Source organism: Bos indicus, chromosome 5, assembly GCF_029378745.1.
Source record: "Bos indicus isolate NIAB-ARS_2022 breed Sahiwal x Tharparkar chromosome 5, NIAB-ARS_B.indTharparkar_mat_pri_1.0, whole genome shotgun sequence".
Classification (NCBI taxonomy): Eukaryota; Metazoa; Chordata; class Mammalia; order Artiodactyla; family Bovidae; genus Bos; species Bos indicus.
Window position 1 is genome coordinate 45527565 of NC_091764.1, and position 72089 is coordinate 45599653.

Sequence of the window (72089 nt, forward strand, 5' to 3'; positions counted from 1 at the left end):
ATCAAGAAAGGGAAGAGGGAGCCAGCTGTGATACCCTTATCTTACTGAAGGCTACCCATCCGTTAAAATAATTACTTTCTGGCCTAGATTTGAATTATGGACTTCACTTTGAGCCCTTTGGAGAGGAGGAAGGCTAAAACATAAGTGGAAGAATTCTGTAAGACACTTTGGTATTCCTTCAATAAGAGGGGTAACACAAAGTGTAGGGAGGTGCTTTGCCACAGATTGCCAGCAGGGCTGAGCAGGCCAAGGAAACTCCAAGCTGTCTGCCCAGTAGTGACTCAGTCCCCAGTAAATGTTAGTATCTACAAGAAGAGTGACACCTAGAGATGTGTGACTATTGTAAGAAGTGACAGTGCTGCTGGGCAAATTACATGTGGTAGCTGTAAGCACATGTGAGACACTTCCTAGGGACTCCCCAGAACATATGGGTGGAACTTTGTAGGGAACTGGGTCTGCTGCCTGCAGCAGTGAAGTGTTAAAAGCTGGTAAAACAAAAAACTGGTTACAAAACTCTCATTTACTAAGGTTGTCCTTTTTTTCATGTCTGTATCTTTGGTTCATAAACTGAAGTAGCTGTGCTGTGTGTGCTGTGCTTAGTTGCTTAGCGACTCTTCCCTTCTCCAGGGGATCTTTCTGACCCATGAATCAAACCAGGGTCTCCTGCATTGCAGGTGGATTCTTTACCAGCTGAACTACCAGGGAAACCCCAAAGTGAAGTAGGATTTTCTTAAAAATAACAGAGTAAAACATTCTTCTTCCCTGGGTCCTTAATAACACATCTCAGCAAATTCAGGTTGTGATGAAGTAATTTTTTTTTACCGTCTGCTGTTTGGTTTTCTTGTCATTTGTTTTCTGCTCAGCAGAGCCAGATTAGTTATTGTCCTTGTTTGGCAGATAGGCTACATTCTACATACATACTTATTTCACCTTAGCATTAAGTAGTAACAAAGCTTTGTGTACAATCAGAGCTGTATCTTTCCTATCCTATAAGATCTGGTCTGCCTTCCTGCAGAGGATTTTATGTTTCATTGCATCTTGTTTGTGCCATTCTTAATTTACACGACAGAGATGCTGTCATCACCAATTAACATTTATCAAGGGCCCCTTGGATGCATGGCTGTACAGGGACTAATTTAATATTCTCTTTGTTTCAGATATCAGGTGGCTCCTTCAAATGAATATTTAAGTATCTCAGATGATGAAGAAGAATAGAGATATCAATTAGGATTCAGAAGACAAGCCTCTGCAGAAAATGCTTAAAGGAGGGCATCAAGGATTAATATTAATATATGAAAGTTTACAAGAGGGTATCCTTTTCTTCAGTTAACAAGTGACGAAAGTAAAATGAGACTGCATTTGTTGTTCCTGGAAGAAGCCTGGCAGCATTCCATCCAGACATCTACCCTTTAACTGTTCCATTTTCTTTACTCATTTTAGTTCTTCTAATCTTTAAGGCAGAGTCTGAATCTTTCTTCCTGAACTGTTTTCTATCCATCACTTTTAGGGATGACTCCTTCCTCCAATTCCTATGTTGTTAATACCACTTATTTGGCAATTTAGCACATGATACATTGTACTGCTGCTAAGTCGCTTCAGTCGTGTCCAACTCTGTGCGACCCCATAGACGGCAGCCCACCAGGCTCCCCCGACCCTGGGATTCTCCAGGCAAGAACATTGGAGTGGGTTGCCATTTCCTTCTCCAATGCATGAAAGTGAAAAATGAAAGTGAAGTCGCTCAGTTGTGTCCGACTCTTAGCAACCCCATGGACTGCAGCCTACCAGGCTCCTCCACCCATGGGATTTTCCAGGCAAGAGTACTGGAGTGGGGTGCCATTGCCTTCTCCCGATACATTGTACTATTACTAAATATATGTTCACTCTCCCTAAGCATATTAGAGAACTATCTGGACAATTTAGTTCTTTTCCGTTGTTAGGGTCAGCATGGCATTCTCTCAAAGGTAGAATCTTTGAGATTCTATTGATGATGATAGCAATAATTCATAAAAATCAAACGAAGTTTCATTTTTTAAAAGGATGAGAGGAGAAACAAAGCTGAGGCTCTGAGAGTTGAGACTCACAACCACCATTAATAAACACGTCCTAATCTAGGAGCTATATGTACATCTTCTAGGGGAAGGGGCTGTGAGAGGCAAGAACATCCCTGGAAGTCAGCAGTTTGCCTTTCGAGACGCAATAAAAAAATGGGCTTTGGCCTGCCTAAGCGCAGAGGAGCCTGTAGGGCTGCTGTCTATGGGGTCGCACCGAGTCGGACAAGACTGACGCGAGTTAGCAGCTAGCAGTAGCAGCAGCAGCAAGCTATATTTATTTTCTGGCCTCTTCCTTTTGATGTGATAGTAAACAGTGTAGAATGGTTGTCCGTGGCAGGAATTGATATTCCAAAGAACAGACCTGAATATTTTCACTTCATAAAAAGAAACATTCGGTTCTGTCATACACGTTGGAATTAAAAACACACCGTGCTGTTTATGACGTCAAGAATCAGGGCCCAGCGAGGTCGGTGACTCAACGAATCCCAGCAGTTAGACCATTGTTGCATAGGGGCTCACAAACCAGACGCCATCAAGATCTCCTCAGGACGAAGCTCCCGCGGGGCCCCGCCCACTCCGGGTCCGGGAGCCTCATTGGCCGGCCTTCCGCCCGCCACTTCTACCAGCCCGCGGGATTTGGCTCGGGAGGCGGGCGTTTTCCTTTCCGACACTAATTGGTCGAATCTTAATGACGGCATGGGGTTTTCGAGTCTCAATTGGTTCTTAGTCTTCAGAATGGGCGGGGAAAGGCAGAGCGTCTGGGCTCAAGGAGGGAATCGCGGAGTGCGCCGGCGCGTAGTCGAGGACGCTGGGCCGAAGCTTTTGCTAGGGAACGTACTGTTGTCGCCCCGCCCCCTCGGAGCTTTTTGTCCCGTTAACTGTCGGGGTGGCGGGGGCTCCAGCTCAGGCCGACATGCCGGTGCGCTTCAAGGTGAGGACGGGGTCCCCGGGCCCGAAGCCTGATGGGGGGAGTTAAGGCGGGGCGGGTGCGGCGTGCCGGAGCCTCACTGGCTTTCTGGGCCGCGCCCCTCGGCCCCGTAGAAGCTGTCAGCTCCCGAGCCTACCTGTCACTATCCCGGAGGATGCTCATCTCCTCTTACCTAGCCCCCTCTCAGCTCACACTCAGTTCTGAGTTGTCGAGTGGAAGAGTTAGATGGTTTGAGATGGATTTATTTGGGGCGGGAGTGGGGGGAGGTGCTCAGAGGCGTGTACATAGTGGGCGCTTTCTAATGGGAACTGTGGCGGCTTCAGATTGGGGCACCTGTGGACCACATCACAGCTTAGCACTTAACACCCTTTCCCTTTAAAACTTCAGAGTGTTTTATGTCTTTTCAAGGCTTGAGAAATGGGACCCTGACAAGATTAAAGACAGGTTATATGAAACACATTATTCATAATCATGCATTTCTTTAAGGTTTGTTAATAGTTCCAGGTAATTGGTAGCTGTCAAGGTCAAGCACCCTGCAACATAACAGTTGACCACAGTGCTCCACAAGCCCTGCAGTCTTCTTTTATCTTGAGGGTTTGTATTCAGAATGGGAGGGGAATTTTTCTTTTCTTGGTTGACTTTACAAAACTTCACAAGGAACTAGGCATAATATTGCAATATAATATTGTGTACTCAGTGAGAACTTCATTAGTTAGGATAATTATAGTGATGAGGATTTAAATTGCCACCGATTTTCAGACCAAAGCTCAAGCTTTTGATTCCAACATCCAGCAAAAGGGTAGCCACTCTGAGCCTCAGATTCCTAGTAGCATCTGCCTCAAGTGGTTGTGGGGATTAAGGTTATAACACTGAACTGCTTAGCACAGGGTTGCGTAAATATTAGGAGCAATTATTAAGGAGCTCTTCTGTGTTTAATTAGTCTTAAGTATTTCCACTTTTTAGAGGTTCAGAAATGATTTTTACTGATATATACTTTAAAACAACTTTCATTAATTACATTGAACTTAAATTGTACTTTGCATTACAGGGATTGAGTGAATATCAGAGAAATTTTCTGTGGAAAAAGTCGTATTTGTCAGAGTCCTGTAATTCATCAATGGGGAGAAGACACCCATGGGCTGGACTTAGATCAGATCAATTAGGTGAGTTGAACAATTAGTTGTCATTATAACTTGAATAAACCTTGGGCAAAATGATTAAAAATATGTGGTTTCCCAGAGTGTGAAGGAAGGAGAGAGAGAGAGAGACTGACTTGATTCAACCTGCTTGCTTAATTCTCCCTCAGTAGAATATAAGATCTCTTAGATCAGAGCTCTGTCTTCACCACCGTGTTCCTGCCCAGTACCTAACATAGGGCCTTGGCACATTGTAAAGCTTATTAGAACTCTCTTTTTTAAAAATTGAATGCATAAACCTGGGTTTGAATCCACATTTGATGTGTGACTTTGGACAAATTGGGCCTGTTTCCCCAAGCGGGACTTGGGAAGCCCCTTGCCCAGGATTGTTGGGAGTGATGAATGAGATGTTCCTGTTAAGGGCTAGGTACTTCTACACAGATTGTGCTAGGAGCTCCTCCTGTGACCCCTGTGAGAGTGCAGATGTGTAGGATATAATTTCCTCTAATCTTAGATGTTTGAAGCCAGTAAAAGACTTAAAGAGTGGGGTGCCAAGTCTGGAAACTAGTAAGAAGAGCATATTTCCAGGATTAGGTTTGGAGAACAAAGGGAAGAGTAGACTAGAGTGGGTGGTTCTTTTAATATTCCTCTGAATTGTCAGGCTCCTTTGCCCAGAGCCTGGCTTCAAAGCCCTAGTGTCCCTGCATCTTAGGCAGGGTGGTGCTTTAAGAAACACCTTGGTGAAACAGGCCCAATTTGTCCATCAAATGTGGATTCAAACCCAGGTTTATGCATTCATTTTTTAAAAAAGAGAGTTTTAATAAGCTTTAAAATGTGCCAAGGCCCTACCTTAGGTCCTGGGCAGGAACACGGTGGTGAAGACAGAGCTCTGTTCTCAGAGACCTCTCCAGATGACCAGAATTCCACAAATTTGCGACTCTATTAGATTAAATATCCCAACATAAATCTCTGAAATGTAGCTAGCTAAGCCCATCGAGGGCCTTAAGGGATATTATGACGCTGGCCAATTGGTTAACCACATAACATTTTAGCTTAGATCAGCTACATTTGAAAGGGTAATGATGAAATGAGACTATGGGAAAAGAGCCACTTTGCAGTATGATACCTTAATGAGAAAGGAATGTCTAGGGGGAGGGGCAGAGTGGGAACTCCAGATTGTTCAAAAAGGAGGTGGAAAGCTAGCAAGGAACAGCAGCAGTGTTACCTGAAACTGGCTAGACATTCTCTGTGTCTTTTTCCTGCTAGTGTGTGCTGAGAGACAAGGGTGGACCACTTGAGAAGCTTCCCTTTTCATTTTGCTCTTCTTCCACCAGCCCTGCTCTGTTAAAGAGGGACGTCTAGGGCAGTGGTCTTCAATTATTTTTGGTTTCATACCTGCTAAAAGAATTTAGAAAGTCTCTCTCTCTTCACATTTTAAAGTTAATATTTAATTTTTTTAATAAAAAGTGTAATGAACAGTACAATCAAAGGATATCTTTCTGGCTTATTGTGTATACACAAATATCATACACGTTTTACATGTATTTTGTTAACTTTGGAGCTGCTAGTTTAGCTCAGTTTATGGTAAATGTTCATCATTTAATTGGTAAAGTCAGTCCTCATTGGAAAACTAATCAGATAAAATTTGAATTATTTTCCATGAGAAGAAAGTCTAACTTTATTTTTTGGTTCACATAAGTACATTAATATGCATATATGCATTTCACATAATGACTCTCTTACACTTGAATTTTAGTTTAAGATAGGTAGATGGAAAAGGCATGGAGCTAGATAAAATAAGGTACTGTTCCTTTGTTATTTCTAATCTCTGCCTTCTTTGCTTTGCTGTCAAATATTCCGTGTCAGGAGTTGTGCTTTCTTGAATTGTTCCTTTGTTTGTCCTCCCCACCTATGACAATTTTTTTTTTTTTTAGTTCCATAGGGTGGTTGAGAGGCTTGTCTTTCTTTTGTAAAGTGGGCAAAGGGTGATTATGAAAGGAGCGGTGAGAAAGGAAACTACAGATGGCAGATGAAGCCCTTAGGCAGATCAGTGTCAGGAAGTGGCACATATGGAAGTGAGGATCTGGAAAGTGATTCCCTCAAGCTGCCGTTTCTGCACCCCACACCCGGATGTCTTTATATGCCTCCAGACATATATGCATCCAGTGTGAAGACCGTGGTCTAGGGGACACTTGCACCAGTGGAGACTTTGGGTCCAATGGCCAAAACATCCATGATAGAAGCCAAAGAGCTCTGATTTTAGCTAATGCCAGATTGTCTCTTCACCTTCCCTTCTCTTCTATTCTTAATCTTTCTTCTCCATCCTACACCATCTTCTATTTAAAGAATAGCTCCAAACTAGGGCAGTATCTCAGTGGCTGTCATTCTGCAGAGCTCCTCTTACCTGGGTAGAAGGTTAAGTTTTTTGGGCATTTGCTTTCCAGAGAGAAATATAGAGAAATAGTATCTTAGCTCTGGTTCAAAGGGTTCATTCTCTTTAACTTCTCAGGAACTCAAGGCAGATATAGAGCCAAGATCCAGCATAATGACATCTCATCCCTTCTCATCTTGGTCTGCACTGCATAAGAGAAGCTTTGTGAAAAGTTCCAAATTTTGACAGTACCAGGGCCCATTGTTCTGCTAAGTAGCACAGGAGAGTAATTAGAAACGGAGGCAACACATTCCGCCTGGCTTGCCAGGTCCATCACGTTGCAATTCTAGTGACTTGTGTTAGGATAACTTGAACATCATGACCCCAATTTAAATTTATGGTCAAACTTTTACTATTTCTTTAAAGCAAAATTAGAGATTTTACATTGAAAAACTGTACTTTTTTTTAAATCCTGTAACTGGAAGGATATTGTGTATCTCAAGTGAATTTTAAATTCCATTTCTTCTCTCATACATGTGATTCAAAGTTGTCTTTGTGGCTTTATGCTTTGGTTTCTGCTAATTTTGCATATTATATTTTGTAGGAATCACAAGAGAGCCAAGTTTTATTTCGAAAAGAAGAGTCCCTCATCATGACCCACAGATTTCAAAATCTCTTGAGTGGAATGCAGCTACCTCAGAGAATGATGTGGTCCTATCACCAGAAACTGAAGCTCCTAGAACACCAGAATCACAGGAGGCAGAACAAACAGATGTTAACCAAGAAAGACTTCTTGCAGTAGAAGCTTCCAGGGGTCCCAAGAGAACCAGATCTCACTCTGCAGACTCTAGAAGTGAGGGGGCTTCAGATATTGTAGAAAATAAGGAGGATATAAAAGCAAACGACGTACCAGCTAATGAAAATGTGGAGCTGAAACATTCTACCAAGCCTCTTTCAGAAAATGTAGATGATAGGGTATGTGTATTCACTGTATTTCTTTTCAGAAGCATAGAATTCTCTATAAATTTTATCATCATTTCAGTAATATTACATTTTGTGCTTAATTTTTTTCTGCTGTTTCCTTGTTCAAAGTCTGTAGAATAGACTATAAGGTGATAGTTGACTTTAGTTATTATGAATTAGTTCTATTCTTAACAGTTGCCATTTTGTACTGGTTATTTTCAGATATCCCTTCATTGGGAAGACAGTCTGCCTCTGGATTTCATTTATCATATATCAGCACCTGAGTCCTAAGGGAGAGATCAAGTTGAGACAGAGAAGGGGAGTAGGCTATTACTTCTGGCAGGGATGGTGAGCTGACTTATACTTAGGCCCTTTTCAATTTCTTATTGTATACCAGAGGAAAAAAAAACAGAGCCTCAGTTGGCAAAATGCAAAAGAAAGGAGGGGTCTGGCTGGATCTCAAAAGATCTTGCAGTTTGCTCTCTTATGTCACAGCTGGCCTGTGGAAGGCCCCTGCAAGCACATAAGCAGAGGCTGCGGGGCCCTGTGCAGACACCTCACTGCCTTCCACAGTTTTCTCCACTCTACTGCTTCCTCCCATTTCATGTCCACCACTGACTGGAGCCACGGAGAGGCATTTAGAAGTGTTGGAAAACCAGGGGACACAAGGGAATCAAGGGAGGTAACATGTAAGTCTGATGGGCAGGGGAAGAGGTGTCCCAAAAAGCAAGGTGTGGATGAGGTGATGTGCTGTTGTTTCTTACTAGTAGATCCATTTATGCATAATTGGTAGGAAGGAACTGAGAAATGTTACCTTTTGCTGGGATGCACAATAATTCCTTGACAGTATTAAGAAAGGAATTTTAAAGAGTCACAATTTAAAAGGAACATTATCGATTGGAAGTTTGCTCTATAACAATGTGCATGTGGTTAACAATACTATACTATACACTTAAATTTGTTAGGAGTGTAGATTTTTATATTGGATGTTTTTTTAAAATCACAGTTAAAAAATAAGTTTGAATAGAAATTTTTAATAACTTTCAATGTTCTGTTTTTTTTTTCTCCCCCAACAGTTGAATAGACTTCTGCAGAAGAAAGCTGGATTGACGGTTGTTCCTTCACATAATGTCTTGAGGAATTCTGAATATCAAAGGCAGTTTGTTTGGAAGACCCCTAAACAACCTGCTCCAGCTTTTGCAGCCAATCAGGTAGTTTAATGGATACAATACATTTTTGAGTGCCATTATCTAATCTAGTGTTGCAGTTTACATAGAAAGAAATTAGATAGTAGATCTGGAGGTAGGTTCTAGAAAAGTGAAAATGAGAGTTTTGCTAAAATCATCCTATTACTTCTGATTTATAGCAGTAATATTATACTGTCCTAGGCTACTGATGATCATTGTTGCCAGATCCATCACATATACTAAATATGAGACAGGGTAATGAAAACTTGAGGACTGGTAAGTTTTTGCATGCTGTGAATTTTTTTTACTTATTAAAAAATTATTAAATTGGTTTTATTCTGAACTGTTGTGTTTCATTGACTAATATATTGCATGTTTTCTGTCTAAGAAAGGCACAACTGCTTTGGATATTTAATAAGTAAAAAATAGGTTGAGGTGATACAAGATGTATAATTTTGTCTTTATATCAAATGAACAGTGATAGGAATTGTCAATTTATGTTTATAAAATTCAAAAGCTAAAATGGTAACTAGAAGTGATATTAAGTTTCATTGTATTCTCACACAGTTTTAGTATTGGGCTACCATTACTAAAATATACTTTTTTTTTTACTACTATAATTCTCTAGAAAGTTCTTAGCTCTTAACTCTCATTTATGTTCTTAACCATATTCCTAGGTTTAAGTAGGAAATACTTCCATTTAGAATATCCCCAAAGGTTCATGGCAGCTTAGTTTTTTCTTTCTCACTCACCTGTGTACTTTATACATCCCCAGAAACTGAGAGGATAATTAGATTCAGAAAGACAATAACATGTCATCTTATACTAAGATAATATTTCCACTGTTATAAATTGTAGCAGATTTAGGCTTACTTGTTATTCAGTTTTGAAAAACCTGAAATATATATAACATTTTAGGAACACAAGAAATAACCTAAAGCAATACATTTCCTTTATAAACCTAGTGAATAGAATCAATACTTCTTTTGCTGGCTCACAAGTGTTCTTAGATAGAAAATGTACCACAAAATACAGCCTGAAAATTGTGATTGTTTAATTTTTATGGAATATAAGCTAGAGGTAATTCAAATCAAAGCCCTATTGACAACTTTTACATATTTCAGTGAAAAGCATCGTGTAGAAATGTTCTTTTTATAGTATCAAGAAGTATAAGTCACTAGCAAATACCTTTACTGTTAGCTTTATTGCTTTCATTAGTGAAGACTTCAGATAATTTTTTGTAAAGAAATGCTCTGTTAGTTAAAACGTATAATCAGTTTCAGGTCTGTGGATTGGAGAGTTGTGTGATAGAAATTTTTTCCATGCTTGTTGATGGGGAAATTCCTAAAGGAGCTATTCATTTCTGTTTTATCAGACACTTGTTTTCTGAAAGGATGTCTTATATATAAAGGAGTAAGAACAATTGATGACAGAAAAGTTCTTGAGATTATACTGTACTTAAAAAGATATATTGTTTGGTTTTGAAGTGTAGGTGTATTATTCAGCATTATGAACAATTAAACACCTTATTTGAACTCCATATCTTTTCCGTTACTTTCTTTGTAATCAGTGGCAATATACCATAAAATGGAAACCATATCATGGAATAATAAGGATAAAAGGAAACATTTATAAATAGAAACATGATAATTACCTGATTTTTTTCCTTGCTTCAGGCTAAAAGTAAGTAAGCAAAGGAAGAAAAAATGAACAAATGCATGTCAGATATTGAAAATATTAAGAATATTTTATTGTTGCAGGAATAAAAAAGTTGCTGTCAAGGAGGAAAAAACTGCTGACAAAGTTACCTTGTAAAGCTAATGTGTATTTTCATGTGATTAAAATTTTCCCATTTTACTTATCCTATTGCCAAACTAACAGAGTGGTAGGGAACTTTGGGGAGAAAAGATATGATTTATTATTTCTCTTGACTTAAGTATTATTTTGATTGTAATAACTATTACTCAGAACATAGTAATGAGCATCAAAAGTTGACCTTTGGATTTTCCTTCCAGTTTTATTGAGGTATAATTGAGAAAAATTAATGTAATTTTTATGCACAACATAAAGTTTTGATATATGCATTCATTCTGAAATGATAACTACAGTCAAGCAAAATAACACATCTGTTGCCTCACATAGTTACCATTTTTTTGTGTGTGTGAATGTACAACACTTAAAAATACTTGACATCTACCCTCTTGGCAAATTTTAAGTTACAGTACAGTATTACTGAGTTCTTCCCTGGTGGCTCAGATGGTTGAGTCTGCCTGCAATGCACGAGACCTAGATTTGATCCCTGGGTTGGGAAGATCCACTGGAGAAGGGAATGGCTACCCACTGCAGTACTCTTGCCTGAAGAATTCCATGAACAGAGGAGTCTGGTGGGCTATAGTCTATGGGGTTGCAAAGAGTTGGACACAACTGAGCGACTAACACTTTCACTTTTTTCACAGTATTTTAACTGTAGTCATGCTATACTTCAGCTCTCCGTAACTTATTTATCCTGCACAGATGAAACTTTGTACCGTTTGACCAACATATCTCCATTTACCCCATCTCCCAGTCCCTGGCAACCACTATTCTATGAATTCTTTTAGATTCCACATATAAGTGGGATCAAACCATGTAGTATTTTTGTCTTTCTGTGCCTGGCTTATTTCACTTAACATATGTTCTCCAGGTTCATCCATGTTGTAGCAAATGAAGGATTTGCTTTTTAAATGCCAAATAATATTCCATTTTCTTTATCCATGCATCTGTCCATGGACACTTAGATTGATTCTGTATCTTGGCTATTGTGAATACTATAATGAGCATGGCAGTGTAGATTATCTAGAGATACTGATTTCATATCGCTTGGATATATACCTGGAATAGGGTTGCTGGATCATATGATAATTATATTTTAAATTTTTTGAGGACCCCTCATTACTGCTTTCCATATGAATTTACATTCCCACAAATAGTGGACAGGGGTTCCCTTTTCTCTACATCCTCACCAATATTTGTTATCTTTTGTATTTTGTTAATGCCCGTTCTAACATATGTGAGGTAAAATCTCATTGATGTTGATTTACTCCTTGATGATTAGTGATGCCTTCGTGTACCTGTTGACCATTTATGTCTTCTTTGGAAAAAAGTTCTTTTGCTTATTTTTAATCAGCTTGTTTTTTTCTATTCAGTTTTATGAGTTCTACTTTGAATATTAACTCTTTATCACATATGATTTGCAAAATTTCCCATTCTATCAGTTCAGTTCAGTTCAGTCACTCAGTTGTGTCCAACTCTTTGCGACCCCATGAATTGCAGCATGCCGGGTCTCCCTGTCCATCACCAACTCCTGGAGTTCACCCAAACTCTTGTCCATCGAGTCGGTGATGCCATCCATTCCATAGGTTATGTTTTAATTTTGTTGATGTTTTCCCTTCTTGTGTGAAATGTTTTAGTTTGATGTAGTCCCAGTTGTTTATGATTGCTTTTGTTGCCTTTGTTTTTGGTGTCAAATCCAAAAAATCATTAAGATTCATGTCAAGGAGCTTAGCCTATGTTTTCTTTTAGGAGTTTTATGGTTTCAGGGCTTACATTCAAATCTGTAATCCATTTTGATTTAATTTTTATATATGGCATAAGATAGTGGTCTAGATTCATTCTTTTACATGTGGCTATCCAGTTTTCTTAGCAGCATTTATTGATGAAACCCTTTCCCCATTTTACATTCTTGACTCTTGACTGCCTTGTCATAAATTAATGGACCATATATGCATGGTCTTGTTTCTGGACTCATTCTGTTCCATTGGTCTATGTGTCTGTTTTTAATGCCTCTTTGCCCGTTTTTTAATCAGGTTGTTTTTTGCTATTGAGTTGAGTTCCTTGATTTCTTTAAATATTTTAGAAATTGACCCCTTAAAAGATGTATGCAGGTATTTTCTTGTACTCAGTCGTTTGTCTCTTCACTCTGTTGATTGTTTTCTGTAGAGAAGTTTTTTTTTAAGTTTGACACAATCCCATTTGCCTATTTTTGCTTTTGTTGCAATGGCTATTAATTAGCCATGTGAAATCAAATTATAGTCGTATATAATTTTCCCTTTTTTGTATCCTGATGATTCAACTTTATATGTGGAATGCTTTAAGCAATTGAAGTTCTAAGTTCTACATATTTAACAAAGAAAACTAAACTAAAGTAATTTTTGTTTTAAGGTTTTCCACAATAAAAGCAAATTTATTCCACAATTCAAAGGTAACTCATTCATCCATGAAACTGAATACAAAAGAAATTTTAAGGGCTTATCCCCAGTAAAAGAACCAAAATTAAGAAGTCATTTGAAGGAAAACGGAAATTTTGAAACAATATCTCCTGAAAAGAAGGTATTTGTCAATTCTTTTTTTTTAATTTATTTATTTTAGTTGGAGGCTAGTTACTTTACAATATCACATTTTCTTTTACTTACCAACATTTACAACTTTATAAGTTTCCATTTGAGATTTTTGTTTTTAGCTAGTTCATTAATTTGTTTGTTCACTTAATGTCAAGTGTTCATTGAGCCCTTGGTAGAAGCCAGGCACTGGTAGGTACTGAGAATACAATTATAACCACACTAAGCCTTAAGCAGCTCTTGGGCCATGAGCTCTTATTGCCTGGGGTAGACAGAGATGTAAATAATTAAGTATAATACAGTGCAACGAATGCTTAATAATATAGCATGTAAGTCTGCTATGCCTAATATCAAATGATTGGCCTTACAGTATTGTGAACTTCAGGGGTTACAGTGGTGATAGAAACACATACTTTAAACTAAATAATGGAAATTAAGACAGAAATACACATACACACATGTTATTTTAAGCTAGAGCTTTAGTATACCAAATTATAGCCAGTATAATTCACACGACTTAACTCAGTACGTACAAACACCTACTTCTGTAAAAAATTTACAGCTGTTTGAATTGCATCATCAGGTTAAAACTATTGTAAATTATAGGTAGATCAGGGATAGGTCCTATTTTTGAATCTCCTGGAATGTCATACCTATTTTATGGATTCTAAGAGTGAAAACTATATGACTAAAAGTAAAATGATTTATATATATATATATATAATAAACATAGTTATATATGTATTATAAAAATCATACATATATATTATATATAATGTGTGTGTATAATAATGTATAATACTTTTTTATTTGGACTTACGATATTCTTAAAGAGAAAAAGAATTGTTAAGTTACTCACTAAAGCAATGTGCTAACTTACTTTTTGGGACCTTCCATTTAATTATTGTAACAAGTGTAGATTTAGAATATCAAGGGAAAATGTAAGACCAATGTTCAAAAGGTAGTTGAACATCTAAATAAGTAAACTTGATATGATTAAAACATTTTTCCTAGCCAAGTATGTAAAATTTTTACTGTTAGAAAATGAAACCATATCCTGAGCTATATACTTAAAGAAACTAACCAGATATACTAGTTTCAGAACTTGCTTGTTGACTTGTGATTTCTGCATTATCTTAGTAGTAAAATCTTAGTTTTAAAAGCAATTATAATTCAGTATCCAAGTATACTTTATGACATCTGTATTGTCACATTAATGTATAACATAAATGGAGCATGAAAAGTTCAAATTATTTTCATTTTAGTGTAATAAAACAGATGATCCTTTAAAATCAGAAGCAGAGATGGAATCAAAAAACTCAAACCAGCCTAAAAAGAAACTTACTCCTTGGAGACATCAAAGGCTTGGGTATGTATTTTGTAAGAAAAATATCATAGTATTTAGCTGATCAGCATAATATTTACTCTCATTTCATTAAAATATTTACTCTCATTTCATTTCTGTTAGGAAGGTGAATTCAGAATATAGAGCAAAATTTCTAAGCCCAGCCCAGTATTTATATAAAGCTGGGGCTTGGACACGTGTGAAGGAAAACATACCAAATCAGGTGAGTATATAAGCTCAGTAAACCCACATTTTCTCTGATACTACTTCAGTTAAATTTCAATAGTTTTACCTAGTAGTAGAGACTACAATTTGAAGGTATATGATGCGGTGATAGCACCAGAAGTATCAGTTGGATATTATTTATCAGTGTATTTACTTTTTTTTTTTTAAATACCAACTAGCTCCTTAGAGATTAATTACAAGGTCTTTAAAGTTAAAAATGTTTTTCAAATCAACTGTTTATGTTAATGAAGTCAGTTTATAGAATTGTAGCATTATAGACTTGATTATTTTATAATCTGCAGACCTCCACTCTCAAGTGAAGACTGATTAATTTTTCAAGATTGGTTTGTCTGACTGCACCACTGTTAGCTCAATTGTTTTGGAAAGATTATCTCTTGGCCTGAGACTTTTTAAAATTAAGATGAGTTGGTAGTTAGGGTTTCAGTCAGTTCAGTAGTGTCCGTAGCTCAGTAGTGTCCAGCTCTTTGCAACCCTATGGACTGCAGCACGCCAGGCTTCCCTGTCCATCACCAACTCCCGGAGCTTATTCAAACTCATGTCCATTGAATTGGTGATACCATCCAACCATCTCATCCTCTGTCGTTTGCTACGCCTCCTGCCTTCCGTCTTCCTCAGCATCAGGGTCTTTTCCAGTAAGTCAGTTCTTCACATTAGGTAGCCAACGTATTGCAGTTTCAGCTTGACATTCAGTCCTTCCAGTGAATATTCAGGACTGATTTCCTTTAGGATTGACTGGTTGGATCTCCTTGTGGTCTGAGGAACTCTCAAGAGTCTTCTCCAACACCACAGTTCAAAAGCATCAATTCTTTTGTGCTCAGATTTCTTTATGGTCCAACTCTCACATCCATACATGACTACTGGAAAAGCCACAGCTTTGACTAGATGGACCTTTGTTGGCAAAGTAACGTCTCTGCTTATTAATGTGCTGTCTAGGTTGGTCATAACTTTTCTTCCAAGGAGCAAGCATCTTTTAATTTCATGGCTGCAGTCACCATCTGCAATGATTTTGGAGCCTGTCACTGTTTCCACTGTTTCCCCATCTATTTCCCATGAAGTGATGGGACCAGATGCCATGATCTTAGTTTTCTGAATGTTGAGCTTTAAGCCAGCTTTTTCAGTCTCCTCTTTCACTTTCATCAAGAGGCTCTGTAGTTCTTCGCTTTCTGCCATAAGAGTGGTGTCATCTGCATATCAGAGGTTATTAATATTTCTCCTGGTAGTCTTGATTCCAGCTTGTGCTTCATCCAGTCCAGCATTTCTCATGATGTACTCTGCATATAAGTTAATGAGCAGGGTGACAATATACAGCCTTGACGTACTCCTTTCCCAATATGGAACCAGTCTGTTGTTCCATGTCTGGTTGTAACTGTTGCTTCTTGACTTGCATACAGATTTCTCAGGAGGCAGGTAAGGGTGTCTGGTATTCCCATTTCTTTAAGAATTTTCCACAGTTTGTTGTGATCCACATAGTCAAAGGCTTTAACGTAGTTAAGATTTAGATCTAAACATTTAATGGACTCCGAGGATTGTTACATCTGAAGTTATGATAAGGTAACAATCCTTATTCTTGCCCTCATGGAAGAGGACATTTTTGTTTTTGTTGTTAAATTAAGATCTTTCTTTAAGATTTCCTATTTAAGATTTCTCTCTTTAAGATTCCTATGGTAATGTGACTTTTCTGGGGTGTTTGTTTTATTAACTACTACTGGTGGTTTAAAGTGTTTAAATTAGTGGAATAATTTGCCTTAACTTCATGGTCAAAATCATTCAAAAAGCAAATTGGAGTTAGAAAAGAATAAGAATTTTTAGTTATGAGATTAGTGATCACTGATGGTGATAACAGTTTTAGTTGACCAGGTCATAGACATTTAATATTTAACTTAAATCTTATATACATTTTTTTCCCTGGAAGATACTTTATGTGGCTGCTTTTTGTGTACCAACAATTAGGTATACCCACATTATCCTACTCCTAACATTTCATGGAATATTATTCACACTCTTCAAATGCACTTGGACATTGGTAACTTTATTATTTGAGTATTAACTCAATTGAAGTCATGTTACAGTTTTCTAGTCCATGTGTCATCTTCATTTCCTCTTTCTTCTTTGAGATATTGTACTTTTTGAATCTATAAATAATCTAGTCACTAGGTATTTTAAACCAAGTCCCAAGTTCATATTCACATAACATTAAGGTAGTTGACTTTTTGGTCCAGTAATTGTTTGTTGCCTCCAAACTATAACCAGTGGCACTATTCCTCTTTAAAATGCTCACTTCAAGGGTTGTTTTTTTAATAATAACCAACAATTGCAATTAAGTCCCATCCTCAGATTAACTGCTGGATCTGTGTTAAATCCCTTTTTCCCTTGATTTTTAGGTAGTCTTCTTATCATCCCAACTACATTGGTTGAGATCATTTTTTTCTGATGTGCTTCCAGAAATTGGACTTTGTTTCAAGATGAAGTGCCACTTTTGAGAGACGTTCTATAATTTGACAGACTTTTAAGCACTTTTAGGTATAAGATGACTCTTCATTTTCAGGGGATGAATTTTGGAAAAAAGAAGTATTTTATTCCCCAATTTTCTGAGTTTGAATTTTTACATTTAAATTTTAAACAAATTTAGTTGTGTTCTTAATTTACAAAGAGAAATTCAGAAAGGAAGACATTTATAGCATTTATGTCATGTTATCTGATTGTATTACTTGACCTGGGAAGGGGTGTATGTATTGCTTTAACTGTTTGGCATGGCTTATTCATATCTTTTTTAGTGACTCTGGTTTTTGGCTGTGAGGATTGTTTTTAACACTGAGTTCAAGCCACTGATTTTTTTACACTTTCTAGCGGAACAAACACCTTACTTTGAAAATATCAGCCTCCTATTTTTTCATATTAGTTTAGGATTGCAGAAGTTTAAAATTATGTATTTGCAAAATATTGCAACATTAGCATGAAGATTATTAACAAAGATTGCTGATAAAGTCAATTTAAAGCACTGAGTTTTAAATGTCAGTAACAGACAAAGCTGAATAAAGTTTTTACAGAATTTCTGTATCTCCATTCCCTTTTTAAAAAAGAATCAGTGTCAAATAAAACTGGGTCATTGTGTACATGGAGGGGATGTTTGTCCATCCTCTCATTCATCAATCAGTGATGTCCTCCCCCATGGACAGAACGCAGCCTTCTCCGTGGCTCCTTCTTGCTCGACCCTCACTCAACTCAGGACTGGTAGGACCCCCTTTGAAACCTTCCTTCAGTGTATATCTCATTTGTTTATTATGGCATAGATCATACCAGTGTTATGATAATGACTTATCATATAGGAGGAAGTCTGCCTCCTCTACCAGATTGTGAGTTCACTGAGTGCAGGCCCTTTCTTGCTTAGCTTTGTTTGCTACCAGCCGTGTAGCTCAGGCCTAGCACTTAGTCCACACTCAGGAACAGGTTGTGGAATCAATGTTGAAAGGCTACATTATCCCTTACCTCAAGGGATTTGTAGGTTCGTAGGGGAGAATGACACAAGCAATAATTCCAGAAAAATGAAATAAGTACTAATGAGGGTATGCATGAAGAGCTTTGAGAGTGCAGAGGAGGAAGTGATCCTAAGACATGAAGATTTTATCATGCAGGTGACCATGATACATTTGAAGCATGCAGGGACTTATTAGAAATAAAATCTGGATTCTATCAAGGCACTTTATTACAAGGTTCCTGTGCATTCAGAATACCCTGATTATGAGTTCAGACTCAATCCATGTGTCTCAGTTCTACCTGTTAAATGAAAAAAACGTTAACTAGTAATTTTCTGTAAGTTAAAAAAAAATGGTAAATGAATATGGCTCAATTTTTTTTGACAGTGAAGAAAACATTTGAAGAAAACAATGTTTTGAATTATCCTTTGGGAATGTTTCAGGTTTGGTTCATTAGAGCAATAGGATTCTATTGGGATTTCGTGGTTTTTTTTTTTTTGCCCTGGCAGGTGCTGTCCTTTGCTTTGGCTGATTCATTAGACGTAGCGCTTGCCTCCCTCTGCATCAGTAGTATCCTTAAGGAGCTGAGGATATGTTTCTCCAGTTGCTTTCACAGTGCTAATTTCATTATATGCTTTGTGTCTTCAAGTGAGAGAAGAGCAGCTTTAGCAGACAGCATCCAGATAGCCTTTTCAGGCTAATACTCTGTCTTTATGTTAGGAAGAAATTACACAGTTTTTTGAGAATAAATCAAATAGATTATTGAAAATAATTTTAAGCTGTAACTTAGTTTTTTTACATTGTGGAATTGTATTTAAGAAAGTCAGAAGGTGGCAGTATAATGTATAAAATGAAAGAGTTTCAGTGAGTATAAGAGACTCCTTTTCATGTGAAAATATATTATTTGCATATGAGGGAATTAATATGTGAGTCACCTTATATATAGTTCATCAGAATATTTTGGGGGAGTATCCTGTTACTTTGTCAAATTTATTACATCTATTATTGTGATAGTCTTTTAAATTATGTATTTAATACTGGTTTGGCCGATTACAAGGGAATGTTGAGGAATTTGGAGGGGGAAGTCATGAGACTGTCTCAGTGGTGCTTCTGTGGTAGTAGCAGCTGTACGTAAGCCAAGAAGTAATGACTGAGGCTAGGGCTTTCTGGCATGTCAGTACTATTCCAGAGGTGGGGAAATAGTCATTAGGTTACCTTGTGGTGGACAGCATTCCACTCATGCAAGAATGTCATTGGTTTTCAAGGCAATGTTAAGGTATCTTGGTTACCAAATTAAATGTTGTTAAAAATACTATAAAAAATATTGATTGACAAGTTTTGGTATATATTTAGAAGGAAGAATAATAAGATATTTCATTGATTCCCATTAATATTCAATTATGGCATTAACCTGTCATTAAGTATGTTTCTGTATTCCTCCCCTAGGCTTCTCTAAATGCCATGTGGTATGCGGAGGTTGGTTGCTTTCATGTTTTTAAAAATTGTAATAATGCATAGAGTACTTGTGTAATTTCAGTTGAAGAAAGAAGTAGGTGTCAGTGTTTTTCTTAGTTGCTGCAAAATTTCTCCCTGCCTGCTGGCCTGAAATAAAATAATTGCATTGTGCTTAAGCTTGACTATTTTAATTTCTGCTTAAAAATGCACATAGCCTTATGAATGTATGTGGCTATTTTTGCCTTTCTTTCTCCTTGGTTTCTGGCTGTATTTGTGCAGTGTCTTGGATATGCTACTTGGTGGTATTTGCAAGGAGCGTTTAAAATAATACATGGTATCTCAATTCTCCTGCATAGGTTAAAGAACTCCGAGAGAAGGCTGAGTTTTATAGGAAACGAGTTCAGGGAACCCATTTTTCTCGGGACCATCTAAATCAGATTCTGTCTGAAAACAACCGCTGTTGGGATGTCTCCTCAACCACGAGCTCAGAAGGAACCATTAGCAGCAACATCAGAGCACTAGATCTTGCTGGGTGAGATGTTCTTAGTGGACAGTGGAATATGTTGTAGAGTAATGTGGATCATAGAATTACATAGGAACATGATATGAAGACTCAAATTTTGTATAGTCAAATGGAAATATATCAGCCACTAACTACTTTTAGTTTATTTTTTGTGAAAAGTAAAGCTATACATACTTGCTTTACACACCTGTGTAGAAATAATGCGTAATTTAAATCTGGAAGTTTAGATTTTATCATATTCCTTGTTCGCAATTAAGAGTAAAATGGGGATGACTAGCAGTAGACATAAAACTTTAAAAGTAAAACAAAAAGACAACAATAATTAAGACTTAGAGAATATTAGCTATTAGTACATATCCATTATCATTCATTAATGGATTTTTGTGATTAATATGGAATTCTGGCCCTGATTCTGTGAAACACTTCTATTTTAGGTTTTAAAGTGAACACAAACTATTAACAGGAATAGCACATTGATTTGCATCAAATAAAATAGTTTTCTGTTTTCATAGAGTATTAGTATGATCATACATACCAAATTGAACTGTAAATTCTAACTATGTGACATCTGATTTTAAAAGTCCACAAAATTTGTTCTTTAACGGTGACTCAAAAAGATTAACCTAATCTAAAATACAAAATTTGAATTAGCTTATTTGGTGTATAAGTACACACGAGTTTGTGCACAAACCCTAATTGAGTAACTGAACAAGTTAAACCATCTCGGGGGTCCTAGTTTATGTATGCATTTATGAGTTGAAAGATACATAGGAGTTTTGTCAGCAGGAGTACAGGCATATATGTGTGATGGTAGGAGTAAAAGGACATAAATTTATTTTGGAATATTGTAACTCCTATAAAATGAACTCTTAGTTTGATTTTTTCCTTCAATATCTGGGCAAAGCAATATCAGTGGGAAACATAGTTGTGAACCATGGAAGGAAATGACGGACTTAATGAGTATCAACTAGAAACCTCAAAACTACTAAATTTAAAATAAAACTTATTTTGTTACACAGAGATCCTACAAGCCATAAGACTTTGCAGAAATGTCCTTCTACACAGCTAGAAGAAAAAAGAACTATTTTGGAAGAACAGCCCCAGAAAACTACCACAGAGAAATTGGGTGTGTCAAATGCTCCCATACCTGTTAGAAGGCGTCTGGCGTGGGATGCTGAGGACACCACTGAAGACGTACAGAAACAACCAAGCGGGGAGGAGGAGAAGGGGGAGGAGGAGAAGGAGGAGGGGGACAAGCAGGTTAACTTGGAAGAGCTGGAGAAGCTGGAAGTACAGGAAAAGTCTAAAGCAGACAAGATCAAAGAAGAGTAAGTGTTTAAAATTAATCAGTATTTAGACTCATTATTGTTCACAGATAATAAGTATTTCATTTTGTCACTAATGATAGTGGTTTACATTTTTGGTTTCATGACTAATAAAAAGCAGATTTTATTTTAATGTCATGAAATAGACATTTCTACATGGTTTATATAATTTGATTCACTCAGGGATTTGAGTCACTCAAAATCATTAGTCCCACTGCACTAATTGGGAATTGAACACTTGAACACTGAATTACTTGGGGAGGAAGTAGTTAGTATTCTTTTTATTTATATCCTACTAATTATGATTTTCAAGATATGATTAACTAGATATCTCTGAAAGAATGACTTCCTTTATGACTTAAGGAAAAATAACTAATATTCTTTACTATCAGATGGTTATACGGAAAAAGAAAGAATTTTTGTGATGTTAAAATAAATGATTTCTGCGAATAGCTAATTTCTCTTGATTTATATGCCAGTTGTTTTGGGGAATGGTTCTCTACCATTGGTTATGGTGTTTTTTGTCCATAGTCCAACGCCCTTATTATTCATTCACGACTTTTGCAGCTAATGGAAGCTAGGCTCTGACTCAGGGGAAGAATTCTCCAGTATGTTGCTTACTTGCAGTGATCTCCCTTCTTTTGCAGTAGTCAGTTTCTCTTAACTGCATGTGGATTTGTTTCTTATTTTTTCAGAAGCCAAATGGCCTTCTCTTACAGGTTTATGCTTTAATTGCATAATGATGGCACAGTATTTTTTTTTTAATATTTTCTAGAGGACATGCTTCATAATTGTCTTAATTTGTAGGTCGGAGTCGTCTTCTATGTCTTCAGGGAAAGGAGGCAGGCTTCCTACTCCAAAGCTGAGAGAACTGGGTGGAATCCAGAGGACTCATCATGATCTTACCACTCCAGCTGTTGGTAATAGGCGGACACCGTACAGTTCTTATTTCACCTGCTTCCTCTACGTGATAATTTAGTTTAAATTGAAACAGTGGCATCTTCTGTATTTTTCCAGGTGGTGCTGTTTTAGTGTCTCCATCTAAAGTGAAGCCTCCAGTCATAGAACAGAGGAAAAGAATATCCTCTCAGGATGGCTTAGAAACTTTGAAGAATGACTTTAGGAAGGTAAATATTTACACTTTGGAGAAAAACATCTCTTTAGGAAGTGATTATTTTAGTCACATGCAATAAATACATGAGAGGTTCAGATTTTAGAAAATTCTGTCCGTCATATGTGGAGGTTATTAACTTACTTTGAGAAGGCAAAGGCATTGAATTGTTCTTGAGGGTAGTGCCATTGTATTTTGACTGCATACTTTCAAATATTGTCAGTAGTGACAACAGAGAGAGAGAGAGAAGAAAAACTATACTGTTGATTGTGCATCTACTCTGACAGTTTTGTCCAGGCACTGATTTAACTGGAGATGTAGCAGTGAAAGATGAAGGTAGAAATCCTGACCTTCACTGAATTCACATTCTAGAGGAGGAGGGAGACAGTAAACAGGATAATTAGGTAAAATACACAGTATTTTAGATAGTGATAGGGGCTAAGGAGAAGAATAAAGCAGGGGAAGTGAGTGGGACTTGGCCAGGGAAGTTCTCACTGAGAGGGTGGCATTTGAGCAGAATCTGAAGCAGGTAAGGGACTGACCTATATGCATATCTAGGAAGGCATTTTACAAAAAGAGCAGCAGGTGCAAAGTCCTCCAGTTGAAAAGGTGCCTGATTCCTTGATGAACAGGCAGGGAGTCAGCATGGCTGGAGATGAGAGCAAGAGAGAGAGTAGAATGGGCAGTGAGGTCAGAGGCGTAATGAGGGATTAAATTGTGTAGGGCCTTAGCGGTCATAGCAAACACTTTGCATTTTATTCTGAATAAAATGCAAAGTCTTTGGAGGAGCAGAGGAATGATATGATTTGACGTAGGTTTTTCCAAGCGTCACTCTGGCTACTGTATTGGGAATGGACAATAGAGGTGCAAGAGCATGTAATTGAAACTAGTCAATTACAGTATCCAGGAAAGAGGTGACAATCATTTGAATCATAATATTAGGTAGCCATACCAGGAGCTAGATTTGTTTTTTTTCCCCCATTGTTTACGCTTTGGTTGCTGGTAGGCAGAGGAGTCATTAAACCTGCTATACACAATGATTTCCCCCCCTTTTTTTCCGTAAAAAAGCTACTATCATAACATTAAATCCATAAGTCATTAAATTATCAATAAATTGATATCGATAATTCATTTAGCAATTGAATTAGCAGTATATTCAGTTAGCAATAAATTATCCCTGTCATTCAGTTGCCATTGTTTAATATCATTCTATCTTTTTTACCATAGGAGTTAACAAGAATTACTATCATAATATCCAGAAATATTTTTTGCTGGTAACTTTTAATGACATAACCTTGAATTGTGGGAGTATTATGGGGCAGCAGCAAGTTGGGAAACTTATGTGCAGATGATCATAATAGCTAGCATTTACTGAACACTTACTATGTTCTAGGCTCTGTGCTAAGTACTCTACATGTATTAATTTGTTCAGTCTTCATAATGCATCTGTGAAGTAAATATTGTTAATACTCCCATTTAGGTGAAACTGAGGTGATACAGCTGCCAAACAGTGAAGCAGAATTTGTCCCCAGGCAGTCTCTTCTCAGAGCCCACATTTTTAACTCTTTAACAGCACTGTCTCGTAAGACTTGAGAGTAGAATTTTCATGGTATTGGTTTGTCAAGTACCATCTGTACATTTTGTAAATAATATTAAAAACCCAAGTGTTTGTTAGCTCACTTTATTCAGCAGATGTTTCTTATCCATTTACTTACATGCTAGATTCTGTGCTTGTGATAATAAGTGGAAGTAGACATGGTGCATTGGACTTTCCATGTAGCTCAGCTGGTAAAGAATCCACCTGCAATGCAGGAGACCCAGGTTCGATTCCTGGGTTGGGAAGATCCGCTAGGGATAGGCTACCCACTCCAGTATTCTTGGGCTTCCCTGGTGGCTCAGCTGCTAAGGAATCTGCCTGCAATGCAGGAGACCTGGGTTCGATCTCTGGGGTGGGAAGATCCCCTGGAGAAGGAAAAGGCTACCCACTCCAGTGTTCTGGCCTGGAGAATTTTATGGACTATAGTTCATGGGGTTGCAAAGAGTCGACATGGCTGAGTGACTTTCACTTTCAGACATGGTACCTGATTTTACTGAACCTACACCCCCCAAAAAGTAAAATTAAAACTAGTCATTGTTTCAGAGAAGTATATACTGCTATTCTGGAAGAAATTGACCCAGTAATGGAGATCAGGAAGCTTCTTGAAAGTCAAGGATGCTTCTTTGAAGAAGTCATAATTGAGTTGAGATACAGAGGAAGAAGAGCTAACTAGGTAAAAAGAGTGGGGAGAAGCATAGCATATGCCAGGATCTGTGGAGAGAAAGGACATAGGGTTTTAAGAAACAAAAGCCAGTCCTGTGTGTGGCAGGAAGCAGATGCAAGATGAGGTTGGAAAAGAGAGCAATAGTAAGAATTTCTTTCACCTTAAGTAAAGTAGAAAGCCATTGAAATATTTTAAATATGGGAATGTTGTGATTGATTCATGTTTTGCAAGTTCTGGCTGCCGTGGAAGGCAAGAAGAGACTATGGATACCTCTGAAGGCCCATTGCAATAGTCCAGGTAGGAGCTATGATAGCTTGGACTAGGAAGGTGGGCACAGACATGAGTGAAATTAAAGAATTGTGTGAGGGGAACAACATCAAGGCCTGGTTCTGGGTTGGATAATGACTCCTAGGTTTCTGACTTACCCAGCAGGATTGATGGAGAGTGCTCTGCACTGAGTAAGAGAACTCTGCACCACAGCCATCTTTGGAGGGGAATATCAGGAGTTTCATTTTCATTCATTCAGTCCACAATTTACTGTGCTCTTACAATGTGCCAAGCACTGTTAGGATCTGGGGATTCATTGATAATCAAGATAAAATCTCTGCTGTCTTGAAACTTATATTTTCATTGGCAGAATAGACAAATGATTTTTTTTTAAAAGAATTTCAGATAGTAGTGAGTGCTATGAATTAAATAAAACTGCAGACAACCTCCAAGGGGTGGGTGAGACTGTTTTTAAGTCATCAGAACAGGCACCTCTGAGGAGGTGACATTTTAACAACACCTGGCTAATGAGGGAGGTGCCCAGTGCGGAGACGTGGGCCAGAGATTGTTTTCTAGATAGAAAGGACAGCAGGGGCATGTGTACAACAGTGACAGGTTCATAGAGTGAGAAGGCCTGTGGCGCCTGGAGGAAGGAGGCAGAGGAGAGGTGGGGGATGAAGGTGGGAAGGGAGGCTGGGTAAGGAGTGGGGATGTTATTCTAATGTCAGTGGGAAGCTCTTGGAGGATTTCAAGCTATTAAATATAAATCTCTGATACACTTGATAAATAAAATTACTGGCTACTTAGTGAAGAGCGCGTTATACTGGGGGAGAGTAGAAGCAGTGAGGCCAGTAAGGAGGTTTTTAGGTTCAAGAACAGATCATGAAGTCAGTTAAATTAAACCTGGGGACCCCATGTACTACAAGTATTCTACGGATTTAATTCAGGTTTTAACAATAATAAAACCAATTTGACAGAAATTCCAAATTCTCTATAAATATGTACAAAAAGAAAAAAAATCAGTTTTCATAAGACATCTTCATGATTAAAAAGGGAAGCAAGTGGAAGATTTGTATTTATCTTATTAATAGATCTTGATTTTTAAAAATTTGTGTTTTTTTGGTGAGACCTCAGGCTATCTCCCCTTTGAAGCAATAAGCCAAGCTTTCTAATTGTAGAAAATGATGCTTAAGATCAGAAAGTAGTGTTTTGAACATCGCATTGATAAACTTGAAGTTAATAACTAAAGGTAACAATTACAAGGAGTAATCAGGAAAATTTGGAGCTATATTTGATTTTACTGGTTTACATTATTCTAAAAGTGAAGTTATACAGGGATTTTGACCCTCGTGATACATAATCATTGTGGAAAAACAGAAGATACTGACCAAACCAAAAAAGTTAAAGTCATACCTACTGTAGAAACAGCCATTTTAGTGTATTTGTTTATTATGCTGTAGATAAGTTTTCATAATATATTTTCCCTCACCTAGCAGTGTATTATAAATGTACTTCCATGTCATTAATTTATAATTTGATTTTTAATTGTGAATATGATATCTGTAGTTATACTGTGGTTTTTTTAAAGGCTACATGCTTATTGCTGTAACATTTTTTAAAACTAGATGCCTATTGTTATATCTTAATTTTCCTGTTTTGAAAAATGCTGTAAAGAAATCATCCGTCCTTTACCTACATTTTTGTTCTTATTGTTGTTACCTCTTTTTATGTAAATATTCCTTAAGTATTAATTTTGGGGTCAGAGAACCACAGTATTAAGGCTTTTGCTGTGATTTACCAGCTCCCCTGTGAGGTTGTGCTACCGGTAACACTGATGAGAGCGCCAGTTTTACTACATCTTTGTCAACTCAGGGTATTATAGTTTGTTTCTTAAAATTTATTTTTATAATTTGTTAAGTAAAAAATTAGTACTTATATTAATACTTGTATTTTGAAATTATTTGATGAGTGAGGTGTAGAATGTGTTTGCTCTTTGTAGTTTGTATATGAATTGTTGATATATGTCCTTATTTTACCTTTAAATTAGGTTTATCTTGCTACTTTTAAAGAAATATTTATGTAACAATGGTGATTCATTGTCAATCCAGTAAGTTGTGTATTTTCCCCAAGTTTGTCATTTTTCTTTTTCTTTTTTAAAGTATTTACATATTGTTTTTATTTAGCTAAATATCATTATATTGGTTGTTAGTCCTATAAAATCTTCCCCACATGAAGGTTTCATAAATTTTCCCCATATTTTTCCCTATTTCATTTTTGGTTATTTGTGTATTTAAATGTTTGTTTTATTTATATATGTGTACCCACATATATGCTTTTTTTTTTTTTTTGTCGTTTAGAAAGAAAGTCGTGCTATATCCCTCCTGACTTCTCCAGCTGCTGGTATTAAAACAGTTGATCCCTTGCCTTTGAGGGAAGATTCTGAACCCAATATCCCCAAATTTGTTGAGACAACTCTTCCCGTTTCAAAAATGCCAGAATACCCACCTAACACACCTGGGAAATCTGCTTCTCCACCCTGCGCCACATCCTACTGGCATCCTTCTCGTCGAATTCAGGGCTCCCTGAGAGATCCAGAATTCCAGCATAATGGTAATTATTTAGGTTTTAATTTTCTGTCTATTAAAAGGAAAGTGCTATATTGATAGATACAAAGGCTGTAAGTATACCATTTTATTTAGTTTTAGTTAACGTAGTAGATCCGGAGAAGGCAATGGCACCCCACTCCAGTACTCTTGCCTGGAAAATCCCATGGATGGAGGAGCTGGTGGGCTGCAGTCCATGGGGTCGCTAGGAGTCGGACATGATTGAGCTTTTCACTTTCACTTTTCACTTTCATGCATTGGAGAAGGAAATGGCAACCCACTCCAGTGTTCTTGCCTGGAGAATCCCAAGGATGGGGGAGCCTGGTGGGCTTCCATCTATGGGGTCACACAGAGTTGGACACGACTGAAGCGACTTAGCAGCAGTAGCAGCAACATAGTAGATCTCTTTAAACAGAAAAAAACCCTCATCTTTGACACACTAAGTTGTGCTATACCCAAGTTCACTTTGGTCTAAGTGTGAGATGTCTCTGACGTTCTTTGCCAAAAGTGTATAGGCAACCCATTAGATGCCAGAGCACCTCTTCCCCAGGTATGACAACCAAAGATGTCTTCAGACATTACCAAATGTTACCTGGATATAGAATCAAGTCATAAAATATTTTCCTTCGGTTTTATTAGCTATTGCTTTGCTCTTTTTTTATGTCCATTATTATTGTTGAGAAATCTGATGCACTTTTTATTTTTGATTTTTGTGTATGACTTTTTTTTCCCTGACAGCTCTTAGCATCTTCTCTTTATTCCTAGTGCTCTGAAATTTTATGGTGGGTCCCTTTTCATTCATTTTGCTAGTACTCAGTAAAGCTCTTCAATCTGAAAAGTCATGTTCCTCAGTTCTGGGAAATTTTCTTAAATTATTTAGTCAGTAATTTCTTCCCCTGCAGTCTCTCTTGCTCCCTTCTGGCACTGTTATTTTTCAGATGTTGGACATGTTGAAGATGCTATTTTCTTATCTTAGCTGTCATATTTTCCATCTCTGTCTTTTTGTTTTAATTTGAAAGGGTTACTATTTTTTATCTTCTACTTGAGTTTTAAAATATGTTGCTACATTTTAAATTTCTAAGTTTTTTTTTAAAAACATTGCATACTCCTTTTATATAAGCATTCTCTTATTATTTCATGGATAGCATGTTTTACCTGGTTGAGGAGATAAATGATACATATATATAATGCCCCTATTTGGAATATGGTTTCTCCTTTCCCCTAATTGAATCTGGTGTCTTTCAGTCATAAAGTAGCTGTGATAAACCTTCTTTAGCAATAAGACCTCAATTCCTCTTTTGGAAGATGCGCTGTTACCCTGCTGTGCAAAATTAAAGATGGATCTGGTAGACTATTTTGTAGAAAGACAATTAGATTCCTGATTCAGTTTTCCCTTCCCTTCAACTTTCAGTGGTACTCAGTACTCCCAACCACCCAGCCATCAGGGGAGCAAATTGATTGCTTCTTGGTTTCCCTTCTCTGCTGCCTTAGGATTCAGCTCCATTGGCTATGATAACCACACACTCACTGCCTTCCATTTGCTTTCCACTTTTCAAACTTTTCTGTTTTCTTGTTTCCCATTTTCTTTTTCCTAGGTTTATATTGCTTTTGTACATGTGTATAGTCCAACTATAATCTTTAAAGAGAAGCTTATTATATTTCCTTCAAGTTAGATTAGTATTGTCATTGAGAAGAATCCCAGGAGGTTATCCCCTGTTTGTTTACATATTTGCTAAGCATATTATAAATTAATGAATGGCCCTTTGGCAGGAATTTCTATTAAAGGTATAAAATTAAACTTTTTGACAGTCTACCTTCTCTTCAAGTTGACTGTAAGATACATTGTTGGGTGGCTTTGAAGGATAATTTCTTATGGCTTTTGTTTTTTTTTTAAAGTGGGAAAATCAAGGATGAACAATTTCCAGTTACATCAGCATGAAGCCTTTAATGATGAAGGTATTTCAGTAGTCAAATAACACAAGATAACAGTATATTTTATTAGATAGTAGTTTATAATAGTATAATGATTTGACATTCGGTTAGCACTTTATAGTTTACAGAGTACTTCCATAGATGTCTTTTCATTAGATCCTTAAAACTCTGTGAAGGGGGTAAACTATCCCCATTTTATACATGAGTAAACTAGGCACTAAGCCTTGAAGAATCTGTTTTAAAGCAAATGGATGGCAAGAGATGCATCACACCCACCATCAGTACTCTGTTTTCCACCCTGGCTGACTGGTGGCTCAGGAATCGGCTTAGCATTACATCCATCATTTTCTTCAAATGTCTGTATATTCTCAAAAAATACATGATTAGGGAAAATGAGTGTTTTTCTCTTGTGTAGTTTTTATTCTGAAAAATTTGGTTACTGATAATGGTGGCAGGAGGAATTTTGAATTCTTGATGTTGAACAATTGAAATTACTATTTTAATGCAACCTAAGAAGTATAAAATTACTGTTTATAAGTTTTGAATTTGAAAGTAAATTTGAATACTTTATGTATTATGGCTTCACACACATTGATGGTTCTTTCCTCTTAGCAAGTTTGACACTCCTTTCAGAATTCAGTGAGCTAGAAATCAAGTTGTTATGTTTTGAAATGCCAATATCTGGACACTGAATCCTATCTTGTTTTCTTTTTAATGGAAAAACAGTGTTTACAAATAACTTGATAATTGATTTGCTTACTCAGAATGAGAAATTTCAGTAATAATGAAGGGTAGCATATTAAAGTCACATCATTTCTATATTAAGTGAAATTACTTTAGAAATGTGATGTGGGTACCATGTGAAGGTATGACATTTTGTTTTTAAAATGTGAGGGTTTCTTTTGCTCAAACAGCTGTGCTTTTTAAAGTAGGACAAGATAGTATGATGATGAATTGTTTCCAAGTAATACCAAAATCACAGTCCATGTGTTTGTGTTAATGACATAGCGGGATTTCAGAAAAAAAACAGAATGCTCATTTAATATTGAAATGTTTGATTTCTAAATATGATAAACTTGGAAAATTACTGTGAATGATCCTAAAAATACTAATCTTATATTTTAATAGATTATGTGTTTCTGATAGTCAGTATTGACATTACAGAGCTTGATGCTTTTAATTTTCTCTTGATGTTTTGAAACATAGTATTTTTATAAGAGATTTTTTGCACTGAATATAATTCTTTCATTGCAGATGAGGACAGATTATCTGAAATTTCTGCTCGCTCTGCAGCTTCTAGTCTTCAGGCTTTTCAAACTCTGGCACGAGCTCAAAAAAGGAAGGAGAATTTCTGGGGCAAAACATAACTAGGCAGACACCTAGTTGAGTTGCTTTTATCTGGGGGAACCATTGGCATACTTTTTTCATTATTGCTTTACTATGTTAAGACTTCAAGTATTTGGATTTTTTGCTAACATTTCCCACTTAAAAAGAATTGTTTTTTTTGTTTTTTTTTTTTTGCAATACTCAATTCAGTCTACTGGAAAATTTTTAACACAGGTTCATGAAATTTTAACTTTTGAAGGATTCTTTTTGCATCTGTTCCCAAAGTATAAAGACATAGATTATGTAGTTCTTCACATGTTCTAATTTGTATAATGTGTCAAGGCTAGCTGGTAGAATTGTGAATTTCCCCTATCCAGAGAATATTCATAAATATGAATAAAGTAAAGTAAAAGTTAAAATCTAAATGTGAATATAGATTACCTGAAGAGTGGCTTTATGTATCTTTACAATTGTAGATGTCATAAAATGAATTTGTTGTTCCTTTACCTTTTGCTGTGGTGTTTATTTTAGTACCTTCTGTTTGTGGTTGCAGTGTTAAAATAATTGTACTTCATATTGAAAATACTAGCTTTTGTATATATTTTTCTTATTTATGTAACAGAGTTTGCTGAGAGAATATATTTTTTATCTTTGTGTGTATTCTGTTTGTATAAGGACTTTGGCTTACATTTGAATAATGTCTGAATTTTGAAAAATTTGTATAATGGAAAATTAAAACTTTGTAGATATTTTGAAATAAAACGATCAACTGTTTCAGTTCTGTTTGTTTCAAGTGTTTCAAGGGTTTGGCTTCTCTAGAGAGTTATTACATGGAACAGATGATTATCTTTTAAAAACATTTTACTCACAACAGCTTAAGCACTTCATACTTCTTTTGCATTTATCCAAATGCAGCAAAACTGAGTCCACAATGTTTTTGCACAAATATAGGAAAAAACATAGAATTTCCAAGGCAGACTCATTTTTTTAAAATTTGACATAAACTTTTTGATTATACTTCTTTAACTCTTAGGACATGTTCTGTGGTCTTACTCTTTATCTTGCTTGTTTATCATTTGCTTAATTTTCTAAAAAATACGGATTTCATAAAATATAATGCATAAAATATTTACATAAATATTTACAATAGACAGAAGTTACTGAAGATAATACACAGAATATTGATGCCTGCTGGTTAGAAAACAAGTGTATAGTCTGTGTTCTAAAGTGCTTAATTTGGTCAAGAGTGCTTTTGCAAATCACTGGTTCACAGTAAGGGCCTTAAAGGTCTTTTGTTATCATGAAATTATAAAGAACTGTAGGCATACAAACTATTTGCTTACATTCCACAGACCTTTTAAAACTGTTGATTTAAAAAGTTACTAAGCCCCAGCAATCTCACTACTGGGCATATACCCTGAGAAAATCAGAATTCAAAAAGACTCATGCACAATTATGTATAATAAACTGCAGTTATTAAAAATTTTACAGTTCAGGGACTTCCGTGGTGGTCCAGTGGTTAAGACTTTGTCTACCAATGCGGGAGGTGCAGGTTCGATCCTTGGTTGGGGAGCTGAGCTCCTACATGCCTTGTGGCCAGAAAACCAAAAACATAAATGATACTGTAAAAAATTCAAAACAGACTTTAAAAATGATCCACATAAAACAATCTTTACAAAAGCTTATAAAAATTTTACAGCTCATTGAGTTTGGAAAGAATGTATACATCTGGGAAACCAACACCACAACCAAGACACACTGCATTTCCATCATCAAAAGTTTCCCCATTTCGCTTTGCAGTTCAATCCATCCCTCCCACCCCAGTCCTCAAAGGAGATCACTAATCTGCTTTCTGTCAGTTTATAATAATTTTATATACATGGAACCATCTTTTTTATCTGGCTTTCACTCAGCATGTTTTTGGGTCATCTATGTGCTGGGCACCTATGTTCCCTTTTATTTATTTTTCTATGTTCCCTTTTAATCCACTCACTTATGGTGGACTTTTGGGTTATTTGCAGCTTGGGACTATAATGAATAAAGTCTACTGTGCAAATCTTTGTATAGACATAAGATTTTTCATTTCTCTGGAAAATCCTAGGTAATTCAATTTTTTTTATCTTTAACTTCAAGTATATGGTACACCCTATTATAAACTGGTGATTTGGTTTTTTTGTTGAAATTGGTATCTCAAACTAGACAGGGGAACAAACATCAGGATCACAACGGAAGTAGCACACCAATTGCCTCTGTTCTTTGTCCCTATCTTCACCCCAGATGCTGAGATGCTCATATGTCCCTGGTTGAGAGCTCAGACAAAAGTGCACATACATATAATTCAAATTTTGTATACATGTATGGGAATGGATATTCATGTTGAATCTCATCTCAATCTTGTGGGAGTCTGAACTCCCAAGTTAACAACTCTTCAAGGATGATTTTTGAGGATTAAGGGTAAAACATGATAAACACGCTTAGTGGGGCTTCCCAGGTGGCTCAGTGGTAAAGAATCTGCCTGCCAAGCAGGAGACCTGGGTTGAGAAGATCCCGTGGAGGAGGAGATGGCAATCCACTCCAGTATTCTTGCCTGAGAAATCCCATGAACAGAGGAGCCCGGTGAGCTACAGTCCATGGGGTCACAAAAAGTTGGACATGACTTAGTGAATAAATAACAACAACAAAACAGCTTAGTACTTGGAATGTATTACCTCGAGATTTAAGTATATATATTATCATTTTACAGATGGGAAAACCCTCTTAAGTGGCTGGACTAAAACCTGATAGCTGGTGGGTTCGATCTAGGTCTTCTTATTCGATCTATCCACACTGCCTACTCTGGAGTGTTTATACTAAAATTGTGAGTCCTACTGTGATTCAGTTTTCCCTGGTTGATTCATTTGGAAGTTAATTTTTTTTTTTTTTTTACTTCATCGTCTTAGAAGATAAACATTTTTCTTTCTAGTCAGATAAAAAAGTATATGGGAAACAAGTTATTGTACTGGTAGAATCAATCAGAATAAAAGTGAGTTAACATTCAAAACAAACTTGTTCTCATATAAGTAGTGTTGCAGCTGGTTACTCAGGGAGCTCAGGATGGATTATGTACCTCTGTTGCAGTTGCAGACACCCCCAAAATATTTATCACAACTTCTAGAAGTTTACCAAGGGAACAAATACTCTAAAATGGTGAATGATCCTAGAATCATTTATGTTTGGTTTTGGAATATGTTTTAGGACCTTTACATGTGGTGGCATTAGTCATGATGGCGTGCTCAGGGCACAGTCTTTGTCATCGCTGCCATCATCTCTCTTTCAAAATGAGTCAGTGGTGCAAGGCTACCACAGGCAGAACAGTCCCTGTCATTGGATGAGCTAGGGTTGTGCCCTGCCTGAGAAAAGAGCCTGCAGTCTAGCCAATCGAATTAAAAGCAAGCCAGTGGTATCTTCACTAATGGTGATCCTGTAATCTGAGTTGACCTTATGCATCTTTCTCCTATGGTGAATGGAGGCATAGAAAGCTCCAGCCTTTTTTGTTCCTTCCAGATTCAAACTGTCTTAAACTCTGTTTCATATTTCATTTCCACCTGATCCTACAAGTCCTGCTAAGGGTAGCAGCCTCTCTCAAACAGAGGACAGCTCTCCTGCTATACTACACCTGCTATAATACAGGTAAGAAGAAAGAGTAGTCATCCTAAACCTGGCATCCATTCCCTGGTGGTGCAGTAGATAAGAATCTGCCTGTCAATGCAGGGGTCACAGTTTCCATCCCTAGTCCAGGGATGTGGACCTGGTCCACATGCTGGGAAGCACCTAAGCTCCACAACTACTGAGCCCACGAGCTGTAACTACGGAAACCTGAGTGCCCAGAGCCTGTGCTCCACAACAAGAGAAGCCATCGCAATGAGAAGCCTGAGCACCTCAACCAAAAGTGGGCCCTTCTCACGGCAACTAGAGAAAGCCCACACAAACAACGAAGACCCAGCACAGTTCTAAATTAACTAAATAAGAATTCTTTTTAAAAATGACTATATATAAAAATGGAATCTGCTTCTCTTCCACTAAATGCTCCTTACCCATTACTCCTCAGGACCATATTGAAGTGTGTTCTTGGCAATTGAGAGAGGCGTGGGGTCACCTGGGTCCCTCTGGAAGTCAGAGCAGGAAGCTAACAGACATAATGATGTTTGGGGAATTCGAACCACACAACCAATTCGAGCCACATAATGGACAATTTCGATAATCTTGGGAAAATTTTCAGTTTCTGACTATATATTTTACACCAAGTAGTATAGTGAAGCTGACTTTTGGGTCAATTGCTAAATATTCAGAACTTTTGTGAGCAGGTTGTTAAACCATCAGTAGCTTGAAATTGACCATTTGAAAATGGTGGGCTAGGGTTTCCTCCCCATTACCCCCAAAGGCAGTTTATAAACTTACCACGGCAGCCACTACACAAATCTCTGTGTTGTTTTTTTTTTTTTTCATATAATTTGCCTGATAGAGAAAACAATCTACTTCAGGAAGGAGAAAAGAGCAGCTCAAGATAAGCTGCTATAAGATTTACTAAACCTTTCACATCTTCCTTGGCTTATAAAAATAAAGTGGTTTAGTTTCCTTTCTTGGCTGAAGTCTACCTAGAAAATAAAAATAAGCCACAAATAGCAGATACTAGAATGTAAAGGGACACTATCCATGATCCACCCATAAGACTACCCAGAGATGGGGCCTGGGAATCTGTATATGTCTTCCTTGGGTGATTTTGATATTCAGGTAGTTTGGGAACCACTGGTTTTGGGGTTACAGTGGAGTCCTAACTCAACCTTGAACAAGCTGGTTAAACTCCTTTGAGTCTGCTTCTCACCTATAAGACTTAACAATTAAATGACTCAAAGTCTGTAAGGATATTTTATGTATGTTGCCCAAATGTCATTCTGCAACCAAGCAAAAGCCCCTCTCCCCCAAGTACAGAACCAAGCAGTTAATGATTAGGACAATAGAGTGTACCCACAGCAGCCCCCTAAGCTATTCTGCAGGCAGATCATCCAGGCAAGACATCTGAAGATAGAGTCAGCCAATCTGTACTCAACAAAGAAGGAGGCAGAACTCAACCTCCTGCCTCAGTGATTCCCTGAGATTCTCTCCCCACCCCCCATCTACCATTTTTTCCTTTAAAAACTGTCATGGCTGAGCAGAATCTTTGGAGTTGGTCTCAGGACATGAGTCTACCTTCTCCCCAGACTGCTGGCTTTTCTGTTTAAAGTGACTTTCCTTTCTACTACACTTGCCTCTCGAATTATTGGTTTATGAGCACCGAGCAGCCAAACCTGGGTTCAGTTACAATTCAATTGAAAATGTTACTTCTGTTATTTTGAAGGCAATTTTTATTAAAACAATGGGAGAATGGGGGCTTCTCTGGTGGCTCAGTGGTAAGGAATCCACTTGCCAATGCAGGAGACACGGGTTCGAGCCCTAATCGGGGAGGATCCCACATGTCTCAGAGCAACTGAAGCCCATGCTCCACAACTATTGAGCCTGCGTGATGGAGCCTGAGAGGCACAACGACTGAGCCCATCCGCAGTAGCTACTGAAGCCCAAACACTCCAGAGCCTGTGCTCAGCAACAAGAGAAGCCACCACAGTGAGAGGCCTGCACAAGACAATTAGAGAGCAGCCCCTGCTAGCCTCAACTAGAGAAGAGCCTGCACAGCAATATGTATATATATGTATTATATATATACTTAATATACATAATATATATAGATATAAAACAATGCAAAGGGAGAAGCTGAATTTAAATTTAAAACCGGAGACAATGTATTCTGACTTCGTGGCATCTCCTATAGCAGCACTGTCTGCTATGACCTACATTCAGCTCACACAGCGGCAGTTTGGGGCAGGGGTGCTGAAATGATTTGTCTGTTTCCGTTATGTGGTAAAGCAAAGAAGACTGTGACTCTAGTGTTGTGACTCAGCGATTCTAGAAGGTGGAATCAATTACCTGATACATGCAAACTGTATTAGAGGAACCATGAATTGGAGATGTTATCAGGTATGAGTCAGACAATGCAGAGATAGAGGACTCATGATAATTACTGATGAAAGGAAAGATAGGTGAACTTGGTCCCTGAATGAACGCACAGTCAATAAGGATTTTCTACATTTGCTACAAGCTTTTTTTTTAAGAGATGAATTAACTAAAAACTCAGTTTTGTTAACTTTTAGAAGGAAATATAAACTAACCTAAATGCCACACACTATGGGAAAATGTAGAAGCACCACACTCATAAATTCAATTGCAGTCAGAGGCTGAACATATCATCCAGGAAAATTTTGCCCATAGTGAGTACCTTAGCAGTTAAGGTTCCCGTTAAAAATTACTGTATTCAGGTCAAAACATCTAAGGTTCTGGAAAAAACCAAAGAAAATTGAAAATAGGTTTGTATGACAGTGCTCACACTTTTGTTCCGTAAAGAACCAGTAATAATTTTAACTTGTAATTTTGCAAAGATGAAACATCCAAAGTACTGTACTAATTGGAGAGTATAACCCAGCATTAAACACTGCAGCTTGATCACTTAATTACAGTGAATTGTAGCTGCCAAGATTTTAAAAGCATCACAGGTCAAGGCCTTAAGAACATATCAGTTTTTTTCATCATTCAGAATGAAGCTGTGGGGACCAAGAAAAAATTTTGTAATTTTTTAAATTTGGATTTGTGTTTATAGTTTGAATAGTTAAAAAATTAGTAAAGATTAATATAGCAACATGTACAGTTCTTTAATTACTTAAATAATATGTTAAAAAAAAACTTAGAAGCAGAACACTTTTGATTAGAGAAGCTCCTAAAAATCTGACAATCCCTATAAGTTTAGTGATTATGTTCATTTATTTATTCATTAAACAGCATGCAAAAATTCCACAGAAATTTTCTGCCATGCACAATATTAATCCTGGTGTCTCTTTAGGATTAAATAAGTCACTGTTGCAAATTACAAAATAATTTGCTATTCATTTAGTTTTTTTCTTAATTCCATAGTTGGAGAAAAATCACTGTCCACTCATGATTTATGGATTTTCAAATTTTCTGAAACAACTAATTTCCATTGCCTTCTCTTTGAAAGGCATTGTAGCCAGCCAGCTGCTGCTGCTGCTGCTGCTAAGTTGCTTCAGTCGTATCCGACTCTTAGCGACCCCATGGACTGCAGCCTACCAGGCTCCTCCGTCCATGGGATTTTCCAAGCAAGAGCGCTGGAGTGGGGTGCCATTGCCTTCTCCAAGCCAGCCAGCTAGTCTTCCTTTTTTCTGCATCACGTTCCCTTTGTTAAACTCTGTTTCCTAGTCACTAATAACAAGTTCAGGTCTACATGGTTGTGTGTGTGTGCGTGGATGTTTGCATGTGTGTTACTGATGATACTAGAACACTACTGTTCCTTGATGTGCACTAAATAAGTAAGAAATATAAACAAGTCTTGCATGCTTTTTCTCTACCAAATCAAGCTGTTTTAAAGAACATTTGCCCTGTCTCTGCCTTCTGGTTTTCCTGGGCTCCAAGATGCCAGTTTCTCTAGAACTCACATTTCCTTTGGTCTCTGAGGCCATCTCAAATCGAGACTTGACAAGGATTCAAGGTCAGATGTGTTAGAGTATATTACCATATTTTCCTCTGGGTGAATGGTACAATCTCCATAAGTCTTCCTACAATAGATTTTCTTTAACAATATTAAGAATACAATGAAGCTGGAAAAAAACAAACACCCTTGAATATTCATTTTAAGCAGACCTATGCTCTTGGGCCAGATAAAAGGATGTTTAAATATTCGTTCTGCCTCTTGTTTGTTGTGTGATCCTGACAAGTGACCTATCTTCTGAGCTCCAGTCAATGAGTATATTAAGTAGGGTAAGAAGCATAAGTAGTTTTTAATGGTTATTGTGAGAATTAAAGAATTCCATGCACCTGAAGCACTAATGCTGCCACATAGTTAGAATTCAAAAATGTTAACTATTTTCTATTTTATTTCATAAAATTGCTCAATTTTATTGGAAATGAGGGAAGTTGGGTGAAATGAAAGTTATTTCAATTTAGCATTTAAAACATTTCTAATTAGTAAGTGAGACAGGAAGTTAGAGCAGTGGCCTAAGGACCAATGAGGGTCAGTCCTAAGAGGCACAGTACACTTATGGGCCTCTTTTTTGTCTCAACCCTGAATACTGTCTCTTCTCTGACTCTTTTCTACCACCCACCCAAATGGAACTAGAAAGAGAAGCTTAAGAGAAGAGATAGGGTGCTGTTCACATTGAAGCCTGCCACTACAGCAATGCACCTACCCTGGAGATTCAGAGAAACATCCAGTAAATGAATATATTGCTAAACCAGTTACCGGGCTAGATAACTGGAGTTTGGCACAGCTGGGAAAACTCTGGGAGCTCATATCTGAGCACTGAGGGTTGAGGGAGCTCCCATCAGTCACTGACTTAAGGATGCAGGATGGAGAGAAAGTGAAAAAGCATCAGTAGCATCAACATTCTTGTGACTCCTGCATAGACAAGAAAGCCCTCAGGCCAAGGAGAGCAGGTGCTGCAGTTGGAAGGCAGCCGGTGTACAGCAAAGAGATGGAGAGGCAGGTACACAGGAGCGCCTGTGTTTGCTGCAACGCTGTGTTCTTCTGTTCGCTTGTTTGCCAAAAGTTTTATTTTTGTTTTAGATTTGAAGGCTTTGTTAACAAAAGAAACCACTGGTTACACACATTTTCAGTTTTTTATATAAGATTATTTGACTTAATTTCAATATGTAGTCATTAAAAGTTAAGGATTAATTGAGTAGGTCTGTTACCAAAACCGGGGTCTGGCTGCTCGCTGCTCAGAAGACTTTAAAGACAGTATGTTGGCCGAAAGGAAAGGTTGCTTTATTTTGGATGTTGGCAACCGAGGGAGAGGGCAGATGTCTGTCCAAAGGCCAAGTTTCCCAGCTGACGAGCAGAGGGTAAGAGCTTTTATAGACAGAGGGACAGAGCTATATGCAAAAGCAGCACAGTCAGCTCTGACGGTTATCTTTAAAATCGGTCACCGGTGGTCTGATCAGCAACATCTTGATTGTTTTAGGTACAGTTAATCTTCAGTTCCAAAGTCAGTTTGTTTTCATTTCTTGAGGCCAGTTCTCAGAATTGTGGCAGCTTATGTCATGGCTATAGTCTGGTTATCATGTAGTTAACTTTACCTGGGTTTTCAATATCTGTAAGATGGCTCACTGGAGAAGGCAATGGCACCCCACTCCAGTACTCTTGCCTGGAAAATCCCAGGGACAGGGGAGCTTGGTGGGCTGCCGTCTATGGGGTCACACAGAGTTGGACATGACTGAAACGACTTAGCAGCAGCAGCAGCAAGACGGCTCACAGAGTATGGCTCAGGATATTATCTATGGCCCTTGAGAAGGAACTAAAGGTCCTTGGCTATGCTTAACAACTATATGATTATTATTCTGTCTCCTTTGATTCTTTTCCTTTGTTTCTACATTTTCCCACTTCTCGGATTAAACTTACTCTTTGCCTAAAGTTTTCCGCAGACAAAAGGCAGGCTGAGAACATGGTGGGGGGGATCGGGACCACAGAGGGTCCTGCTCTGTTTCAGATCCACAGAGGATTCCTACACAGCACTGTGTACACAGCAAACAGACAGCAAACGCTAGCCATTACTAGAAGGGAAATGACAGAATTTGTCACCAAGTCCAAACTCATGTGCTCACCGCATGAGAGGCCAATGGATCCAAGAGACACGGTGTTGACGTGGAGCGACCAGAGAGCAACCCTGGTCAGAGTTCCTCAGTTGCTTCCACAACCTCTTGCCTGTTCACAGAGAAGAAAGAAGCAAGAAAACATAGAGGCAGCCTTAGAGGAAAGAGTACCAGATGTCTGCCTGTTACCAAAGTAACCAGAATAAACCAAAACCTAGCCAGCGTGTAAGTCACATTAATGTGACTTCCCAGTCCCATTAACCTGCAGCCTTTCTCCAAAAGGTTGGAGTTTTTCTTCTATGGGAAGCTTCCCAAAATGGAGCTGAAGCTTCCCACTATCAAAGTTACCCAGGGCTCTTGCAGGAAAATTTAGAATCAGATGCCTCAAGTTCAAGGGAGTCACCAGGCTTCTTCATTATCAGAGTGTTCCTCTCCTTTGCAAAGTGATTCTAACTGCCAGCTTATTTAATTGTGAGCCATTCAGGGGCCATTGCTCTTCTTATCTTAACATATCTAATATATGCCCCAAAGAGCTTTCCTTTATGATAGATGAAATATTTCCCATTTTTATAAGTTTGATAACACCAAAACATAAAAGAAATAGGCAAATTCTAATACAAATGACATAAATTCCAGCATAGATGCATAAATGAACTGATTCCCAAATCAGGTAAATAAATTTACCCTACAAAACAAATAAACTGATTCCAACTAGGGTAGGCTTGCCCCACAGTAACTAATTCCCCAGTGAACCAGCTCAAGGTAGAGTCCAACAACACTTCCTCTCTCCAGCAGGGTACCCCAACCAAATTGGCTTGTTTTGTAAAGGAAAAGCCCAAATTAAGGGGGAAATATATTCCTGGTGTATACACTGGAGCAACTTACTCTCCAAAATCAAGCCCATCAACCTATAACAGAAAAGGTGACACAAAAACAAACAAACGAACTGGCTGAACTGGCTAGACTTATCCTATCCTTATCAAATCCGTTGACTCAGGAGGAAGATGGGAGGGAGGTTCAAAAGGGAGGGGATATATGTATACCTATGGCTGATTCACACTGAAGTTTGACAGAAAGCAACAAAATTCTGTAAAGTAATTATCCTTCAATAAAAAGAAATAAATACATTAAAAAAAAATCCATTGACTCAAAGTTTGTCAGTTCCTTGTCTCAATTGCCAAGTGCTGGGGACAGTTGGTGCTGCTTCAGGGAATCTTGAAGGAAAGATCCTCAGGACAAATGGTCCCAGAAGCTGCTAGGGCCTTGCTCCAATATTCTCTGACTGGGGCCGGCTAGTCACAAGCAGCAAGGCTCCTGGCTGGCTAAGCCAAATTTGTGACCAACTCAAGCTTGCTCTGCTTGCCACATGACAGGCCAGTGAATCTGAGAGACAAGGTGTTGAGGCAAGAAATATCACTTTATTTGGAAAGCTGGTTGACTGAGAAGACGGCAGACTAATGTCTCAGAGGAACCATCTTGCAAGGTCTGGATGCCAGATTCTTTTATAGAGTCAGAGAGCAATGAGGAACTAATGTCTAAAGGCAGCACAGAGAGGGAGAGGCAGTGGGGAAGGAAAGGGAAAGGGTCTTCAGTCTTGCAAAACCTCTCTGGGAATGGCCAGCCTTTGAAAGAGGTGTGTTTATCTGTTTTTGTTGTAGTTATTCACAGGTAGGCAGAGTCAGATTATCTCTCTATGAGTGGAACAAAAGCACTTTCGTTTACAATCAGGTAGAGGATGCTGAAGCTCAATCTCCAATACCTTGGCCCCCTGATACGAACAAACGAATCATTAGAAAAGACCCTGATGTTGGGAAAGATTGAAGGCAGGAGGAGAAGGGGATGACAGAGGATAAGATAGTTGGATGACATCACTGACTCAATGGACATCGGTTTGAGTAAGCTCCAGGAGATGGTGAAGAACAGGAAAGCCTGGCATGCTGCAGTCCATGGGGTCGCAAAGAGTCGGACATGACTGAGCCACTGAACAAAAACAGAGGGTCTGGGTCCTCTGAGGCAGGTTATTATGTACTGGAGAAGGCAATGGCACCCCACTCCAGTACTCTTGCTTGGAAAATCCCATGGATGGAGGAGCCTGGTAGGCTACAGTCCATGGGGTCGCTAAGAGTCGGACACGACTGAGCAACTTCACTTTCACTTTTCACTTTCATGCATTGGAGAGGGAAATGGCAACCCACTCCAGTGTTCTTGCCTGGAGAATCCCAGGGACAAGGGAGCCTGGCGGGCTGCCGTCTATGGGGTTGCACAGAGTCGGACACAACTGAAGCGACGAAGCAGCAGCAGCAGCATAGCAACAAAGCAATTGTTCTAGTCAAAGAAACAGTTTCTAACATGGAGTCAGAATTGGCTTCTCTGCAACAATCAATGGGTTTTATGTGACTTGTTCTTTGTTTATATTATTTAATTAAATATTCAGAATGATCTTATGACTTTAGCTCCCATCTGCCTTTAAGAAAATGGAGGTTAAATTGGAATCTGAACCCAGCTCTTAACTCTAAAGCCTATATGTTCCTCTCCACTGCCATGGAGCAATGGAAAGGGTACCTACAGCCTTCCCTCAAGCTGAGAGTTAACCGACTGCAGTAGATTTCTGAGGTCCTCAGAACTAGTCAGGGGTAGAGGAGGAATTTAAAGTGAGGTTGATCCAGTTCTGGGCTTCAGTGTGAAACCACGAAGTTACTCTTTCAACTCCATTGCTTTTTCTGTTCTGCCTCTCCAGATCAAAGCAGCCTCCCCCTCTTCTGATACTTCAGTCTCATTAAGGACTTGTTAAACATCCTTGTATGCACATTGATTGCAAATGCTTATTTTTTTTTGGAAAGGCATCATTGCCAAACTGCTTTCAAAAGTAGGCCAGTCAAGTGCATTGATTCCAATAAAGGTCTTACTAAATTTGATTCCCCTTTGAAAAATTGCAAAATTGTCATAAAAATACCATTGGAATTAAGTAGGCTGGATTTCTCTAAGCGAGATTCCAAGATAAGCACCAGGCTCTTAGAACTTGAGATGTCTCAGCGGGTAACAGATAAATGCCCCTGCACTAAGGTGCCAAGGCAGTGATTTCTCTGGGCAGTGGCTCAGTTCTTAGTCACCAAGTACAGCATTTACTGTGTCTCCTCTAGGGTACAGATATTACTGTTACTGTGAACAAGGGAATGAGAGAATGCAACCAAGAGGATTATACAGCAGCTAGAGCCAAACTATTGGAGAAGGAAATGGCAACCCACTCCAGTGTTCTTGCCTGGAGAATCCCAGGGACGGGGGAGCCTGGTGGGCTTCCATCTATGGGGTCACACAGAGTTGGACACAACTGAAGTGACTTAGCAGCAGCAGCGGAGCCAAACTGCTTACACCTGTCAAAGAGCACTTATCAAGTGTTGGCAAGGGCGTGGAGAACAGGGAATCCCCCTGCTCTGTTGGTGGGAATGCAAATTGGTGCAGTTGTTATGGAAAAAAAGCAAGGAGGTTCCTCAAAAAGTTAAAAATAGAACTACCATATGGCCTGCAGGACTTTCCTGGTGGCTCAGCAGTAGAGAATTGCAGAATCAGACACAGCCGAGCACACACACAGAGGACGATCCAGCAGTCTTAGACCAGAAGACAAGAGTACAGCCCTCCTGGAAAAGGGCTGTGGAACAGCCTTGGACAAAACAGGTCTCACAAGCTAAAACAGGCCCTGGGGGCCTGAGTCCCAGAGGGGGAAACAAAAAAGCCTGCAGGAATAAAAGATTAACTTTATTTCACTAACAAGTATATCTAGTTACCACAAGACAACAAGCTCAGTTATTTTAACCTTATCTGTTCTGGTGCATTCCTGAATAGAATTTTCATGCATTCCTTTTTCTTCACAAAAGTACTACTTGTTTCTGATAGCCACCTGCTGCTGATCAAAGATGTTTGATTTCTGGAAATCAGTGGTCTTGAGACAAACTCTACCCTTTGTTAGAAAAGTGACTCACCCCTTCCCACTCAGGGAGCTGGCATTTTCCTTCCTTCTCCCTCGTGCACAACCTCTTTTAATAAAAAGCTTTGCTTGCCTAAGAGTCTTGTAGAAGCGGTATTCACGTCTATGGTATTGCTGTCAAAATTCTGGAAAAAACCTAGTAATGCTACTTCTGTGTATTTATCTGATTGAAACAAAAGCACTGTCTTGAAGAGGTATCTGCATTACCATGTACATAGTGACATCACTCACAATAGCCAAGACATGCAAGCAAGCTAAGTGTCCATGGAGGAATAATGCATAAAGAAAATGTGGTATATAGACACAGTGGAATATTCAGTTCAGTTCAGTCGCTCAGTTGTGTCTGACTCTTTGCGACCTCATGGACTGCGGCATGCCAGGCTTCCCTGTCCATCACCATCGGAGCTTCCTCAAACTCATGTCCATTGAATCGGTGATACCATCCAACCATCTCATCCTCTGTCAACCCCTTCTCTCCCCGCCTTCAATCTTTCCCCGTGTCAGGGACTTTTCCAATGAGTCAGTTCTTCTCATTAGGTGGTCAAAGTATTGGAGTTTTAGCTTCAGCATAGGTCCTTCCAATGAATATTCAGGACTGATTTCCTTTAGGATTGACCGGTATGATCTCCTTGCAGTCTGAGGGACTCTTAAGAGTCTTCTCTAACACCACAGTTTAAAAGCATCAGTTCTTTGGTGCTCAGCTTTCTTTATAGTTCAACTCTCATATTCATACATGACTACTGGAAAAACCATAGCTTTGACTACACAGACCTTTGTTGGCAAAGTGAAGTCTCTGCTTTTTCATATGCTGTCTAGGTTGGTCATAGCTTTTCTTCCAAGGAACAAGTGTCTTTTAATTTCATGGCTTCAGTCACCATCTGCAGTGATTTTGGAGTCCCCAGAAATAAAGTCTGTCACTGTTTCCACTGTTTCCCCATCTATTTCCCATGAAGTGATGGGACCAGATGCCATGATCTTAGTTTTCTGAATGCTGAGTTTTAAGCCAGCTTTTTCACTCTCCTCTTTCACTTTCGTCAAGAGGCTCTTTAGTTCTTCTTCACTTTCTGCCATGAGGGTAGTGTCATCTGCATATCTGAGGTGATTGATATTTCCCCTGGCAATCTTGATTCCAGTTTGATTCCATTGTTGATTGAATCTTATTTAGCCATGAAAAGAAAATTTTGCCTTTTGTGATAGCATAATGCCCTCAAGGTCCATCCATTTTAAGTAAAATCAGAAAAATACATGCCATATGATCTGAATTGTATGTGGAATTTTAAAAAGCTGAAATTATAGAAATAGAAAGTAGAGTGGTGGTTACCAAGGGCAGGGGGGAGTAGGAGAAATGGGGAGATGTTGATTGAAGGGGCCACACTTCTAGCTATAAGATGAATAAGATCTGCACAATATAATGTACAGCAGGAGATAACAAATCAGGTTTGTTTTGTCCTGAAGCATGGCAAGTAAAAAATTGCTAAGAAACTGAGGTCTGCAGCAAAGACAGAGTTGAGAGAAGACAGGAGAACAAGCCCTCCACTCAACACCCTCAAGGTGAGGAGCTAGGGGTATTTATAAGATGAGGAGTAAAAGCAGCAGGGTGGTCTGAGGCATGGGGAAAATGGAGAAAGGAGATTTGAAAGCTATTAAGAGAACAGATCTTAAATGTCCTCATCACACACAAAAAAGGTGGTTACATGAGGGAAAGGAGGTTAGGGTTAGGGAAGTATCACTACAAACAAAGCTAGTGGACGTGATGGAATTCCAGTTGAGCTATTTCAAATCCTGAAAAATGATGCTGTGAAAATGCTGCACTCAATGTGCCAGCAAATTTGGAAAACTCAGCAGTGGCCACAGGATTGGAAAATGTCCGTTTTCATTCCAATCCCAGAGAAAGGCAATGCCAAAAAATGCTCCAATTACTGCACAATTGCACTCATCTCACATGCTAGTAAAGTAATGCTCAAAATTCTCCAAGCCAGGCTTTAGCAATACATGAACCGTGAACTTCCAGATGTTCAAGCTGGTTTTAGAAAAGGCAGAGGAACCAGAGATCAAATTGCCAACATCTGCTGGATCATAGAAAAAAAAGAGAGTTCCAGAAAAGCATATATTTATGCTTTATTGACTATGCCAAAGCCATTGATTGTGTGGATCACAACAAACTGTGGAAAATTCTTAAAGAGATGGGTATACCAGACCACCTGACCTGACTCTTGAGAAATCTGAATGCAGGTCAGAAAGCAACAGTCAGAACTGGACATGCAACAACAGACTGGCTCCAAATAGGGATAGGAGTATGTCAAGGCTGTATATTGTCACCCTGCTTATTTAACTTATATGCAGAGTACATTATGAGAAACTCTGGGCTGGATGAAGCACAAGCTGGAATCAAGATTGCTGGGAGAAATATCAATAACCTCAGATATGCAGACGATACCACCCTTCTGGCAGAAGGCAAAGAACTAAAGAGCCTCTTGATGAAAGTGAAAGAGGAGAGTGAAAAAGTCGGCTTAAACCTCAACATTCAGAAAACTAAGATCATGGCATCTGGTCCCACCACTTCATGCCAAATAGATGGGGAAACAGTGGAAACAGTGGCTGACTTTATTTTGGGGGTCTCCAAAATCACTGCAGATGGTGACTGGAGCCATGAAATTAAAAGACACTCCTTAGAAGGAAAGTTATGACCAACCTAGAGAGCATATTAAAAAGCAGAGACTTCACCTTGCCAACAAGTGTAGTCAAAGCTATGGTTTTTTCAGTAGTCATGTATGGATGTGAGAGTTGGACTAGAAAGAAAGCTGAGTGCTGGAGAATTGATTTTGAATTTCGGTGTTGGAGAAGACTCTTAAGAGTCCCTCAGACTATAAGGAGATCCAACCAGTCCATCTTAAAGGTTTGAACCTGAGGTAGAACTCGAGGTAGAACCCTCCTGCATTGGCTGGTGGATTCTTTACCACTGAGCCACCAGGGAAGCCAAGAGGCATTTCATCAGCTTATAAAAATAACTTGTCAGTCTGAGATCTCAAGGATCTTAAAAGCCCTTGTGTTAAGAACCTGGGACAGAAAAAAACAAATAATATAACAAAAGGTGTTCCTGTCACCCTCACTACCCAGGAAATTATAAGGGTTTTAGGAGCTCTGTACAAGGAAGCAGGAACAAAACACATTTATTTTTATGTAACAATATCAGAATTGATGATCTTTCCATATTAACACGTAGAAGTCATTCACTTTTTACTATTTACATCTGTGTAGCTTCCCTGGTGGCTTAGACGGTGAATAATCGGCCTGCAGTGTGGGAGACCTGGGTTCGATCCCTAGGTCAGAGAGATCCCTTGGAGAAGGGAATGGCTACCCATTCCAGTATTGTTGCCTGGAGAAATCCATGGACAGAGGAGCCTGGTGGGCTACAGTCCATAGGGTCACAAAGAGTTGGACACGACTGAGTAACTAAGCACAGCACAGTATTCTACTGTGTGGCTATACCATAGTTTATTTAACTAGTCCCCATTAATTTGCGTGTAGGGCATTAAGGACATCTTTTTTTTGGGGGGGTGGGGTGTTAGTTCTAAAAGGTCTTGTAGGTCTTCATAGAAGTTGTACACTGTTCAACTTCAGCTTCTTCAGCATTACTGGTTGGGGCATAGACTTGGATTACTGTGATATTGAATGGTTTGCCTTGGAAATGAACAGAGATCATTCTGTCGTTTTTGAGACTGCATCCAAGTACTGCATTTTGGACTCTTTTGTTGACCATGATGGCTACTCCATGTCTTCTAAGGGATTCCTGCCTGCAGTAGTAGATCAGCCCTGGGATTTCTTTGGAAGGAATGATGCTGAAGCTGAAACTCCAGTACTTTGGGCACCTCATGTGAAGAGATGACTCATTGGAAAAGACTCTGATGCTGGGAGGGATTGGGGGCAGGAGGAGAAGGGGACGACAGAGGATGAGATGGCTGGATGGCATCACTGACTCGATGGATGTAAGTCTGAGTGAACTCTGGGAATTGGTGATGGACAGGGAGGCCTGGCATGCTGCGATTCATGGGGTCGCAAAGAGTTGGACATGACTGAGTGACTGAACTGAACTGAACTGGGCATTAAGGTAAACTTAATGGATATTCAGATTGTTTGAAATCTTGTAATTATAAACAACCTTGCAAGAATAAACCTGCATGTATGACCTTTTCTCTTACACATCTGTGTCTGTAGAATAAATTTGCAGAAGTAGGATCACTAGGTTGATGGGTAAATGCCCTTTTGATGGTTATTGTCAAATTATCCTTCAAAGGATTCTCCCACCAGCATTAGATAAGAGCTTCTCTCTCCTCTGCCCTGACAGTAGAATGTGTTGTCACACTCTTGGATTTTTGCCAATCTGAAAAGCAAGAAATAGTTTCCTACTACAGTTTTGATTTACAGTTGTATTTTTATAACTGAAATTGAGAATCTTTTCATATGTTTAAAGACATTTATATTCCTTTTCTTTGAAAAGGGAGTGAGGGATTACATTGCCTGAAATGAGTTACAAGTATCTTTCCCTGTATCACTTATCTTTTGACTTTGCTCTTGGTATATTATTACCATAAATTATTACAAATTATTGAGTATAGTTCCCTGTGCTATATAGTAGGTCCTTGTTCGCCTGTTTTATATATATCAGTGTGTATAGGCTAATCCCAAACTCCTAATTTATCTCCCCCATCCCCTTTGATAACAGTAAGTTTTTTTCTCTGTCTGTGAATCTGTTTCTGTTTTATAAATAAATTCATTTGCATCATATTTTAGATTCCACTGATAAGTGGTATCATATGATATTTGTCTTTTTCTTTCTGATATTTTTCACTTAATATGATAATCTTTAGATCCATCCACGTTGTTTCAAATGGCATTATTCTTTTTTATGGCTTAATAGTATTCCATTATGCTTATATACAACATTTTATTAATTTATAATATTTCTATTATATTAATTAATATGAATATTAATTTATAATATTTCTTTTAGGGGGTGAGAGAAAGACCTTCTCTTAGTGCTTCAAATGAGAAAGTCACTCCTGTTAATTATATTGAGTCTGAAAGTCTCACCTTTTTACAGGTCGAAGGCAATGGCACCCCACTCCAGTACTCTTGCCTGGAAAATCCCATGGACGGAGGAGCCTGGTAGGCTGCAGTCCATGGGGTCGCTAAGAGTTGGACACGACTGAGCAACTTCACTTTCACTTTTCACTTTCACGCATTGGAGAAGGAAATGGCAACCCACTCCAGTGTTCTTGCCTGGAGAATCCCAGGGACAGGGGAGCCTGGTGGGCTGCCGTCTATGGGGTCGCACAGAGTCGGACACGACTGAAGCAACTTAGTGGCAGCATACCTTAGCACCAAAGTTGCTTCCATCACTAGCCTCCTAGCAAGGGAAGCAGCAGTGGGCAGTTATGTATGAGCTAGATAATGGATGATGCTCCTAATTTGCAGAGGGGCATGAGAAGTGTGAGGGGGTTAGGGGTAAGAGTGGAGTGGTCTCTTGTTCTATTCAGATGTTTGAAACAATTCCAACTATGGAACTTCATTGGAGGAGTTCTGAGAAACTAATACAGGAAATATCTAATTACTACCAGACAGAATCTAGGTTGAAAGTATTATGCTTGAGGCATGTCTCTCAGAGTTCTAAATCTTTTGCTCATTGACTTTCAAAAATATCCTGTTACTTTAGAGCCTGGAAAAGAAAAGGGAATGCCCCCTTGAACTTCAACAAATAAGACTCCTAAACCATTTCTTGTCCACTATGTTCTTAAAAAAAAAAATAAAGCACAACCACCATATGGGAGTCTCCAGCACCATCTTTATGTAGGACCTGTGTACACCCAGCACTTCCCACTTCCAGACAATGCTGTAGAACAGAATTTTCTTAAGAGAAAGTGTACCTGTAACATAAAACAAATCCTGTGAGTTTCCCCAAGGTAATATGCAATATGAAGATTGCTTCTCATTCAGCCGCTGTGAAAATAGCTTATTATGGGTTTGCTGCTGCGCTTTTCTCTTTGCATGCATCACTGCATTGGATCCTCCAATAGCTTGATGAAGTTAGCTCTGAGCGGTTTAGTAACTTACGAACTGTGCTCAAGCAGGAGCCTGGCAGAGTTGTGCGTGCGTGGATGAATGTGAGCTGGCTGAGGAGGTGGGAGTGGGAGTGGGCAGGAAGCCCTCTGCTCTGAATGCTGCCAACTTCTGAGTCATTTTCTCAGTAGATGCCCATGTTATCAATCCTTAGATTATCTGTGGTTTGTTTCAGGGTGACTTCACCACACCTCATCGTGGGAATGCCTCCATATTTCTCCCCATACCTTCTCTTTCTCCCACTTTGCAATAATACTTTTGTCATCTCTCATTCTCCTAGATCCCTCTGGTGTTTAAAGAAAACTTCAATGGTTGTTTCAGGCTGTGGTTGGTATCTTCCCAAAACTTGCTCTGTGTTTTGACTAAAGATCCACTCATCTACTTAGACAACATTTAGCCATTGTTAACAGTGGTGGACTTTTCTCTACAGGCATTAAACTTTTTTTGTTTTAGTTTTCTCTTAACTAAAGTAATATGTACTCTTAGAAATATCCAAACACTGCAGAAATACATACTGTGAGAAGTGAAGGTCCTTTGTAATGCCACTTTATAGAGGAAACCAATTTTTTTCAAAGGTATGCTGGCTAGATTGTTTTTGTTTTATTAATCTAAAACAGTAGAGTCATGTTATGCACACTGTTTCGCAGTTTGCTTTCTTCACCTATGAAGTCCTCCCAGCCTCTTCATTTGCTTAAATCTCTGTTGTGGTGATGATACAGAATACTCACCCCACTCCTTCTCTTATCTGGGGCTGCATGCTGTGGGAAAAAAGTACACTGAAGAGTGAGGAGTCTTGGGTTTCTAGACATAGTTCTCCCACTAGCTTGCTGGGGGACTACTGAAAAATTATTAGGCCTCTTTGGTCTCAGTTTTCTTTGTAAAGTTAGGGGGGTGGGCACGTGATCTCAGCTCTATCAGACCAGCCCTCTTGGGAGCAGAGATGCAATGAGCACCTATCCATGCCCGAGACTCTGTCCCAGGTGCTGAGGAAGCATCCATGAACACAAGAAAATCCCTACCTTCAGAAGCTTCCATTTCAGTGTTGAATGTCGCGCCCCCCCGCCCCTCCCCGCCCCCCCGGCCCCCCCGCCCCCAGCCTCTGAAGAACACACCCAAGCTTCCTCAAACAATTCTATCTCCACTCTCTCCATTTCTTCACCCTCCAATTATTCTCCAACCCTTGGCAATCATGTTCTTGCTTCAACCACTCCCAAGAAAGAACTCTAACAAAAGCCAGCAATTACCTTATGTTCACAACATCCAACAGATTTTTATTCGGTCTTCATTTTACCTGAGCTCTATGTGGAAGGTAGCACCGTTATAATTTTCTTCTTTTATCAGCAGTCTTCCACAGCACACTTTCTTTTGAAAATAACTACTTCTTCTTCTGAATATATAGTCAATCCTCATAATTTGAAGATTCCATACCTGTGAATTCACATACTTTAAAAGTTATTTGTAACCCCTAAACCAAAATCCATGATGCTTTTGAAGTCATTTGCAAATGTGCGCAGAACAGTGAAAAATATGAGTTGCCCCCCTTGCTTCTTCTCAGCCACTGTAGAACAAGGGGATGCTCTGCTTTCTTGTTTAAGCTCTTGTGCTATATACTTGTTTCCTTTTCCTATTTAGTACCACTTTTTTATTTTTTTTATTTTTATGCTTCACACTAACAACTTTGCAGTTTAAAATGCCTGCCCCGCCACACGCCCCTGACTCACCCAGCATAGTGCTAAAGTCCTGTCTAGGGATCCTAAGTGCAAGACACCTTACAGACCTTACAGATAAAGGTTGATGTGATGTGCCTTACAGAGAAAATACATGTGATGTGAAATATGTGAATTAGATAAGTTTCATTCAAGCATGAGCTATAGTGTTATTGGTTCCAAGTTCAATGGTAATGAATCAACTATATATATATATATATGAAAAAAGGTGTTTTTAAACAGAATCACAGGTTTAAAAAATGGTTATAATTGATATGTTGCTAAAAATGCTGTGACCAGAGACTTGCAGGAACCTAACCCTGTATTTTCCCTGAGAGCATTGCTCCATATTTGCCAATTCAGTGTTCATGGAGACTTTATGGACCATGACCACCAACCATTACGGAAAAAGCATAGGGGTTCCTCAAAAGATTAAAAATGGAACTACCACATCATCCAGCAATCTCACTTCTGGGTATATCTGAAGGAAATGAAATCACTCTCTTGAAAAGTTATCTGTACCCCTGTGTTCGCCACAGCATTATCTACAACAGTCAAGACATGGAAACAACCTAAGTATTTCTCAACAGATAAACACAAAAGCACATGTGTTACACATGCATAGAAATATACGCCACTGGATATTATTCCGCCACAAAAAGGATGAAATCCTGCCTTTTGTGACCACATGAATGGACCTGAGGGCATTATGCTAAGTGAAATAAGAGAAAAGGAAATATCCTATGGGTCTCACTTGTATCTAATCTAAAAAAAAAAAGTGAACTCCTAGAAACCGAGAGGAGAATGGTGGTTGCTAGGGGCTGGGGTGTGAGTGGGGCGTGTGGGAAATTTGGTCCAAGGGGACAAGCTTCCAGTTATAAGATGAATAAATTTTGAAGATCTAATTACAGCATGGTGACTATAGTTAATAATACTGTGTTATATACTTGGAAGTTGTTAAGAGAGTAGATCTTAAGTCTTATCACCACACACACAAAAAATAGTCATTATGTAAAGTGATAAAAGTGTCAATTAACCTGAGTTTAGTAATCATTTCACAGTATATACATGTGTGTATCAAATGATCATGTGTATACCTTAAACTTGCATATCTTATATCAATTACATCTCAATAAACTTGGGGGAGAAAGAGTTTAACTACCTTGAATAGTGAGAGTTAATTGTATTTTTAAATCCAGCTCCTCTTTCTCTATCATTCCTTAAACATTGGCATTATTTAGGACTTCTTTGGACCCCACTGCTCCTCTCATTTTATAGATGCTCCAAAACAATCCCTTTCTCTTCTAGAAAAGACTCTAAACCTTCTCCTAAACTCTATACCTGTATATCCAACTGTTTAACTGTACTCCACAGGCTTCCCCAGTTCAGAATCCTGAACTGTACTCACTACCTCGTTGCCGTTTCTCCCCAAAATGGTCCCCAGTTTCAAAAACAGTGCCACCCAGGGAGATGAGCCTGTGCTTCTTGACTTCTCTGATCCCATACCCCCATCTCCAGCCCCCAGGTGGTTGATTCTACATCTGATATCTCTCAGCTCATCCTCCTTCACTTTGCTCCCCCTTTGAGCTAGGCTCTTGTTGCTTACCTACAATGTTTCACTGGTTTCTCGATTCTCCTGCCTGTTTTCAGTATTGTACCCCTATTCTCATGACTTCAATCTATCTCCCAGACTACAGCCAGAGTGAGAGTTCTATCAAAGCAAAGCTAGCATTTACTTCCTGCTTCTGTGTCCCAGGCAGTGTGCTAGAGACCTGATGCACATTATACATACTTCTCACAGTGTACAGTTATACCCATTTGCCATCAGAGGAAACCAAGTTCCACAGGTGATGATATCCTGACTCCTGAGCACTAGAACAAGACCCTCTAGGACTTAGCCTGTTTTACTTCTATTAGTTTCTTTTCTTGACAAATTTTTCTTACCCCTCTGTGCATCCTACCCTCTAGCAATTCCAAACTATCCATGGTTTCCCAAACACCTTGTGCTGCTCCACATTTCCATGCCATTCATTAGTTATGCCCTCTGCTTGCTGTGATCTTTCTTTCCTTGTCCATGTGTGAGAGATTACTCGACTTACCACACTCAGTTTAAGCTTTCCAAGTAGAGTTGACCACACCCTTTCTGTTCTCACTGTACTCTGCAGAAATCGCAATTTCAGCATCACTTTAGCACATTTACTGATTAAATGTCTTTACTTCTCTATGGAAACTCTTCATACTCTACATCCTTTCTCTGGGTGAGTTCATCCCTGCCCGTGACTTCAGTAACTATCAATAAGATGATGAGTTTCTAGTAAATAATAATCTAATAAGCTGATCGGGTATTTCTGCTCAGATCCTTATCCTTCTATCCAGTAGCTTACTTGGACCTCTGTACTAATGTGGTCCAAACCAAACTGACTAATCATTTTTCTCTCTCCAAGCTGCTCTTCTTTTAGCTGCCCTGTGAATGAGACCCCATTTGTTTGCTATTCAGGGTAGAAAACTCAGAGTAGTCAACTTTTTTCTTCTCCCTCTGTCTTAATGTGCCATCCATCTGTAAATTCTAGTTGTCTTAGATCTGTCTTATTCATGTGTTTTGCACCCATCACTTTTCTCTCCACCCAAATCAGCCACTCTATCCCACTATCTTCCCATTTCTGCATCAACCTCCTAACTCGCTTCTCTATCTCCAATCTTGCCAATACTATTCTTTTCAGTCTCATCAGAATGCTGTTTCTAAAGAACAAGTAGGAGCTCATTGGTTTCTGGCACTGTAAACTTTCTGTACCTTGACAATGCATTACTAAGCCTAACTTGGGTCCATTCACCTGAGCGCAGTAAAACCCATCTGTGACACCGGGTTTGGTGAAGGAAAGTGCAGCATTTACTACAGGGTGCCCAACAAGGAATGTGAATGGCTACTGCTCGAAAGGCTTGAACTCTCCAGTGACTTTCAGGAAAATGTTTCTAAAGGCAGGGTGAAGGAAAGGGTTGTAGTGTGGATTATTAGCTTGTGGGCATCCTTCTGATTGGTTGATGGTGAGGTAATCGAGAGTCAGCTTCATCAGTCTTCTGGTTCCAGCCAGTCTGGGGTCTACGTGCTTATGAGCAGCATACAGGTAACTTCTTCCCCTGGTGGGAGTTTCAATATTTGCAAAACACCTCAAAAGATGTGGCTCAGAATATTATCTATAGTCCTTTGAGTCAGTTCTAATGATGTGTATGGAGCCTATTATACAGAGTGAAGTAAGTCAGAAAGAGAAACACAAATACTGTATATTAATGCATATATATGGAATTTAGGAAGATGGTAACAATGATCCTATATGAAAGGTAGCAAAAGAGATATGGATGTAAAGAATAGACTTTTGGGCTCTGTGGGAGAAGGAGAGGGTGGGATGATTTGAGAGAATAGCATTGAAACATGTACATTATCATATATAAAATTGATGACCAGTGCAAGTTCAATGCATGAAGCAGGGCACTCAAAGCCAGTGCTCTGAGACAACCCAGAGGGATGGGGTGGGGAGGGAGGTGGAAGGGGGTGCTCAGGATGGGAGAACATATGTGCACCCGTGGCTGATTCATGTCAATATATGGCAAAAAACCATCACAATATTAAATTAAAATAAATTAATTTAAAAAAAAAGAACTAAAGGTCCTTGACTTTGTTTAATGGTTAAACTATCATTATTTTGTCTGGCTTGACTGTTCTCCCTTTTTTCCTACATTTTCTCACTTCTCTGATTAAATTTATTCTTTGGAACTTGGAGAAGGCCTAGGAAGCTAAAAGTTTTCTACAAACAAGAGGGGGTAGGGGACATCAGTGGGTGGGTGGGGGGAAGGTCTGTCCCAGGAGGGCCCCACAGGGTCCTGCTCAGGTACAGTTGCCTTCAGGATAAAGTACACACTTGCAAGAATTAGGATCTTTTAATATCCCTTGCGTTTCTCTCCAGCCTCATTTCTCTCTAGTTCTCCCTTTCACATAAGCCTTTCATCCTCACATATTTGCACACAGTTACTCAAAGGTGATTTTGCACATGCCTCTTGGGCTGCGTAAGTTGTATTTCCCTTCACAAGTCAGCTCAGAGGATTTCTAGTTTGGAGTGTTTTCTCTATGTTCAGAAAACTCTGCCTCTGACTTTGTACACTTTAAACCCATTGAAGAAAAGAACTGTGTATCATCCTTAGAACATAGCCCAGATGCCAGCGTGGAGGAAGTAAGGTACAGCTGTTTGCTGAGTGAAGGAATGAACTTTCAATTTGGAAGTGTATGATAACTTGGTATATATTTAATTGACCAATTCATCGTATCCTTTAAAATTGAAAGTTCACTCCTTCATGTGAGTAAATAGTTCCCCTGACATCAGAGAGTGCCATTTTTGGGGGGAAAAGAAAGTCAACCCCCTCATCCCACGTTTCTGGAATCTTTTAACATTCTACCTTTCTTATGCCTTCAGAAACACGTCTCAGCTTGGCTCTGCTTCCTCTCATTCCTTGAGTTTCAGCAACAACAACCATTTCCAGCACTGAAGAAAATTCCAGCTTTAAAGTAGGCAACAGATTACCTTTTGCATAATGTTTGCACAATGCAATGTTTCTATGTCATTGATTATTTTTGTAGAAAAATGATGGGCTTACAGCTAGAATAGTTGTATCATATTGACGTACCCGTCTTTCCTCCTGATGAAGATTGCCATAGGGCTGAGGGACTCAAATACCCCATTTGTTGGATGATCATCTATAGCCACCAAGGAAAGAAAATATTCTTTCCTGTGGTATAATTTTTTAGACATGGTTATAAACAGTTTTAAGCAGGACTTTTTAAAAAAATATATATTGACTTAAGCAGAACCTTAAAAAATGAAACACAAAAATAAAAATACAAAACTGTGTGTGCCATGACCTCACTTTTGTAAAATGATTGAGTTAGCATACTTAGAGCAAAAATATGGAGGACTATGCACCAGGCTGTTAAAGAGGATTTTTCTGGGGGGCAGGATCACAAGAGAGCTTCATTTTTCAGATTACAGATTTCTGTTTTTGCTATGCAAAAATGTGCAGAAAATCCTAGGAATATTTTTATTCATAGCTTTATTCTGGGGGCTGTTTTGCTTTTCTTCATCCTCAGAATGGAAGTGCTGCCTAAAACATCATTTAAAGTTTTGTCTCATCATTGTTGTTGCTGCCATTATTCTGATTTCGCACGATGCTGGGGGAAATGTTTTTTTGCTTAGTCTCTTCTCTAAGCAGTTGTTCCCAATTTTTAAAAACGGAATGGGATATCATCCTGAGATCATAGCTTGGCCTAATATGTCTCTTTTGTTTACGTATTTTGGAACATGTTATTATTTTTTTTAAGTTTTTAAAAAAATATTTATTTTGGGCCTGCAGTGGGTCTTTGTTACTGTGTGGGGGCTTTCTCTGCTTGTAGCAAGTAGGGGCTGCTCTCTAGCTGTGCTGCACAGGCTGCCCATTGTGGTGACTTCTCTTGTTGCAGAGCACGGGCTCTAGAGCACAGTCTCAGTGGTTGTGGCACGTGGGCTTCCTTGCCCGGTGGAACTTTCCTGGACCAGGGATTGAGCCTGTGTCCCATGCATTGGCAGGCCGATTTCCAACCACTGGACCATCGGAGAAGTCCCGGGACATTTGTTCTTCAATGATATGATGAAAAGTCTGAGACTTTCATGAGTCAGTGAATCATAATTTCCCCCACAGCTAAAATTTGTCAGTTGTTTACAGCAAATAATTTCCAAATTGTAAGACTACATCATCAGAAAGTGGAACTCTGGACCATGCCTCCAGCAGTGGAGCTGATGAGGCTTGTGCCATGGTGATACGGACCACACTCTGAGTCAGAAAGTTCATTAGAGGACTGGGGTTCAAATTCAGCAATTGATAGAAGAATCCCTCTGTGACATCCATGATGTGTCAGATTCTTTAACTCAAGGACTCTCAACAGGAGTCATGGAAAAGAACCTTCAGATGACTGCAGCCCTGGTCATCTCGATGACAAAATCCTCATGACAAATTTTAGAGCCAGAATTTTAGAAATGATATGAGATAACATATGTTTGTTGCTTTAAGCTTCCAAGTTTGGGGACAATTTGTTACATCTAACCCAGGTCTCCCGCATTGCAGGTGGATTCTTTACCATCTGAACTACCAGGGTAGCCCTTGTTGCATAGCAAGAGGTGGCTAATAAAAAAAGAAAATAGTGAATTTATATGGTAGGTGGTGTCTGCAGTTGCCAGGGTGGATGGGGGGGGGGGCTTCTATGAGAAGGAGTTTTATAGCAAATATCTGAGGGATTTGGGGTGATAATAATGTGTCAATGGGGGTTTCCCTGATGTCCCAGACAGTTAAGAATCTACCTGGAATGCAGGAGACCTGGGTTCGATCCCTGGGTTGGGAAGATCCCCTGGAGAAGGGAATGGCTACCTACTCCAGTGTTCTGGCCTGGAGAATTCCAGGGACTGTACAGTCCATGGGGTCACAGAGTCGAACGTGACTGAGTGACTTTCATTTTCAGTGCGTCAGTGGAGGTTCATCAGTGGTAACAAATGAGCCATTCCGGTGTGGGATGTTGATAATGGGGAACCTAAGCATGGGGTTGGAAGGTATATGGAAAATCCCTGGGAATGAAAAATTGATCCTAAAGACGGGGAGAGAGAAAGAAACCCTGAAGGAGGTGACAGAGTGAGTCATGTGCATATCTGGGGAAGATTTCTCGTTAATCTTTCTATAGCACTGAAGTCATACGGAACTTACTTCAGTTATTTGAATGTACTATTTTCCTTTTTAACTCCTGGTCTTCCCACATGTTATTTCCTTCACGCAAAACTAAGCCCTCACCCCCTCCCTGGCACCCCAGGCCACCCCACTCCCATTGAGACCTCATTTAGCCATCAGATCTTAGCTTAGATGCCACTTCTTCATATGTCCCTAGTCTGGGGGTAAGTACACCTGCCTTGTACTTCCTGTGTCCCTCATCCCCTCACCCCCACCCCAACACACTTGATACACTGTAAGTGCTTGACATACGTAAGATGATGGCCTTTTAAGATGATTGTTGTTCATTAGGTATATTGTACCCTGTAAAGATAGGGCCAGATCCATGACAGTGATAAACATGTCCAACAGAGCAATGGACACTTCTTTGGAATCGATGCATATCTACCCAACTCATGAAGAGATTCTGCTCCATCACCAAACAGCCATCACATCAGTCCTCTGAGTCTCTGTTTCCTCATCTATAAAATACCTCTCTTGGAAAATCCTCCAAGATTGGTAAGGGTCACAAATGGGCCATGCAAACCACCTAGCAGAGTAAATTCTATATAGTATGGGTCACAGTCTAATGATAAGAATTTGTTCTTTTACAAGACAGTTCATTCTATTCTATTATCAAGAAGTTTTATTCAGGAGAAAACTGTTGCCTTAAAACTGGGCATTAATACCTTCTTTGGGTAAGCCCCATTTTAATTTTTCAATCCCAATTAGATTTTAGAGTACAAGAGTCAAACATTAGCCAAATTCTTCTTTTCTGCCTCCCTCCCTCTGTTCCTTCCCTCCTTCCTTCTTTCTCTTCTTTTATCAGGTTTATTGAGATATAATTTACGTTTAGTAAATTGCATCCTTTTTCAAAGCACTGTTCTATGAATTTTGACAAATGCATGCATTCTTACTACCTCCCCCACACCCTAGTCAAGAGATTTTAACTTTCTATTAATTATCTGTTGATGACAATTCAAAGCAGTGTACAGTGCTTGTGATGCTTCCACTTCTGCTAAAATGGGATTCCCTAATTTCAAATGATTCTGCCTTATTCTCTCAGTGTTTGGGGCATGACATCCAAAGCGGTGCCTGTGTTTTGGGCTGAGTCTCTGCTAGTCTAAAAGGTTGATATTCCAAAGTCATGTTACCCTGCATTTGGATTCCTTTGTGTATGTCTCAGAGCAGAAGACTGTGAATGGTCAAGGATAACTCTTTAGCTTCACTTGGGGCCCTGAAGGTCAAATTCCTTTCTCTTCTCTAATAGAAATAGAAAAAGGAAGATAGCAAGATTTATAACAGGAGAGATTTTTAAAAAGAAATTTGTACATGTTTCTCACTATGATCCTGCCATTTAAGATGGGTGTTCTCTTGCTCTTTGCATACCCCCTGCTCAATCAGTGCCACTTCACTTACACCCTACTTACCTGACTACATTTCTGTCTTAATCATAGAGCTGAATCAGTAAATGCCTATGTACTTTCCCCCGGCATCAGTTTATGATTGTTCTAAACTTTAGATCAGAAAGGTTCCACTATGATAGCTTATCAAAGGGGCAGTGAAAGGTCTGCTCTTCTCCTGGTTTCCCTGGTAACCAATGTGTCAACCTGACATCATTCTATAACTGGCAACCTACCCCTATAACTGGCTTGCTCCCCATAGTGAAGCCTTCATAACATGGTGGGGTGTTGCTCCAGGACCGTGCTTCAGACAAGTAAGATTCCTGTCCATTCAACCATCTACGTCTGTCGATGACTCAGGGCTCTTTCTTCGGTCTTGAGGCTGGTCAAGCACAGGGCTTGTAGACCTACAGGGTACAGCCCAGCACTCACCTTGCTCTAAATTTCTATCATATTTAATGTCAGCACCATCTGTTATTTTAATGTTTCCAATTTGCTACTTCTTTCTGTTTGTCTCATTGACTCAAATATAAGATGGGGAGTTGTTCCTTATCTTTCTTTCCTCCTGCGTAATGAGGACTAGACCAGCGTCAGGCACACGGAAGTCATTCAATAAATGCTCTTGTGAGAGACTGACTCGTGGAAAGAAGTGACTTTTAGTAAATTCATGGAAAGGTTTTAGGTGCCCATATCAGGATTTCAGGACAGAACCTCTATCAGAATGTCAGAACTTTTAATTTATTTCAAATTAATTCAGTTAATTTAAATCGTTATGATGAATGATGCTTTTGCCAGCACCTAGCAACTTCGTGTGACAAATATAGACATCTAGGAAAGTGGATTATCTCAAACGATCAAGGTAGAGTTTTGGTTGTGGGTGTGAAAAAATGAAAGAAGGAAGCATTTGTGGCTCTTGAGGTTAAGTGATGCTGGCTTCCAGTTCTTTCCTTCAATCCCCTTCATCGTGTATGTCATTGTCGAGAATACTAAACCACCAGGGTGATGCAGGGGAATCCCATAGGCAAACATGATATTAGAACAGGTTCTCAGAAGGGTCTCTGGAAGAGATTTTCTGGACATCCTGGCTACCCAGTAGTGTGTGAAAGTTGCTCAGTTGTGTCTGACTCTTTGCGACCCCATGGACTATACAGTCCATGGAGTTCTCTAGGCCAGAATACTAGAGCGGGCAGCCATTCCCTTCTCCAGGGGATCTTTCCAATCCAGGGATCGAACCCAGGTCTCCCACCTTGCAGGGAGATTCTTAACCATCTGAGCCACCAGAGTGACCCATAGTAGTATGGATGCTATAAAGTAGTATGCATGCTATAAAGTCCCCCAAGTCAATCTGGTGCCAAATAATGCAGTCGTACATTCTGGGATCTTATGTGAGAATATAAGAAAAATCCTCTACTCTATCTCAACTACAGTGAATGCAGCCAACCACAAATATTTCCAAAGAAGTCACAGAAATTTTAATGTTTTAAGAAAGTCAGAGGGTCAGGATAAGGCCTAGACCAACACATTCATAAGAGGCAAAGAAAGTTGCCCAGAGACACGTATCCAAACTCTTTCCTCTACAAGCCGGTCTTTTTGTATCAGCTTCCCACCAGTCATTCCTTTGAGCTAAAATGTTAAAGACTTATGCAAAAATGCTTATTGGCAGTTAGAATTTCTTAGCTATTAGTGCTTAGATTAGTTAGCCATTACTGTCTCAGTTGCTTCCCTTGTGGCTCAGTAGTAAAGAATTCGCCTGTCCATGCAGGAGAGGCAGGTTCGATCTCTGTTTTGGGAAGATCCCCTGGTGAGGGAAATGGCAATCCACTCCAATATTCTTGCTTGGGAGATCCCATGGACAGAGGAATCCAGTGGGCTACAGTCCACAGAGTCAAGAAGACTCAGACACAACTTAGTGACTAAAAAACAACAACAACAGTAACAACAAATTGTTTCAAATAATTACCTGCTGCTACAATGGGTAGTGGAAACAATTTTTGATAAGGTTTGGGACAGGAGGTAAGGTCCAGGGCACGGCATGTTTCTGCTGAGGCTGTGCCTCCACAGCTGAAACGCTGGGCACCCTGCGCAGTCTGGGTTCAACATAAGGTGGAAGAGAACAGGTCTAGTGAAGAAGGTGAGCTGTGGCTGCCTTTGTGGGTTTGTTATCCAGCCAGGTTTGTTTGCCTGAGCGCAGCAAGACAAAATCCTGAGGTGCCAGGGTTTGGAGCAAAAGCAGGGTTTATTCCCAAGGCAGTCAAGAGAGGAGATGGGAGAACAAGTATCAGATCCCCCTCCCTGAAAGCTGGGGGCTCAGGGTATTTATGGGATGAGGAATGAAGCTGCAGAGTGGTCTGAGGCATGGGAAGCCTGGGGAAAGGTGATTGAAAAAAGGTGCAGTGGTTGTGGTTCTGGGCAGGTGTAATTAAGCTCCAGGCTTAAATGTAGAGGTGCTTAGCACCATCTGAGGGTGGAGTTTTTGGCCTCTCTAAGGTCAAATGATCATGAGTTGATCCTCACGCATGTCCAGTTGGAGAGCTCGTGGTCCTAACTAGTCTCAACCAGTTCAGTTCCGACTAGACACAGCTGATTCCACGTTCCTGGAAAACCACTTGGGCAAATATTGTTTAGGCTACAAGACACTTGGAGGACACGCAAGTCTTAAAATGAGCTTGAATAGTGAAGGCAGGTGAAATGGATTTGACGAACAATTACTCACAGCTTCAGTTTTTCATCTAGAGTGCCCTCAGGATGGCCTGATAACTGTGCAGAGAGTGGGAAAGCTGTGAACCTGGGCAGTCTTTGGAGTTGGGTCACTCTGGGGGCATATGTGTCTGCACATGGTGGTAAGAACTGGATAACTTTTGTGATACATGAAGACAGCATCCTTTTTGAGAAGACTTCTTTGAGTGAAATTCCAGGTCTGATCTTAGCTCAGAGAATGAACCACAGCGAGGCTGGGATCACATAGGTGCAGACTTTATCCTTCACAAAATAAGGAAGGGGGTGGTTTGTTCCTTATCTCCTTTCTATATCCATCGCACTCTTACTTCCTTATCATTCTCTCTCAATCTCTGCACCTAATGTAGAGGGAGACCTCCTATTAAAAATACTCTCTTGGTTCAGTTTGAGTAATCATGTCATTTGTTGGATGTTATGTAGGATAGCCATCACCTCACTTCTTGTTCTTTTCATTTTACTCCAGGCCATGCCTATAAAGTGTTGGAGAATATGTGCATGTATGTGAGAGAGAGACAGACAGACGGACTCAGACAGACCACAGTATTTAATGGAATTACAGGGAGAAGCAAATAAAAACTGACCTGTCCATGCTCCCTGCTCTGGTGGAATCGACCATGTAGTTGGGGAGATAGAGAAATAGTCAGGCAGTTTACATTCAAATTCACATGTGCCATGATAGGAATGAACACAAGGTACCATGTGACTTAGTGGAAGAGAAAGTGGTATAGATTCATGGATTCCAGGAAACTTTCTTTGCTAACCAAATCTTTGCTTTGCCTGGATCACTAATACCTGAAATCCTATCATTGGAGATGCATTTAGCTTGACACCTCACTCTGAGATAGCATGAGGAGGGAAAAAACCCTTCATTAGCTCCAAAGTTGTCATTGTGTAGCTGTGTGACTTGGAGAAAGTTATTTCGCTTTCTGATCCTCGTATTTCTTCTCTGCAGAATTTGGAATAACATAATTTGAGAGGTTATTATGAAAAGCAAATGAGATAAAACATAGGCAGCAGCTGAAAATTATGGTTGATACTAGTTTTATGATTTATGACTTAGTGTGATATAAAAGAGTCTGGGGAAGAAGTTGGACCTAGAGAGATGGTGAATGAAATGATGTGGAAAGGAAGAGTCGAAGGTCCCAAAGCACCCTTGTTTTATTCCACACTTTTGCTTCAAATCAATTCTAACTGAAGATAGTAGTTTTTGAGAAATGCAAACAATTGACCCCGTTATTAATGAGGAAAAGGAAAGAAAGACTAGAACGTGTGACTCAGTCATGCTGTCCACAGATAAACCGCCTCTTTTCCTTCCAACAGAAACTATACTGACATCATCAAATGTCCTTTCTTTTTTTCTCAGTCTCAGGATCTGGCAGAGTTTCTGAAAGCCCAACAGGGGCATATTTTCATGGTTGGCTGAGAACAGCCTGAAAATGTCTAAGTGGTTAGCAGAAAAAATCAGATTCAGAGACCAAGATGAAGCCAGGTTAAAGGATTTTAATTCAATTCTTAGGGACCCCCAAAAGAGAGCTTTTGGGTGGGGCTGGAGGATTGGGTATGGGGAGAAGAGCCCAACAGTGAACTGCGAGGGGTGTTTGTATGAAAGAGAGTTTAAAAGGTCATGTCAAAGATCTTCCTCAAGCAAGAACGTCTCTTGTCCCATCCTTGATGCTTTTGGATAAAGTCCTGCCTTGGGGTCAAATTCAGCATAAACAACTCTCCTCCAGGCTTCCCTCTGTTGAGAACGTGTGGAGATGAGGACAGTCTACACTGAAGCTGAAGATGTCTGTTTTCATTACTCAGTTGCCTCCAGATGTCTGAGTGTCTGAGTAGAAGGGTTTTGGTCTTACTCAGTTCACGCTCCTTCCCAGGCTCGGTTGAGAAGCTGTCAAAGCAACTAGAATGTTTGTTTTCTAGTAGTTTTCACTTAGCAGATCTCTGTCTTAGGTGAGAAGGTCAATTCTATGAGGACAAAATCCAGGAGCCAACAATCCCTTTTACCCCTCTCTCCAAAACATATAAGCTCTGTGCCCCCAGCATGCCATTCTTATCCTTTCCCCCGACTGCACTCCATTCCACAGGGGAAGCCATGTTTCATCTCTATTCCAATTAGTTACCCATCCCATCACCCCATCCACTTCTGCCCCCCTACCCCAGTCATTTCAGCTGGAGTAGAGGAGGAGTAATCCCTGAGAATAGAATGGAATCTGTTGGGCTCATGGAACAACTAAAAGGAGAAAGTTGGTTAGAAGCCTTTGGGCTGCTGAGATACAATCAATGGCAGCAGTCTAATGATTCCTTCCAAAGCTTCTAAATTTGGCCTAAGTTTCCCTCAGAGTCACCGTTTCCTATTTCACTGATCTCTTTCTCCTAAGTGGCTGCAGCTTCTCAGGGCCCCCCTCCCCCGACATATGGCGCCTCTACACTCTGGATATGCCAACTGTTAGGCAGACCATTCAGGCTGATCACCAGCACTCTATGGGACTATGCCTCACAGATCACTCGTTCCTAAAACACTTTAAGTAGCTGACATTTTTTTTCTTTATACCGAATTGTCTGAAAATATTAAATAGTTTTTTTGTCACAAACTCAAACTAGCATTAACTCTCAAGTATATTTGGCTTCTGACCATTCTCTTCATTGTTTGCTTATTTTGTGTTTTTGAAAAGTTTTTAAATTTTATTTATTTAACATTTAACAATTTTATTTATATATTTTTGGGGTATGCCACAGGATATGTGGGATCTTAGTTCCCTGACCGGGGGTAGAACCCACACCCCCTGCAGTCCTAACCACTGGCCTGCCAGGGAGTCCCTGTCTTCACGGTTTGTTATGGCACCAGTACCCCAGCTGTTGCTGTCACAGTCTCCTAGCTCGTCTCCTTGATGCCAGTTTCTGCCTCTTGGATTCATGCTCCGATAACTCTCAGGGTATCTTTTTAGGTTATTGCTTTATACAAGTCCCTTCCATGCACAACTGTCTGTACATGCTAAGTCACTTCAATCATGTACAACTCTTTGAGATGCCACGGACTGTAGCCTGTCAGGCTCCTCAGTCCGTGGGATTCGCCAGGCGAGAATACTGGAGTGGGTTGCTGTGCCTTCCTTTAGGAGATCTTCCCACCCAGGGATCCGTAATGGCTCTCTATTGCCCACTGTCTCAAGTTCAGACTGTTCTGGCTGGTATTCAAAGCTGCTGTTACACTACATACCCCCACCTCACCTTTGCCACCATTTCTCAAACCATTCCATTCTAATCTAATTGGTCATTTCAGTTCTATCAGCCCCTTCACCAGGGTTTGTTTTCCCTCTCATTTCCTCTCCTTAGGAAACCCTCTTCCATTCTTTAAACTGATCGCAAAATTAATAATATTAACCGTTTTACTCAGATTCAACATCTTGCAGTCTTGAATGAGTTTCCAGTATCAGTTTCTAATCAGACACCTCTACTGGAATGATTATAATTCCATTATAACATGTTTTATTCCTTTAATGTTAACTTGTAGGTTAATACTACATAGAATATTATTTTTCTCTTTGAGTAATCACCATCTGCATTATACTCTGAGTGCTCCGAAAGCAATAAATTCACCTTATTCATTTGTGCACCCCTAGTGTCCGTCCAGTGCCTGGGACATAGCACTTGAATTAAAAATGTTATAAAATCAATTGTGTTAATAGGCTTCTTGAGGTCAGGGCCATGTCTTAGTCATTTTGCATCCCCCAAAGCCCAAGACAGTACTAGGCACATGGCAGATATTCAGCTGTCATTATTACACTGAGTTCTGAAGATAAAGAAGTAGGAATTATCATGCTTGGAGAGAGTATGTTTGAAAAGAGACTAGATGTAGGATGTGTAGGATGAGCTCTAGAAATCAACAAGTATGGCCTTGGCTTTGTCCATAACCTAAGAAGAGAAACCTGAATAGAGAGTGAAGGTCAAGCCTTCTTGAGAAGTATAGAACTGAACAGAAACAGCCCTGGAAATTATTGTCTGAATTAGAGAAAATGTGGACAGGGTCACTGCTGAAAAGGTGTCACTGATTCTGAGGAATAGTGATGTTAAAACTTTCATTACTGGAACATACACATAGAAAATTATGTTCTAAGCACAGTGCCACAGAGAACCTGTGCTCTTATGGAGCTGATGTTACAATGGGCAAATGAATAAGTGAATAAATAAAGCAGATTCCCCCTTTTCTCATCCAGCACACATTACTGTCGCTGCTCTACTTCCTGGTAAGCCTCACTCAGATATTTCCTCTTTGACCCATTCAGCTGTATGTTTCCACTCGTTTGTTACTTATTGTTAACTCCCCTCTCTTCTAGCCTTTTAAGTATTACAATACTATTTCCATCTGGTTCTTATATATAATTCCCTCCCTACTCATTGAAGGGCCTGTAGGTACTTCTAATTTCTCTAAAGCTGCATTCATGAACTAACATGAGGTCAATTTCAATTCTAGTTCTCTGGTCAGTATTTAGTTACTTCTTATGTTTCCTCTCAAAAGTACTTCCTCACACTTCAAATAAATCCTAAGGCTACTAAACCAAATTACTATGTTAACTATTACTGTATTTTTAAAAAGTATTAAACATGGGTTCAAGAATCCTGACTTGGTACTATATTCTAATAGAAACAAAACAGATATTTGTTAAAGAGACTGAAATAGATTAGCTTAGTTTGCCTGGTTGTTAAGAATTTGGAAGTAATAACAAAATGGCACTTTTAAAACATATTGCATTTCAGACTTGCCACTGATTTAGAGTGAAATCTTGTCCAACTAACCTAAATTGGTAATGCTTCACCCTATTTATAGCACAAACAGCCTTTGAATTAGGACAGAGACAAAGAAAAAGGAAAGGAGGCATTTTCTCAGGACTGACATTTGTGATATTTTAAAACCAAATTACCTCAGAATTGGAACTGTATTTTATCAGTTGGATTTTAACAAGTTCAACAGGGTCAAGAAAACCTAGGAAAGGTCTAGTTTACTTGGCCCACAATTTTCCCATTAGAGACTGAGAAAGTTTGGTAAAACTGCACTAAGATACACAGAATTTTCAATATGAATTTTTAAAGCAACATTTTAAAATACAATTTAAGCTGGGTAAAAGATTGTGAGAAAAACTGATAATCCTAAAATTGATTAGAGAGTTGGGATACAAGATTCACAGATAATAGGTAATTAGCAATGACTTTGAATATCTGGTGGTATAAGCAAGTGTGAATTAGGATTTTTAAATAGTGATTTACTAGTTAAAATAATCAATGAAAAGAGAGACTGGGATGGATCTACAGATTAAAAAAAAAATCTATGCTAGTAAAGGACAGACATTAAGAAGACAATGCCAAATTCTGTGATTATGCCCTAGAGTAGTGAGAAATTGCATAAACATTACTTTCTTTTATCATTTAAGTCAGTTTGAGTACTTGGTATTACTAGAGAGGGAACTGTACTCATTTATATTATGACATCCCCGTGGGTAAGTTCCCTTTAAGATGAGGTAAAGTACAGACTTATAGGGTTTAGTCTTCAGGAAGGAGAGAAAGGTGCCTATGGTTGACAAGTGTCTTTGTGGGTAAAGTGTTAAGAAGGAGGGTGGACACGGTAGGAAGTTGTCCTGGGTGCTGACAGGGCTATATCTTCGAACAGAACTGAAAAGCAGAGAAAGTTCATGTTTAGGGACCCTAGCTAGTCTCCCAGGGATGGCCGAGCCTGGTGGGCTGCCGTCTATGGGGTTGCACAGAGTCGGACACGACTGAAGCGACTTAGCAGCAGCAGCAGCTAGTCTCTAGCTTGTTCTTTGCTGGATACCTCTAGCTCTCCTCTCTACTGACCTTGAAGAAAACCGCATACTCATTTTGTTTTTAGGAAATGAGCATCCCATAATCTCTGTCTCCAAGCCAAGTTGGTACTCATTCACCACCAAGGGAAAGTGATTAATAACAGCTTAATATCTTCTACTGTGATGTAGCTGGGAATTAAAAATATAACCAGACCTCAGGGAGACAATTTGGAAACACTATCAAAGGTTATAAAAGAAGATCTTATTTATGTAGCCGAGAGATGGTAAATGCTCTGGAATGGGATGAATTCATATTCTAAAGATGCTAATTCTCTCTGAATTAGTCTTTAACTTAAACGATATTCTAAAGTTTCTGCAGCATTTTTCCAGGAACTTGACAAGTCTGTTATAAAATTTATGTAAAATATATGCCAAAAGTTCATGAATAGCTAAGCCAGCCTTGAAAAAGTAGAGAAAAGAGGGTAGACGTCTAGATATAAAGACTCAGTAATAAAAAATATGGAACTGGCTCAAAAACAAAAAGAGAAAACCAAATAAATCAATGGGAAAAAAGCAGAGAGCTCAAAGATAACTGTTTATTAATGAGAAATTCACATATGATAAAGGATTCACTGTTTTAGTAACTGTGTTGGGAAAACTGTCTCATTAAGTGGAAAAAATAAAACTGATCCCCTACTTTCCATCATATACAAAAGGCATTAAAAACCTGATTGTGAAAGGCAAAATTATAGGGTGAAAACAAGAAAAGACAGAGAAATATCTTTGTGACCTAAGGATGAAGGGAGACTTTTTACACAAAACCTTGGCAAGTACAAATCATACAATGAAAAAAAGAAATTTAAGATGACATCCAAATCACATTTTCTGTTCAACAAAGGAGAAGTAGACAAAGTTAATAGGCAGGACACAAATTGGGAGAAGAGTTTGTTATGCCTACAACCCAAAAGAAAATAATACATAAAATATATAGGGTACATTCACAAATTATCACTAACAATAACAATGAAAGACCAAAGCCCATTAAAAAAATGGGCAATTGATGTAAACAATCGATTTATAAAAAAGGACATAGTGGCTGAAAACATATGAAAAATGCTAATTTTAGCAATGAGATGCCTTTTTAAACCTCTAAAAAGACCTGAATGATGTCATGTGTGTGCGTGTATCTTAGAAAACAGAAATATTACTTCACTGATACGAGAGAATAAATATTGACTCTGCTGTGTCTAGTAAATGAAGAGAATAAATACTGAATAAATACTGACTCTGCTGTGTCTAGTAAATGAGGTTATGTCTATGGCCCAGTAGACCTATTCCTGGGTAACTATTCAAAAATACTCTCTGCGTAACTATTTCAAAAATACTCTCCAAAATTACCATTAAAATGACTTGGATGCAATGAGGTTGCTTAGTGCTGTGATGTCTGCAGAGTAGTGAAGCAGAGGTGGTTTACAAGTAATAAGTCATAAAACGTGGGAACCAATAATAAAACATGGAGACACAGGATAGAATGTCATGTTAGGAACAGGACCTACACACAGTAACACAGGTTGCAAGAACACAGTGTGAGTGAAAGGTTAAGAAAGAGAACCATTTCTATAAAATAAAAATGGCACCCCCACTAAACAGCAGTTTACAAGGATGAAAATATATTTACAAATGTATGCCAAATACATGAGAGCAGTTGTTTATAGCAGGCTTAGGGGTGGTGGTGGATGATGGGTGCAGAGGGAAGGAGAACAGTGAGGGTAGCAGCTCACACACACACACACACACAGAAGGAACCTCATATGGAACAACACTCATGTATGTTGTACTGAGGAGTTTGATGAATACAAAACTTCTTACCTGAGCTACCTAAAGTCCTGCTTCTAGAGAGATGTGTACTTTAAAGGAATGGACTGTGGATTTCCAAGCATCGGCCAATGAGTCAGGAAGGAGTATAATCGTGTATCAGTGAATATTCATCATTCATCACCTGCCATGTGTCTGGCACTGTTCTAGTGTAGTAGCCACACGTTCTGGGAAACAAACTCACTCAGAAGGACAATGCAGATAGTGGAGTGCAGTTTATTACACCGGCAGGCCCAAGGCAGAGTCTCCTCTTAGCCAAGGACCCTGACCAGTTTTTCTGAAAACCTTATATACCCTAAGTTTACATGCCCAAACCCACCTCCCCAAATTCCCTGAAACTAGTCTGAACAAAGGAAAAGGAAGATACAATCAAAGTTAACCCCTGATTCATATGCCTTAAGCCTAGGTAGTTCAGTTCAGTTCAGTTCAGTTCAGTCGCTCAGTCGTGTCCGACTCTGCGACCCCATGAATCACAGCACACCAGGCCTCCCTGTCCATCACCAACTCCCAGAGTTCACTCAGACTTATGTCCATCGAGTCAGTGATGCCATCCAGCCATCTCATCCTCTGTCATCCCCTTCTCCTCCTGCCCCCAATCCCTCCCAGCATCAGAGTCTTTTCCAATGAGTCAACTCTTTGCATGAGGTGCCCAAAGTACTGGAGTTTCAGCTTTAGCATCATTCCTTCCAAAGAAATCCCAGGGCTGATCTCCTTCAGAATGGACTGGTTGGATCTCCTTGCAGTCCAAGGGACTCTCAAGAGTCTTCTCCAACACCACAGTTTAAAAGCATCAATTCTTCGGCGCTCAGCCTTCTTCACAGTCCAACTCTCACATCCATACATGACCACAGGAAAAACCATAGCTTTGATGAGACGGACCTTTGTTGGCAAAGTAATGTCTCTGCTTTTGAATATGCTATCTAGGTTGGACATAACTTTCCTTCCAAGGAGTAAGCGTCTTTTAATTTCATGGCTGTAGTCACCATCTGCAGTGATTTTGGAGCCCAAAAAAATAAAGTCTGACACTGTTTCCACTGTTTCCCCATCTATTTCCCATGAAGTGATGGGATGGGATGCCATGATCTTAGTTTTCTGAATG

At 39.2% G+C, this 72089-nt stretch overlaps 1 protein-coding gene across 5 annotated transcripts; it reads left to right on the plus strand.

The window, feature by feature from the left end:
- The first annotated feature begins 2679 nt into the window (after positions 1-2679).
- MDM1 (Mdm1 nuclear protein) lies at positions 2680-31073 on the plus strand. 5 transcript variants are annotated; one of them, XM_019960854.2, is made up of 15 exons: positions 2714-2982; positions 4028-4142; positions 7091-7461; positions 8526-8660; positions 12837-13004; positions 14278-14381; positions 14481-14580; positions 19523-19552; positions 19888-20063; positions 21074-21382; positions 22187-22299; positions 22397-22506; positions 27376-27628; positions 29518-29577; positions 30808-31073. In XM_019960854.2, exons 1-15 carry the CDS (start codon positions 2965-2967, stop codon positions 30918-30920), a joined length of 2175 nt encoding a protein of 724 aa, XP_019816413.2. In that variant the 5' UTR covers positions 2714-2964; the 3' UTR covers positions 30921-31073. The 5 variants fall into 5 exon arrangements, with proteins under 5 accessions (XP_019816415.1, XP_019816413.2, XP_019816414.2 ...); XM_070789339.1 differs by lacking the exon at positions 2714-2982 and adding an exon at positions 3050-3573; XM_019960855.2 differs by lacking the exon at positions 19523-19552.
- Positions 31074-72089: the final 41016 nt, after the last annotated feature.

Bases quoted from the DNA above. Each gene is read 5' to 3' on its own strand.
- MDM1 (XM_019960854.2), top strand. The intron at 22,507-27,375 runs GTAAATATTTAC...TTTGTCGTTTAG, and splicing joins TGAAGAATGACTTTAGGAAG to AAAGAAAGTCGTGCTATATC. The intron at 29,578-30,807 runs GTATTTCAGTAG...CTTTCATTGCAG, and splicing joins TGAAGCCTTTAATGATGAAG to ATGAGGACAGATTATCTGAA.